General features: G+C 41.9%; 1 protein-coding gene across 1 annotated transcript; it reads right to left on the bottom strand.

Annotated features, from left to right (window-relative positions):
- Positions 1 to 2,756: 2,756 nt before the first annotated feature.
- LOC124594771 (growth hormone-regulated TBC protein 1-A) lies at positions 2,757 to 58,518 on the bottom strand. Its single transcript, XM_047133169.1, has 7 exons — positions 58,356 to 58,518; positions 57,990 to 58,191; positions 57,162 to 57,395; positions 51,193 to 51,353; positions 50,941 to 51,049; positions 32,863 to 33,048; positions 2,757 to 4,940 (listed from the first exon to the last, which is right to left on the bottom strand). Exons 1-7 carry the CDS (start codon positions 58,373 to 58,375, stop codon positions 4,833 to 4,835), a joined length of 1,020 nt encoding a protein of 339 aa, XP_046989125.1. The 5' UTR covers positions 58,376 to 58,518; the 3' UTR covers positions 2,757 to 4,832.
- Between the last annotated feature and the right edge of the window lie 13,571 nt (positions 58,519 to 72,089).

The following is a 72,089-nucleotide window of genomic DNA, read 5'->3' on the forward strand; positions in this document are numbered from 1 at the left end:
CTAATGACTGGTTTCAACCATACCTGGCAGATAGGTTACAAAGAGTACAGATAACACATACTTCAAATAGATCTAAACATTTACTAAAACACTTATCAGAATCAAAATACATTAATTTAGAGGTTCCGCAAGGTAGCATATTACGACCAATACTATTCCTGACTTTCTCAGTAGTGTTACTCTTGGTGAAAAAATTATCTTCACTGGCGACAGCAATATTATAGTCACTGAGAAAACAAGAGAACTCCTTGCAGAGAAAGCCAATGAAGCTCTCATGGAAGTTTACAATTGGTCAATAAGCAATAAAGTGACATTGAACATAAAGCAAATTAATGCTATGAATTTCAGTTTGAAAAGCGAAAATGACAATGTTAAATTGCATGTAGATGGCACCTTTATAGACAGTGTAACAAACACAAAATTTCTGGGAATGAATATTCTCAGTTGAAGTGGTGTGAACACACAAAGGTACTTGCAATCAGAATGTCATCAGCATGGTATGCCCTTAGAATCCTATCATCAGTGTGTAACACACAGTCTTTTGGTTACATACTATTCATATATACACTCAATTCTTAGCTATAGCATTCTTTTTGGGGAACAAATGCACAAAATATGAAGACAATTTTCAAACTCCAGTAAACAGCCATAAGAATCATAACCAAAAATGGTAGTCGAGCTCATTGGAAAGATCTGTTCAAAACACTGGGGATTTTAACTGCTCTGTATGAATACATTTACTAGTCAGTTGTACACATCCAAAATAACATTGATAATTACTGCACGAACAGTTCTGTCCATGACCATGGAACAAGAGCTAGACTCAACTTACATTTACCAAGAAAAAATAAACATAAAACTCAAAACAGCATTTTCTACCAAGGAATAAAACTGCACAATAAATTACCAAAAGAGATTAAAGAAATTGCAAAAATATACTTATTTAAAAAGGCAGCTAAAAAGTACCTGTTACGCAGTACATTTTATACATTAAGGATTATCTAGATGAAACAGAGTATGGGTTTGATAAAAAAAATGTTATATAAATAAATCATAATAAAAACGATGATTATAAAACATCCAATATTCCACATGACACCTTCACACTATATTTATTTCCTTCTTTCTCCCGTTTATGGAAAAACTTCCACCCAAGCTATGCATAGCACAATACTAACACCTCTTCCTCTTTCTGAGCTCAACATCTCCATCTCACTCATTATAGAGGGATGCTGCCTCAGTTTCTCAAGGTAGCAAATGGCAGGTCGTGATACAGAAAATGGCCCAGAGAGAGAGAGAGAGAGAGAGAGAGAGAGAGAGAGAGAGAGAGAGAGAGAGAGGTTATGAAAAAAATGTGTGTATAATGTGTGCAATGACTGTTAGTGAGATATGAGTGAACAGTATGGCATTACATTATTTAATAATTTTTTTGTAGAAAAAGTATTTTATACTAGGAGTAAAACTAATGATTGTCTCTAACTAGAGTTCTGTAAATGTATATGTATATGTATATGAATTAGCTTATTTTAAATTGGTCTAAACTTGTAAATACTTTGACATGTCCTATATATCCTTGTAAAAAGAGGTCTATGGATCTACAACCATGTAGTGTATCCTCTATTGGAAGGACTACTACTACAACCATGTAATGTATCCTCTATTGGAAGGAAACCTATTGCTGAACCTGGTAGTGTTAAAGAACTCTTTGAGGAAGTTATTTGCCTCATCATTCTGATTCTGACAGTTCCATTATTGTCAGCATCCTCTGGGAGGTCATTCAGTGCCTTGAGGTGACTTAATCTTACCTCAGATCTACAATGACTCAGTTGAAACTCACCCACCTCCTCCTCCACGTTCATCAAGACAGGGCTGGAAAAATTAGTCTTATGGATGTCATGAAAGTATTTGTTTCCAAACTGTTGAAAGGAAAACTACATTTGAAAACAGTACATAAAATTTTTCAGTCTAAATAAAAACAAAATAAATGCCTTCTTTTTTCAAACAAATTATGTTTTTCTTTTTTTCATTAAGATGTGATGCACAGTGTTTGTAAAATAGTAATAATAACACAACGTTTCTCTCTGGCTGATTGATATTGCAGTCTACAGTAAATATGAACTCCTTTTCGTAACTGGTCTCAAAGCAAAGTGGGACCAATGTCTTCCTAGATAAATGATGTCACTTTAAAAATTGAAGTAATGAAATTGTTTTTAAGAGCACAACCTATAGAATTGGGTCCATATTACTATTAATGAGCTGTTTCTCTCTATAGAACATCATAGTGTTGATTGCCTAAACACACCTTCCCACAGTATCGGTATGCATGCATTCTTAATTGGTTTATTGAAAGATGAAATCAGTGAATGGATTTGCTTGCCTTCTTCGCTGCTCCCCCCCCCCCCCCCCACCCCCACCCCCCTGCAAAGAAACCCCTCTAAACAAATAGTTGATAAAAAACTGGCCCTCCCTACCAAGAAAGCCTCAAACTGTCTTTGCCTTGCCAACTGATCATTTCACTCACAAGAAAGTTTTACATCCATTATATGAAAACAATCTGTTTATCATTGCCTACCAGTTCAACTTTTGTGTTAAGCAGTGTTAATTCATAAATTAGCAAGGTATATTACTTATATTGCTGTATATTGTGACCTATACATACAAACTTATCGAGCACGTCAAAAGCAAACACAATAATCAAAATAATAAATAAAAATTTCATGTAATGGAGGTAAAGAGAGGATTAACATGTAAACAAATTAGTTTGAAGGACTTTATTCTGAATTTTGTAAGGTTAACAGTTCATGCTTAGTGAATAATAATCACAATTCACATCACAACCTGTTATAAATGTAGAGTATCACAGACAAATGCCCATTTCTAATTGAAATTGTAACAAGTGAGATCCAAGAATTGTGGTAATTATTATACATTAAAATTTCTGAAATATTGCGAGATGAAAGAAACTAGTTCATAGAAAAAACCTGTTTAATTCAAGCACTGCTATACAGCAGTCTGAATATTGTACAGAAAATATTGTTACATTATAATATATGCATGTTAACAGGCAATGATAAAAGCGAAATCATGTTGCAAAAATGGAATCTGTTGAGTTATATATTAATGGAAAGGGAACATGATCCAGGGTTCTTCTGAGCGCACACAATGAGACCAGTCAAATTACCCATGACACAGGCACACAATCTCAACAATCACTAATTTCAATGTCCACTATAAATTCACAGGGTTTGTCTTAAGAAGTGGTTCCATGACTAGTATCATATCACTTAATTGTTGAAGTTAAATGTGGCCGATGATATGAATTAGTTTATCACAATGATTTTCCATAGTTGAAAATTATAGTTAAACATGATTATACATTTCAAAGCAAAACAAATTTTTATCATTACAATTCTAACTATCTATGTCCCATCTCATTTTTGTAGACAGCCTTAACCAAAATGTTTATAAATATAACCACAAAATTCTTCACTTGTAGCCTTACCTCCATCAGAATCTAAATAAGCCTCATTCATAGTAACAGTTTATAATTAAAATGGACGGTATTTCTTACATAAAGTTTAATATTGATCAATTCACTTGGCTGTACCAACTTAACATTAGAAAACAGTTTGTAGTGTTCGGATAGCTGCTAGATGAGCCCTTGAAATTATGTAATTACTACAAAGCACCTGTGCTATGTTTTCTTATGTACAAAAAAGCTGCCTCAGGACCCATTCTGTAAAGGCTATAAAAATATGGAGCCAGAAGAGACCTTTTGCTAATAAGCTCTACAACAAAGAAAGTGAATTAGAAACACACACAAATTTGGCCCTAATAACCACAAAGCCAGATAAAAATTATGAAAGCGATAACAGCACATCATCTATAGCAGTACATGAAACAAATTATTTGCTGCTCTCCCCCCACCCCTCCCCCCTTACAGATGACCCACCAAGGCATGGATCCACAATGATTGTATGACTATAGCCAATCACAAGTGGTAGTCTAGTAGGCCAGATTATCAGGATAAATTACCTTGAAAAATTTCTGTTTTGCCAAAATTAGTTTTGTATGACAATGAAGCTGCCTTATAATGACTCATACTTTGATGGGCACGATTCAAAAATTAACTAGAGCAACCACATTTAATTACAATAGAAGAAATATTTTACCCCAGGAAACTACATAGTACAACAAGTCACTATCATTCCTTACAATCTTCACAAGATTGAGGTGTATTTCAATTATAACTATACATTTGTACAAAGGAGTGTTCTGGGTAACAAAACATTTCAGAAATGCTATAATTAAATAAATTAGAAGGAAATTATGAAATGAGTAAATCCACGAAGTATGGGAAAAATCACAATGTGCATGCCTCTTAACCCACAAAAATAAATACTATACAATGCATTATTACTGAACAGTTTGATTTCCTTGTCATGTTTTGCATGTTATGTAAGTTTACAGAGACTATTATGTCAACAATAACGTCTAAGCTACACCTGTTCACATACAAAAAGAAGACTACACACACACACACACATATACATATAATCATATGTGACTCATGGTTAACTCATATTATACCTGTAAGAAAACTAATAAATTTCATCTGAAGCCAGTGCTCATGAATGAAAAAAGAACGTGCTGTAATTATTGTATCTCATCAATAGTAACAAAGACTTAAAATGCAAATGCTACACATTTTGTAACATCACTGAGAATCAACATGAATTCTTAATTCATTCTGCCTGATTCAACAGGTAGCATCTAATTCAGGAACTTGACAGCTGATTTTCTGAGGTAATATCATGCAATCAGCATTACTTTCATCTTAGCACTTCAGTTTGCTTCCTTGTTTCTTTTTGTTGTGAATGTTGTTCACGTAGTCTACTGATTGTTGTGGCCGGAAGTGAACCTGGTGTCTTGAAGATGCTCTGAATAACAATGCAAGAGATGGAAAAACCATGTATATCAATGCTCAATGAATCAAATTAGAGAGAGAAATCCATATGATAAACATTTGTAACAATAATCAAATAATTAAAATTAAACTCAACATTTCTTGTGTATGGGGTTTTTATGATACACACCGAAGGAAAAGTATAGGGTGTATCAAAAAGAATCATCCGATTTGACACGTCTATATTTCTGAAATCAATAAACATATACAATGAATTTTGTTTTTTGACGAACGGGAAATTCAAAAAGTTTTTTTTCATACCTACTCATCGGTAGTCAATGTGGCCCCTTTAGATGCATGGCGTATGTCAACACACTGCAACGAGCATGTCCTGAGTTACAGCTTCCATAACTGCTGTTATACGATGTCTCAGCTCATTCATTGTTGTTGGTAATGGTAGCACATAAACAGAATCTGTTATAAACCCAAAACAAGTAATCACATACAGTCAGGTCCTGTGACCTTGGAGGCCAGTAACGTAAGACTGAATCATTTGGTCCAGTGCGACCAATCAATTGTTCAGTAATCTTTTGATCTACAAATTCCTTCACTTCCTGATGTGGGTGCACACTGCTGCTACTGAGCGGGAACCATATAAAACTCGAGAGTTTTCCCTTTCCAACAGTATGTTGTTCACGCACATATCTTGAATAACATAATAGTTTTGATTTTTTTTAAAATCAGATGATTCTTTTTAATACCCCCCGTGTACTGGTGCTAGATTGGACATTTTCTTCTGGTCAAGAAGTTCTGTAAAGAATACTTTTAATGGTAACAGTTACTAATGTACAGTAACACTTGACAACAGGACCGAATTACACAAAACTACTTGTAGCTAAAGGAACATTTAAATGTAAAGTGGATACTTCAGTGTGATTTTCAAGATTCACACAGCAATTCAAATTTACATATTTTATATCAGAAACAGAAGAACAACTTCAAATAGCCAAGATCACTACTGCCCGGCATTTACTGCGATGACTGGTTTCAGCGAACTATGTTCCACAGTAATTCTTTTTAATAAAGTAGTGAAATAATGTCACTTCACAAAATTTACAAAGCAGAGTTACAGCAAATTAAAGCTTATAATAATAATTGTTCACCAAATACATGGTCACAATTTTATGCAAAGCTAATGAAAATAATTTTAATACCCTTACTGCCTACTGCCCATCATCAAAGTTGGAACACCCACTAGTAGGTGATAGGGAGCAGTTCGACTACCACTGCACTAAATGGCTTCCATTGACAGGTCAAATTTATTTAGTTACATTGGTGTTTTTTTAAAGAAAATAGTTTCTCTCATATGTAAATACTGAGCACTGTTTCCAGTACATTACTACTCATGTGACTTTACAATGAACGCTGCTACTTGCCCGGTAGCTAACAGAGTATTTCAATTCTTAAATATAGACATTCAGGTAAATTGTAGGAAAAGTGGTTAGGAGGAATGCTTTTAATTTTCTTTTGAACCATTTGGGATTCCCAATTTCTTGTTTTATATTAGCTGGGAGCAAGTTGAAACTTTGTACCAGAGCACCTTATTTCACAGTGAACCCTAAACAAAAAGGCAAAGTCTGCATGAAAATTATTTTTTGTCATGTACTGCAACTGTGTATTACCGTTCAGTTACTGTTATTAACAAGAACCATTAAGGATTAAATGTATTGTGCAATGTAAAAATTCCAAAATGTTTCAAATGTGTCTGCAAGATGTATGTACATTTACTTTACATAATATTCTTATAGCTTATTTTTGCTAAATAAACATCTCATTTACACTTCGTGCACTACCTCAGGTGAAAATCTTATAAAGTAACAAGAACTGAAAACATGTAAAACAAGCCAATATACTTGTTTTAGATTAAATAATTGAGCTTCCTGATTACTTTATGAATGCGTTGACTCAATTTTAACTTGTCAGTCAGCTGCATCGCACTGTGTTTCACTTAGTGTACAACCATTAATATCTGCTTCTGGTATGAACATGTCATCACTGCTTGTCTGAAAGTGCAAAATGTGGGTCTTTGTATGATTAGGATTCACACTGTGAGCTGTGAACTACTATTGTATCTGTTAAGCTATTATCTAAACTGAGTCAGGTGATGCTGAGTTTGTGCCTATGATTAATGTGTTTGCTCCATCTGCAAACTCTTATAATTTTTCAACCACCCTTTGAAATCAATGGCTGCTGATCTTTTATATAGGTTAAGAACAAGAGTGGAACCTGTATATTGATCCTCTTAGTACCCTTCTTACGTCCCCTTATTCCAAGCCCTTTTCTTGTCTGTCAATGAGGTTACCAACATTGTGTTATAGAGGCAAGACTCCATCCATGCAGAGCTATGCCATTACTACCATAACATCTCAATCTGCTAAGTCAAATTTTGTGATCCATGCAATCAAAGGCATGACAAAGTCACAGAATGTACCAACAGGATGATTTTTTGGTTTATCTCTGTCTAAATTTCGTTTATGAGGCCTTTTATTGGTTTCTCTGTGGAGAATACCTTACAAAAGCTGAACAGAGGCAGCTAACAAGTTCTACACAGTTAAATGAATGAGTATCCTATTACATTTCACATTTTCAAACCATTTAGAGAAGTCTGGATGGAATGAAAGAAGTAGTTAGAGCTGGTTTGATTGTCTCCAATTTACAGATGGGTGTTGCTATAGCATAATTATGTCATTCAGGAACTACAACCAGTCACGGATTGATTAGAAAGATAGCTTAAAAGTTGTCCCATCAAATCATGGCAAGGTTTCAGAAATTTTGCTTCGAACACAATTACAGCCAGCAGAATTACTACTTTTTGATGTCGTGATGAATTCTGTGTGCTGCTTATGGTTTGTAGTTTTGAAACTGTGTGTTGGTGGCGCATCCAATGTTTGCCCACATAGAGCTAACTTGTGTGTATTTGGTTTTTGTTTGTGGATGCAATGTTTGTTTTTATTGTGAGGGAAAAAATCACTGAATTTGAAAGTGGAGAGGTAGCTGACTGCTGAGGGTGAGAGGCAGCATGTGCCCAGGATAGAAAAGTGACACCAGTAACCTCCATAAAGCTTCAGGCCCAGGGAGTTGTGCCCTGTGCTGTAGAGGAGTAGACTGGGAGGGGAAGAGAGATCAGAAGATGAGGGAGACTGGAGATGAGGATGTGAGCACATGGTAAGTAAGGTTAGGGTCATGGTGTAGGTGGGAGTGGACCAGGAGCAAGTGGAGAGGGGACAGGTGGTGGTTGTTGGGATGTTTAAGGGGGACTAAACAGCGAAGGTCATCAGTCCCCCATTCCAAAATCAGGCGAGCCGAAAATCTACGGAGCAGGTAAAAACCAAAGGGGGAGGAGACGTCCCCCCAGGTGCTAAAAGAACACAAATGCAGCAACAAACACTACAGACAAGAACAGGACAGAGGAACACCAGACAGAAAGAAACAGAAGAAAGGAAGATGGCCGGAGACTGGTTGACTGACCACGAGAACAAAAAAGGGAAAGAGTCAACCATCTCACGGGACACCAGAACAGCAACAGACACAAGGACAAAAGACACAGAAAGGGAAAGGTGCAGGACCTCCCTAAATCGAACCATAAAACGGACTAGCACGGATAAAATTTAAAACGTCATCAGCCATGGAGGCATCGTCAGATAAAACCAAAGCCAAAGTGCCCGGGAGATTAAAAGATTGCCGGAGTGTGCGCAATCGAGGACACTCCAGCAAAATGTGGCCGACCGTCAGCCGGGACCCACACCGACACAGGGGGGGGGGGAGATCCATCTGACGCAACAGATGGCCGTGCGTCAGGTACGTATGGCCGATGCGCAGCCGACACAGGACCACCGAGTCCCTGCGAGAAGCCCGCAGGGAGGAACGCCACACAGCGGTTGTCTCCTTGACAGCCCGCAGTTTATTCGGGGCTGTCATGCCACGCCACTCAGCAGCCCACATCCCAAGCACCTTACGGCGCAACACCAGCTGCTGGTCGCGAGCCGTAAGGCCGATCTCCAAAGCTGGGGCATCTATCGCCCCTTTGGCCAGCCTGTCAACACGTTCGTTCCCCGGGATGCCAACGTGACCTGGCGTCCAAACAAAAACCACCGAACGACCAGAGTGGGTAATGGTGGAAACAGACTCCCGAATAGAGGACACCAGAGGAGAAGAGGGATAGCAGCAGTCGATGGCCTGGAGGCTGCTCAGGGAGTCACTGCAGATGACGATGGACGCACCTGAGCAGGAACGCATATGCTCAAGAGCGCGCAAGATGGCCACCAGCTCTGCAGTAAAAACACTACAGCCAGCTGGCAAGGAGCGCTGTTCAACATGGGCAGCGTGAGCAAAAGCGTAGGCAGTGCGACCATCAACCAGGGAACCATCAGTGTAGACAGGCTCACAGCCCGGAAATGAGGCGAGGAGCGCAAGAAAACGGCGACGGAGGACCACAGGCGGAACCGAGTCCTTGGGTCCCTGTGCCAAGTCCAGACGGCCGGCCGGCCGGCCGGGGCAAACACCAGGGAGGCGTAGGTGCACGGACCCGGAAGGGAGGCAGAAGAGGGAATGACCCCAGTTCGGACAGCAGGGACTGGACGCGGAGAGCTATGGAAAGCCCAGACCGAGGTCGCCGTTCGGGCAGATGGAGGACCGTGACAGGGAAAAGCAGGCGACGATTGGGATGGCCTGGCGAGCAATGAACGTGGACAGCATAGTCGGCGAGCAGTCGACGGCGGCGAATCCGCAGCGGGGGAACCCCGGCCTCGACCAGTAGACTATCCACGGGGCTCGTACGAAATGCGCCAGTTGCAAGCCGAACCCCACAGTGATGGATGGGGTCTAACAACTTCAACACTGAGGGTGATGCAGACCCATACGCCAGGCTCCCATAATCAAGCCTGGACTGCACAAGGGCTCTGTACAATCGCAACAGCGTGCAGCGATCCGCACCCCAAGATGTGTGGCTGAGGCAGCGGAGGGCATTGAGGTGCCGCCAGCACTTTTGCTTCAGCTGAGTAATATGAGGAACCCATGTGAGCCGGGCATCAAACATGAGACCTAAGAAGCAGCAAGTGTCCACCACTTCAAGTAGGTGGCCGTCGAGGTAAAGTTCAGGATGAGGGTGGACCGTCCGATGCCTGCAGAAGTGCATAACTCGAGTCTTGGATGCAGAGAACTGAAAACCGTGAGTCAGAGCTCATGATACCGCCTTGTGAATGGCGACTTGCAGCCTGTGGTCGGTGACTCCCGTAGTCGTGGAGCTAAATGAGATGCAGAAGTCGTCGGCATACAAAGAAGGAGACACCGACGACCCCACTGCTGCAGCCAGACCATTAATGGCCACCAGAAATAAGGAGACGCTCAACACTGAGCCCTGCGGGACCCCATTTTCCTGTATATAAGATGAACTAGAGGTGGCACCGACTTGCACCCGGAAAGAGCGGCGCAATAAAAAGCTTTGAAGAAAAGCCGGGAGCCGACCACGAAGACCCCACTCATGCAACGTGGGGAGGATGTGATGCCTCCATGTTGTGTCATACGCCTTCCGCAGATCGAAAAATACAGCAACGAGATGCTGACGTCAGGCAAAGGCTGTACGGACAGCAGATTCCAGCCGCACCAAATTGTCCACTGCAGACCGGCCCCGACGGAAGCCACCCTGGGATGGAGCGAGGAGACCGCGCGACTCAAGGACCCAACACAAACGCCGCCCCACCATACGTTCGAGCAATTTGCACAAAACGTTGGTGAGGGTAATGGGACAATAGCTGTCCACTGCCAGTGGGTCCGCACCGGGCTTCAAGATGGGGACAATAACACCCTCTCGCCATTGCGACGGGAACACGCCTTCGCTCCAAATGCGATTAAAGATCGCAAGAATGTGTCTCTGGCTGTCCCTGGAGAGATGCTTCAGCATCTGCGCGTGGATGCAGTCTGGGCCTGGTGCTGTATCAGGGCAATCGGCGAGGGCAGCGAGGAATTCCCTCTCGCTGAAAGGAGCATTGTATGTTTCAGAACGACGCGTGTGGAATGAGAACAGCGTCCGCTCGGCTCGCTCCTTGAGAGAGCGAAAGGCGGGGGGGATAAGATGCAGTCGCAGAGCTCTGAGCAAAGTGCGCGGCAAGCCGTTCAGAAATGGCGGCAGCGTCCGTGCTGACAGCGCCGTCCAAGGAGAGCCCAGGGACACCCATAGGGGTCTGGTATCCATAAATCCGCCGGATCCGGGACCACACGAGTGAGGGGGAGACATGGGAGCCCAAGGATGAGACATACCTCTCCCAGCACTCCTGCTTACACCGTGCAATAAGATGACGGGCCAAGGCACGGAGCCTCTTAAAGGCGATGAGGGTCTCCAGAGACGGGTGCCGCCTATGACGCTGAAGAGCCCGCCTACGGTCGCGAATAGCCTCAGCAATCTCCAGCGACCACCAGGGGACAGCCTTCCTCCGAGGGAGGCCAGAAGAACGGGGGATGGAAGCCTCGGCCGCTGAAATGATGGACGTGGTTAAAACACGGACCACCTCGTCAATGTCACCCTGTGGGGGAGACTCAATGGTTGCCGCAGAAGTAAAACCCGGCCAGTCAGCCCTGTGGAGAGCCCAGCGGGGCAGGCGCCCAGAAGAATGACACTGGGGCAGTGACAAATAGATGGGAAAATGGTCACTACCACACAGGTCAGGATGCACTCTCCAGTGGAGGGATGGGACAAGTCCAGGGCTGCAAATAGAGAGATCGATGACCGAGAACGAGCCATGGGCAACACTGAAATGCGTGGGAGCACCGGTGTTCAAGAGGCTAAGGTCGAGCTGAGCCAACAAATGCTCCACGGCCCGACCGCGGTCATCTGAGACAGTCCCACCCCATAGAGGGTTTTGGGCATTGAAATCGCCCAGAAGCAGCAAAGGTGGCGGGAGTTGAGCCAGCAGCGCAGCCAAGACATGTCGGGGGAGCTCCCCATCCGGAGGAATGTAAACAGAGCAAATAGTAATAGCCGGCGAGAGCTCAACCCTGGCAGCAACTGCCTCTAAAGGCGTCTGAAGGGGTACTGGCGAGCTACAGACAGAGTGGTGAACAAAGAGGCAAACCCCACCTGACGCTCGTTGACAGGCAGCACGGTTCTTATAGTATCCCCGATAACCGCGAAGGGTGGGGGTCCGCAGTGCAGGAAACCAAGTTTCCTGCAGAGCAATGCAGAGAACAGGGGAATCACTCAGAAGCATCCGGAGCTCAGGCAGGTGGCGGAAATAACCACCGCAGTTCCATTGGAGAATGGAAGCAGGAAGGGACTGGGAGGGCGTGAATGTGACTAAGAGGCAGACAGCGCCTCAGAGCCAACCGTTGCCACCGGGGGAGAGTCAGCTGAGTCCATAGGAGAGGCCCCCAAGGGTTCCGTGAGGGCGAGATCCGCGGCAGAGGCGAGGATCTCCACCTCATCCCCGGAGCCAGGACTATGTACAGCAGGCGGTGCTGAAACCGCCGGAACGTCCTCCTTCTTGGACACATGCCGTTCCTTCTTCTTACGTCGGCCCTTAGGGTGAGAGGGCTGGGAGAGCTTCTCTGAAGGAGCGTCGGAGGCTGACGATGACGCAGAAGCCCTACGACCAGCAGGTGGCGGAACCTTCAGCCACTGGCTGACATCTGGCTGGGAAGGAGAAGAAACGGAGGAAGGGAGAGCCCCGAGGGACCCCTTCCGCGAGAGAGGAACCGGCGGAGGCAACGCCGGCGGAGAAGGAGGGGGAGGAATCGAGCCTCCCGGTTGTGGAGTAGATGTCACTCCCGAAGTAAGCGTGGGGGGAGCGACAGAAGAGGGTTTGCCCCCAACTGCTAAGGGGGCAACAGAGGAAGGCTTGCCCCCAGACACGAGGGGGGCAGACAGAGATACACGGCCCCGAGGGCCCACTGAAGGTGGCACAGATGAGGCGACAACCGTCACTCGCGTGGGCGACGATAACGTGGCTGCAGCATAAGATGGTCGAATGGAAGCAGGATACAACCGTTCATATTTCAGTTTTGCCTCTCGATAAGTAAGCCGGTCCAGGGTCTTAAATTCCATGATCTTCCGTTCCTTATGAAGAACGGGGCAATCCGGCGAGCATGGAGAGTGGTGCTCCCCACAGTTGACACATACAGGCGGAGGCGCACATGGAGAATCGGGATGAGAGGGGCGTCCGCAATCTCGACATGTAGCGCTGGATGGGCAACGGGAGGACATATGCCCAAACTTCCAGCACTGGAAGCACCGCATCGGGGGAGGAACGTATGGCTTCACGTCGCAACGGTAAACCATCACCTTGACCTTCTCGGGCAAGACATCACCCTCGAAGGCCAAGATAAAGGCACCGGTGGCCACCCTGTTTGTCTTGGGTCCTCGATGGACACGACGGACAAAATGCACACCACGTCGTTCCAAGTCGGCTCTCAGCTCGTCATCGGATTGCAACAAGAGGTCACGATGGTAAATAATCCCCTGGACCATATTTAAGCTACTGTGGGGAGTGACGGTAACAGGGACGTCACCCAGCTTATCACACAAGAGCAACGCTCGTGACTGGGCTGGGGAGGACGTCTTGAGGAGGATGGACCCATTCCTCATTTTTGACAACCCCGCCACTTCCCCAAACTTAACCTCCAGGTGTTCCACAAAAAACATAGACTTCGTCGGAAGAAAGGAGTCACCATCAGTCCTGCTGCAGACAAGGTATTGCGGTACGTAAGGCTCCCGCTTGGCACTAGATCGGCGTCCCTCCCATGGCGCAGCCAACGAGGGGAACGTCTGAAGGTCATATTGCGCAGCATCGAAGTTGACTCTACCTCGCTTATAGACGCTGGTGGCCGTGCGACCACCAGCTTGGTGTGATTTATTGCGCTTCATTGCGCCACATCCGCCCAGATGCCACCTACTCCGAACGAGGGCTCTCCCCAAGGGCGCCACCCAGCCAAAGCAACGGATACCTGGCCGATATCCCGTTGCCTGGAGTCCCCGTACCCCAGACAAGATGGGCACATACTCCTTGGCATGCATGGGGAGGAAACAGCTCTGGCATCTGTAGTGCGATCCCTGCGTGGTCAGGGGGCTACCACCAAGAGGGTACATGACGACCCCACCACAACGGACTGGCTACCGTGCTGGATTTTAGGTGTTGAGAGGGTCCACAGTTGTCGTGGGCGCTAAGAAGAAGAGTGCGCAGAAGGCGAGAAGGAGACAACCCAGAAGATGTGGGGCGTAGTCCCCCCCCCACACGACAATAGGTAACATGCAAGATGGTGGAGCACGATGGACCAATAGAAAAACACCACGTAAGGTGTCCTTCCCCAAATGGCACGCACTAACAACGGAAATTTGGAAAAAAATAGGTCAAACCCAAGAGGGGACCATCACAGAAGGCCGAAACGTTTGAGACTCCTTTTAGTCGCATCTTACGACAGGCAGGAATACCGCGGGCCTATTCTTAGCCCCGAACCCGCAGGGGGGGGAGAGGGGACAGGACGCTTACAGGATCAAAGGGAGTGTTGCAAGGACAACTCCTACCTACAAATTCAGAGGAGCTAGTGTTAGGCAGGGAAGGGTCCCGATAACAAGGTTTGTGAAGCAGCTATTGAACTCTAGCAAGTCATGTTCAGCAGTGAGTTCTGCCACTGAGTATTCTACTGTGTCCTTGGCTACAGTCAAACTGTCATCTGGATGTTTCTCAGTGCATAATTCCATTCAAAGCACTGTCATCGAGTAACTGCTTACAATTCTGTGATACAGCACTTTTCTTCTATGGCCTGTACCTATATACACTGATGGAAAAAAATTTCACCACCAAAAAATAAGTAACGTAGAATAATGAGGTTTTGAGAATACATTTGGCTATGTAACCTATTTAAGTGATTAACACTGCAAGATCACAGGTTAATCTAAGTGTGAGATAAGATATTGCAAATGTGAAATGCTGGTAGATTAATAACTGGTGTAACTGCCAGAATGTTGAACAGCTGACGAATGTTAGCTTGTGGGGTGGAGTTCCATGCCTGCTGCATTTGGTCGGTCAATATAGGGACGTTTAATGCTAGTTGTGGATGATACTGGAGTTGTCCAATGATGTCCCACATGTGTTCAATTGGAGACAGATTTGATGATTCAGCAGGTGAAGGCAACAGGTCAACACTCTGCAGTGCATATTGGGTTACAACAGCAGTATGTGGGTGAGTGTTATCCTTTTGGAAAACACTCCCTGGAATGCTGGTCCTGAATGGTAGCACAATGGGTCAAATCACCAAATTGGAATACAGATTTGCAGACAGGGTGCATGGGTTGAGAGTGCTCCTGCTGTCATGTGAAATCACACCACATCCTGTAACCCCAGGTGTAGGTGTAGTGTGTCTAGCACGCAGGCAGGGTGGATGCAGGCCCTCATCTGGTCTCCTCCTAACCAACAAACAGCCATCATGAGCACCGAAGCAGAACCAGCTTTCATCTGAAAACACAACAGACCTCCACTCTGCACTCCAATGAGCTCTTGCTTGACACCAGTGAAGCTGTGAATGGCAGTAGTGTGGGATCAGTGGAATGCTGCAGGGCATTTGGCTTGGAGCTGCCTTTGAAGCAACCAATTTGTAACAGTTCGTTGTGTCACTGTGGTGCCAAATGCAGCTCAAACTGCTGCTGCAGATGCAGTACAATGTGCCAAAGCCAAGTATTTCTGCAATATCGCAGAAGGAAAATCCAGCTTCTCGTAGCCCTATTAGATGACCTTTGTAGAACTCGGTGAGGAATTGACAATGGCATCTTTTTCACCCTAAAGGCATTCTTGACTAAAATCAACTCACCATGTCCTCTCAAAGGTGCAAACCTGATTTCCGTCCTCATAGTGGCACTACTACTGCCACTGCTACACAGTTGGTGCAAAATTGGAATAGAAATCATCTTTCAGATGTAGAAATGTGGCTACAATATTTCGTATATGTCACACAACTCACTCTAGGTGTTGTGATTTTTTTTCCATCATTGTATTTTATTCTAAACATATGGCAATCATATTGACTATTGGTTTTACAAGTGAATCACTGCAGGTTGTTGGGTCCAGAAACAAACAGTCAATGGCTGCTTACATCAGTCCTGGAATCATTGTAAGAAATATTACAATGGCAAATAATCCAAAACTAGATGTCAATGACATTATGTTTAACTTGTGCCACATAGCAGATAATACTAGCTTAAGGATAAGTGTACAATTTGTGATTTCGGATAAAAACAGATAAATTGAAATATAAACGAATGAAGATAATGAGAAATCTGTACGGACCAGAAAAATGTGGAATTATAAATGACAATGGCACCACAAATTTTAAGAAGTCTTCAAGATTTGTATCTGTCAGTCAGATGATTATGTCTATGATCACACCAGGAACAAGTAGGGAAGATTGAGGAAACAGACATACTATTTATTGTTTTCAAATAGTTAACAATTTGGGTCTTCAGAATCCAATGCAGAGTGGGATGAACTAAGGCATAATAATTACATTTCGGAGGACAAGATTACAAAATGCTGTTTGACCGCCTAGAAATACGTTTTCCTATGTTTTCGCTAAATAACTGATGGTGAGTGCTCCTGATGGTAAGTTCTAAGTACCAAGATATATTTCCTGCACCATTGTTGTACCTGAGCTCAATGTCCACCTCTAATGATATCATTTTTGAAAGGATGTTAATGCTGGCCACATACAGTGTGAACAGAGAGAGTTATCATTTTACAAGAATGAACACAATTCCAGCAGGGAGGAAACACTGGACAACTGTACAAGGAGGGTTGAACATATGTCAAAATCCAGTCCAAGAATTGTTAGCTTCCCTAAAGGACTGAAAGATCTCCAACCAACAATTGCCCTTGGTACAGACTCCACTACAGCCACTGGGTCACATATCTCTGACTTAAATGAATATTGTTCGCTGCAGAAGCTTCATCTGTAAGTTCAGTGGTCTACCAAATGCATTCCATTTACACACAGGCATCACATGTCTGGGCAAATGTGGTGTCTTGTCTACCTCAAGTAGCTCCAGGAACAGCAGGATATTGTACTGTTTATGGACCTTGTCATTAGTGGGGAGGCTTGTGTGCCTCAGCGATACAGATAGCCGTGCTGTAGGTGCAATCAGAACAGAGGGCTATCTGTTGAGAGGCTAGATAAGCATGAGGTTTTTGAAGAGGGGCAGCAGCCCAATAATTGCATGGGCAACAGTCTGGATGATTGATCTGTGGAAGTGGAAGTGGGTTTAGCCATACATCGGGCAGCTTTTGAAACAGCATAAGCAAGATGTGGATGAGTAGAACATGCTACGTATATTAATGATTTCACAGCCAAACAATAAGGAACATTCCTGACAAGAGTATTACTATATTCATTGTCTAATTTTTCATTAACACAGGGAGTTTTTAATGGTTTCGAATCAGCCATGTTCAAACAGTGTACAATCTTTTCTGTGTATGCTAGCTGTGAAACAAACAAGCTCTATTTGCATGTCTAAAAATAAGTCTAAAGATCCCACTGTTATTTTGATGTCTTACTTTAACAAATCTAAAAATGAGTTGTTCCAGTGATAAGCCCATCACCGACATAAATAGCAACCAGTAATTTTTCTGTTACCTTGACGAACGTAAAGACAAAGATCTGCCGTAGAACTAATAAAGCCATTCTTTTTCAGAGTGAAACTTATTATTCCAGCAACAAGGTGATTGATTAAGTCCATGCAATGATTTCTTGAAGCGACAAACACGACCTGGCCCATCATTGAAAACTTCTGGTTGAGTTGAGCACATTTCTGTATACAAGTCACCAAACAAAAATGCAGTTCCAACGTCAAATTGACCAATTCTCAAATTTTCTACTGTTGCAACCACTATTACAGCACGAATTGTGTCATAATGAGCAACTGGACTAAAAGTTTCTTCACAGTTAAGTCCAGTACACTGAAACATACGATGCACAACCAAATGAGAATGGTATTGATCAATCGATCCACCAGATCTATATTTAATATGAATTACCTATCCATTATCGATAGTGCATTTTCCTTTAGGCAGTTCTACTAAGTCCCACGTATCATTTTCTTCAAATTCCTTCATTTCTTCTTCATCATGTTAAACAATTTATTCGAATTACTACTTTCTGTAGCTTCACTGCAGTTTGTTAGTGCAAGCTCTTCATGGATTGCTTTTGACAGCCAAACTAATGCATTTGATTCTTGAGACTGTTGAGGCTGATATCCTAATTTGTAGTCACTAAATTTCACTGGGGGACATATTCACAAGCTGGACATTGATTTGGTAACCAATTCAAATGTTCCTGATCACTAGTTTCAATTTGAGAGTATCAGGCAAGAAAGGAATAAGCAAAAAGAGTGGTGGTGGAGGAAAGAAGAAAGTGGATGGAACAGTGGACCATAATGATGGAGGAGGATAGTGAAGATTCAAAAAAGGTGTTATATGGGATGATTAAAAGTAAGAGGAAGAACAGAATGACAGATTATGCTTGAATGGTGAACAAAAGTGAACAAGATGTAGAGAATAAGGAGGAACTCAAGAACATGTGGAAGGAGTATTTTGAAGAACTCCTGAACACGAATGGGGACCTGGATGAGGAGGAACAAGGGGAGGAGAAAAAAGAGGAGGAACAGCAAACAGAAAAAGACCTTACATGGGGAGAAGTGGAAGAAGCATTGGGCAAGACGGAGGGAGGGAAGTCACCAGTCTGGATGAGCTGAGTGAGGAGATGGTGAGAGCAGCAATGGCTATATCGAGTGATGAAAATTGTGTGGAGACAGAAGATGATCCCAGAAGATTGGAAGAAGGGCATAATTGTCCCAATCTTTAAGAAGGGAAATAGAAAAGAGTGCAAGAACTATCGAGGGATACCACTGATGAGTCATTGTGCCAAGATTTTTGAGAAAATTTTGGAAGCACGAATTTGGGCAAAATTTGAAGGAAGAATGAGAGAAGGTCCACGGTGGATCTAATTTTTGCTCTACAGCAACTTAATGAACAGCACTATGACTATGGAATAGATCTACTAATGACCTTCCTGGACATTGAAAATGCATATGATAGTGTACATAGAAGTAAAGTGTGGAAAGCCCTGGAGAACAGAGGAGTAGCAAAACAGTATATTTGGAGGATAAGGGAAATGTACCATGGAAGTGTGAGCTATGTGAAAGTGGGAGGAGAGAGATCAGCTTGGATTGAACAGAAGAATGGCTTGAGGCAGGGAAGTGCACTTTCACCATTACTCTTCATTGTAGTGATGGATGATATAATGAGTACAGTAGCATAAGTAATTGGTGAAAGGAAGATAAAAGCTATGGTGTTTGCAGATGATATGATATGATTTGGGGGAATGAGAAGGAGGTACAAGAGCAGCTGGACATATGGGAATGAACAGTACAAGAATATGGGATGAATTTAGTATAAGTAAGAGTGAGATGATTATCACAACAAGAAAGAAGGAGAGAGGAACAACTGGAATAACGATTGAGGAGAGTGGAGTGTTTCAAGTACCTAGGAAGCCTGATACAGGAGGATGGAAAAAACGGCAGAGAAATAAACGAGCGGGGGAGAAATGCAGATGCATTTCAGAAGGGTGTCAGAAGCCTGATATGGACCAAGGATGTACTCCAAATCAGTAAAAAGGTTATATACCAGTCATACTATGTCCCAATCCTGACATATGCATCAGTAACCTGGGTTATGAAAGTAAGAGAGAGAAGCAAAGTACAAGCTAGTGAGATGAAATTCTTGATAAACAGTACTGGATTAACAAAGATAGACAGGTTAAGAAATGAGAGGATCAGAGAATTAATGAAGGTGTAACAATAACAGGAGGAGATGGAGAAATTAAGGCTGAGATGGTATGGGCATGTTAAGAGAATGGAGAAGAGGATACCCAGGATGTTACACGAGATGAAACTGGAAGGAAAGAGACCAAGAGGAACACAGAGACAAATGGCTGAAAGGAGTAGAGGAATGCGCCCAGAAGAAAGGAGAAGACTGGACCAAGGTGAAGACGGAGAGACAGTGGCAAGACAGAAGACAATGGAGAGGCCTGTGTTCCATACAGACTTGGCCAGAGGCTGGAAACTGTCCAAGATGATGATGTCTAGTTTCAATTTGATGAACAGTGGACTGATATCTCTCTTCTATTTCTTCAGGTATGGTTGGTTGGTTGGTTGGTTGGTTGGTTGGTTTAAAAGAGGGGGTAGGGATTAAACTGCTAGGTCATCGGTCCCTTGTTCTGAATAAAACAATGCCACAAGGGTGAGAATAAAACAAGCGAGACTGATAACACAAAACGGAGAGAAAGGAAAAACCACAAGAACGACATAAGGGCAACAAACACTGAAATGGACAAAAGGGGAGAAGAAATCCACAGACACGCAAGAAACAGGTAGTAGAAGAGATTAAAACAACACAACAGATTACCATGGCTGGCTGACCCTGAGAATAAAAAGGAGAAGCCAGCCACTATGCAACACATTAAAACCTTCACCCTAAGAGCACTAGGGTGGAGGACACAAAGTGACAAAGGACTTGAGCTAAAACTTAGATCAAATGATAAAACCCATCCTCACGAATAAAACATAAAACTAAATGAGCCAATGAAGCGTTGTCAGATAAAATTAGTGGCAATGAGTTCGGTAACCGAAGATTTCATTGCAAGGCAGTCAAAGCAGGATACTGCACCAGAATATGGGCCACTGTTAACTGGGCGCCGCATCGACACTGAGGCGGGTCTTCATGGCGCACGAGGTAGTTGTGGGTCGCCCAAGCGTGGTCAATGTGGAGCTGGCAGAGAACCACAGAGTCCTCGCAAGAAGCCTGCATGGAGGACTGCCACACATTCGTAGTCTCCTTAATAGCACGCAGTTTGTTGTTCGTACTGAGACTATGCAATTCCGTCTCCCGAAGCCAAAAAACCTGGCGGCTTAAAAACAAATGCAAGTCAGTTATTGGAATGCCTATCTCCATAAGCGGTTTCAGTGTAGGCCGTTTGGCCAGCCTGTCAGCAAGTTCATTGCCTGGAATTCCGTTGCATCCTGGGGTCCACACAAACACCACTGAATGACTGGACCGTTCCAGAGCATAGACGACTCCTGGATGGTCGCTACCAAAGGATGACAAGGGTAGCACTGGTCGATAGCTTTTAGGATTCAGTACACCGAAGAAACGACAACCCAGGGCATGAACGGATGTGTTCAAGAGTATGAGATATAGCCACCAGCTCTGCAGTGAAAACATTGCAGCCATTGGGCAAGGAATGTTGTTCATTATGTCCTCCATGGACATGCGCGAAGCCGATGTGACCATCAGCTATCGAGCCATCGGTGTAAACCATTTCATGGCCTTGGTACATGTCAAGAGTTGAGAGGAAGTGACAGTGGAGAGATACAGAGTGAACTGAGTTCTTTCGGCGGTGTGAAAGGTCCAAGCGAAGCCGCGGACCAGGTGTACACCATGGAGGTGTATGTGAATGGACCTCGAGTATAGGTGGTAAAGGCAAGGACTCCACTTCAGACAGAAGAGATTGGATGCGAAATGTAATTGTAAGCCCTGACTTGGGCCACTGATGCAGGAGATGAACGTGGGTGGGAAAAGGAGACGGTAATTCAGATGAACAGGAGAACTATGAACGTGTGCAGTGTAACTGGCAAGCAGTTGGGCACGCCTGGCCTGGAATGGAGGGACTCCAGCCTCCACAAGGACGCTGGTCACTGGACTCATCCTAAAAGTTCCCATCACTAGTCAAACGCCACAGTGGTGCACTGGGTCGAGTAAACGCATGCAATGCTGAGGGTGACATCGAACCATAAACTAGACCCCCCATAGTTAAGGCGGGATTGAACAAGGGCTCTGTAGAGCTGCAGCAGCGCAGAGCAATCTGCACTCCAATTGGTGTTGCTCAGGCAGTGGAGGGCATTTATGTCCTGCCAGCACTTCTGCAGATGAAGGTGAGGAAGCCAAGTCAATCGGGCATCGAAAACCAGTCCTAAAAATTGATATGTCTCCACTATAGTGAGGGGATCACCATTAAGGTAACGTTCTGGTTCCAGATGAATGGTACTACGCTGACGGAAGTGCATAGCATACGACTTCGCGGCTGAAAACTGGAAGCTGTGGGCTACAGCCCATGACTGTGCCTTGTAAATGGCTCCCTGTAGATGCTGCTCATCAACTCCAGTACTGGTGGGGCAGTACAAAATGCTAAAGTCATCTGCATACAGAGAGGGTGAGACAGACAGCCCTACAGCTGCTGCTAGACTGTTAACGGCCACTAAAAATAGAGATACATTCAATACAGAGTCCTACGGGACCCCATTCTCCTGGATATGAGAGGAACTATGGGAGGCACCAACTTGGACACCGAAAGTAAGACGCGACAGGCAATTCTGGATAAAAATCTGGAGTCGGCCTCGGAGACCCCATTCGTATAATGTGGCAAGGAGATGATGTCGCCAGTTGGTGTCAAATGCTTTTTGTAAATCAAAAAAGATGGCAACAAGGTGTTGGCATCTGGAAAAGGATGTTCGGATGGCAGACTCAAAAGACACAAGATTATCAGTAGTACAGCGACCCAGGTGGAAGCCATCCTGACACGGAGCCAGTAGGCCACGTGACTCCAGGACCGGACCCAACCCAACCACTGACACACCGTATGTTCTAGCAGCTAACAAAAAACATTGTTGAGGCTGATGGGCCAATAGCTACCCACATCAGGAGGGTTTTTGCCAGGTTTGAGCACTGGTATGATGGTGCTCTCCCACCAGTGTGATGGAAAGACGCCATCGCACCAGATCTAGTTGAAGATGATGTCTCTTTTAGCCAGATGAGAGATCTGACTGTGGATCTAATCTGGCCCAGGAGCTGTGTCGGGGCAATGTGCAAGGGCACTGAGGGGCTCCCACTCTGTGAATGGGACGTTATAGGGTTCACTGTGGCATGCAGTGAATGAGAGGACTTTCTGTTGCATCCGCCGTTTGAGAGTGCGAAAGGCTGGGGGGTAATTCTCTGATGCAGAGGCGCGAGCGAAGTGCACAAAAATCTCGTTCACATCGGTAGATATGATGTTAACACCAGGAACACCTGTTGGGGTCTGGTACCCAAAAACTCACTTGATCTTTCCCCAGACTTGGGAAGGTGACATATGACACCCAATGGTCGAGACATATCTCTCCCAACACTCCTGTTTCAGTCTTTTGATAAGCTGGCGAACGTGGGCACGGAGCCGTTTACAGGCTATGAGGTGCTCCAGGGAAGGGTGCTGCTTATGCCGCTGTAGAGCTCGCCGATGCCCCTTAATTGCCTCAGCAACTTCCAGCAACCACCAAGGGACTGTCTTTCGCTGGGGGCACCCTAAAGAACGAGGGATCGCGTTTCCCACTGCAGAAATGATCGTTGTATTTACCTGCTCAACAAACACATCAATGTTACCATGTGGGGGAGAGTCAACGGTGACAGCAGAGGTGGAAGCATCCCAGTCTGCCTTGTTTAAAGCCCATCTGGACAGGCGCCTGCAAACCAAGAGATCAATGGCCGAATATGTGGCATGAGCCACACTGAAATGTGTGGCGCAACTGTATTTAAGAGGCAGAGGTCGAGTTGTGAGTGTTTAGAAATGGCAGGAGATTGGGTCGACAATGAGGGCTGGATTTGTTTACAGCTTCTGTAGCAGTGCAAGCTGGAGCTGCTTGTTGCCTGGGTGTGTTTATATTCAGTAGATAGTAGATATTTCTCAGTGAGTGAAGTATTTTTTTGTGTTCTTTAAAGTGTCGAGTCAGATGATGATGTGACACCCTAGAAGAAAGCAAGATAAAGTGAACAAAGACAAGCATCCAAAAGAAAAGGAGAAATTAGCCACACAAAGGGGTGAAGAATTTGTCACAAGCACGGGTTATTTGGTGGAGGCTACAAGAACTGGCCCAGATTGCAGCTGTCATACGAAGCGCGTGGCTCGTTTCAATGCAGCAGAGAAACGGAGAGCGATTAAAAATTTCTGCAGTGGATTACTCTACAACTGATTTTATGGCTGTTGCCTATTTAAATTGTTTATTGTTTCATTGTGATAAAATTTGATTGTGACATATTATTAGTTAGCAGTATCACCCAATATTCATTTAGTTTATTTACTTTTAATGCAATATTAAACAATAGGAGCTTTCGCTTTTGTTCTATGGTAACAGAAATACCCATTTACGTTTAGGCTTATTGTCAATAAAGAAGTACATTATTGCTGGGTGTGGCATTGTTGTAGTCAGTCTGTTCTGGAACCTCCATTATAGTGGATGTACATACTTCGAGAGTGTAGAATGTGTTATGTGCTTTGTTCTGTGTGTAATTTGTAATTAATTTTGAGAGTAACTGGAATGCAATAACATGGATAAACAGTGTTCTGCTGGACAGACAGCAAGTGAAATGTGTCAAAACAGTTTACAGTTCAGTTTCAAAAAACTTGAAAAATTTCAATGACTTTGATGAAGTTACACAAACTTTGTTTAAATTTCGAGTAAGTTGTTCTGTAACATCAGTGTGCGAGTATCATGAGAAGAAATATATTCTGAAGTACAACCACATTTTTGGAAGAAACTGCTGTGATCCACTTAAAGTTCATAAAAAGCCTATTACTAAAGGTTTGAGGGAAATAAAACTTGAACATTTCTCCTTGTTATGTGAGAGTGAGACAGCTTCCAAGTGAAACGTAATGTGATTCCTGGAAATTCCCTGCGCCCAAATTGTTACTCAAAAATATTTGTGATGAATCCAGAACCAGAATCACGTAACCTTGGTAATGACATTTATATTCTAAATGAGGAAGTTGTTAGCACATTCGATTTTGCTTGTTCTAAGTTAAGACTATCTCTGTAGTAACCACAACCAACAGCGGGAACGCCTTGGGCTGCGGATCGGAGCCGCCAGGCGGGGAAGCCGCTGGCGGTGGAGCACACACCACCGGGTAAACACAGGATGAGTCGGACGACAGACCAACGACAACTGACAACAACCGACCACGATCGACTATTAGCGACACAATGAGGAAGAGAGAAACAACGGAGGCTTGTGGAAACCACAACACCAAAACACCAAACATAAATCCACTCGGAACCAGAGCCAGGCAAATGTCAACAACGAGCAACGACCAGAACGCAGTACCGCCGAGACAGAAACGAAATCCAGAGAGAGTACCAGACTGGCTGGACTAGGGCAGAGCGGGTCCCTATATACGGAACCGGAGGGAGTGGCTATTGGCTGCTGTCTGCACGTGGCTTAGCGGTGGCGCCCTCGCTGTGCGAGAGCCGCTGCGCGGAATAGCCGCCACGGAGGCGGAGCCCTCTATGGGCTGACCACGTCCATTTGTTCTGCCGCATGTTCGACTTCCGCGGCGGAAGGTACTAGAATCTCCTGCTTCAAAAATAATAAAATTAAGTAGCAGAAAAAGAAAAGCAGCTATTGAAAACAAGATACAACAAATTTCAGACAAAATTAGAAAGACTTGGTATCATGCTTTAATAATACAGATACCAACATTATTTCTAAAGAAAAAGAAAACCTACCACCAGCATCATCTGACACTGAATATTTGAGCTTAATAGAGATATTAAAAATTAAATGTTCAGTGACATCTAAAGAGGAAAAAGTTAAAATTTTAAGTTTGCTCCTTGACTCATGGTCAAGAGAAACAGAATAGTTCATGAATTCAACATTTCTCATCGTTTGGTTAAACTAACCCGAAAATTAGTGAAAGAGCAAGGCATTCTTCCAGTTTTAGGAAAGAAGAAAGGAGTAGGTATAAGTGAAGAAACAACTGAAAAGATCCAGCAGTTTTTTGAAGATGACGAAAACAGTAGAATGTGCCTAGGTTGCGAAGACAGCAAAAGAGTTGTTATAAATGGAGTTAAAGTAACAAAGCAGAAATGACTAGTGCTGTCAAATTTAAATGAACTTTATGTAGCTTTCAAAAATTCTCATCCTGAATGCAAAATTGGAAGGTCAAAATTTTGTGACCTCCACCCTAAGTGGTGTATTTTGGCTGGATTCTCAGGGACACACTCCGTATGTGTTTGTTTATATCATCAAAATGTCAAGCTGATGATTGTGGGTGCAAAACTCAGTGATCTTAACTACAAAGAGTTACTAGATTTAATGGTCTGTGACATTAACAATTATGACCGCATGATGAGTTTGTGTAATATATGCCCTGGTAAGGAAACCGTTATTGAATTGTTTCACGAATATGATGAGGAAATGCCAGACAGTGTTACCTTCAAACAGTGGGTCACAAATGACAGGGCAGAAATGATAACAGTGGTTAAATCACAGGAAGAGTACTTGGAATCTTTAATTGATAACTTACAAAAACTCAAAAGTCACCAGTATGTTTCTAAAACCCAAAATAAGTTTTTGAAGGACAAAAAAGCAAAACTTCATGAAACTAAATGCATAGTGCTAGATGATTTTGCAGAAAATTTTACATTTGTGATTCAGGATGCAATACAAGGGTACAACTGGGTCAATGACCAGGCAACAGTGCATCCATTTATTCTCTATTTTAAAAATGAGAAAGATGAAGTTTGCAGTTCTTCAATTTGCACTCTAAGCAACTACTTGGAGCACAACACTTTGGCTGTACATGTGTTTCAAAAGTATGGCATAAATTACATAAAAGAAAATTTTCCCAAGATTGAGAAACGGATATACTTTTCAGATGGAAGTGGTAGTCAGTATAAGAACAAAAAGAATTTTTCAAATCTGTGCAACCACAAAGCAGACTTTGAGTTGGAGGCTGAATGGCACTTTTTTGCATCTTGCCATGGCAAAAATGCATGTGATGGACTAGGAGGTACAACAAAACATGAAGTACATAAAGCCAGCCTACAAAGACCAACCACCGACCAAATTCTCACAGTACAGGACATGTATGTCTTCTGCAAGGATAATATTAAAGGCATCACTTATTTTCTGATCAAGAAAGAAGAAATGGTTCTGCATATGGAAACAACACTTCAAACCAGATTTGAAAACTGTGTAGCAATAAAAAGGAACAAGGCATTTCAACAAATTCCTTGGCATTGCAGAAAACTTAGTTCAAGGCTATGTAACATCAGAAACCAAAATTTATGAGAATCATTGTGTCAGTAAAATTACATCTCTGTCTTTAACACTGAATGACATGGTGGCATGTGTGTATGATGGACAGTGGTGACTTGCAGAGGTTGAAAGAATAAGTTTGGAAAACAATGATATTTCTATGCATTTTTACCACCCTGATGGCCCAAGAACATCATTCAAGAAATCTACTAGTGACAAAGTTTTGATACCTATGAAAAATGTTTTAAGGAAACTTTCAGTGCTTGAACTTACCACAGCAACTGGGAGGTCTTATGCTATATCACAGAAGGTGTCTGAAGAAATTGGTGTTCTTAACATTCACCACCAGGTTTAGGAACAGTGGCATCTCTAAGGATGTTAATTGAAAATATTTATTTTAAGTATGTCAAAATAATATAAATGTTAATCTCAGTGATTTTTCCACCTTTTGTATATAATTCAGTACCTTATTTCAATAATAACTGATTATATCCCACCAATATCACACATGAATAGGAAACAGCCATGGGCTCAGTAGTAGAGTAATGTGAATTCTCTCTTCATTTTCAAATAGTCATATCTTTTTTCACAGTCCGATATCAATGTTGAAATTTTTACAGTACATTGCTAACATATAGGTGTACAAACTGTGCAAAAAACATATTTTTATATGAAGTCCCACCTGAGATAATTAACCCCAAACTTAACAAAAAATTAAAATTTTCAAATTTCAAAAATTCATAAAAAATTAAGGAAACATTTGTAAATGTTCTTGCTCTATATGAGGCTAGTAGTGTATGATACCTAAGTATAGGTAAAAAATAGACTTCCATAAATCACTCCTTGTTCGTTATTTTTGGGCCTAAAAAGTGGGCTTTTGAAAATTTGGATACCAAACTTTGGAGGTCATTTTGACTGGCTATTTTTGGATTTAGGGTACTTTGTGTAATTGACATTGTTGTAGAGGACACTTCCCTAAAAACAATCATGTCAACTGCAATGCTGTAACCTAACCCAGTGCAGAGATATTCATATTTTTGCTAACGTCTCTAAACTGAAACAGTCGCGCTTACAAATGAAAATGGCTGCCATTCAGTAAAGGTGAAAGATAAAATTTTTAAAAAAACTGTTTTGAACTTTTCAATTATAGGGTAATCACATATTAAAAAAAATTAAAATACTTAAAAATGGTCAATCAACCAACCTAATTTTTATTGGATCACTTCATTTGGATTGATCCACTATCCTTAATACAAAATCTGCAGAACTTAGATGCTTAAGAAGATCTGTAACATGTGACTTCCAGTTAGGGACGGGAAAAACTGACCAGTTAAAGCAGATACTGATATTTTAGTACCAAATAACAGGTATATTTTCATATTTGTTGGGTCTCAGTTATAACAGTTTTTTTTCATCTTTTACTAATGACTGAGTAAAAAAGGCATATAAATATGCCATACCAGCAGCACTTTAACAATGAGTAAAATCCATTCATCAAATTTCCACTGCTTAGAAATATTGGATTATTAAAGAAATTGGGAAAAGTGATCAGCACTATTTTAATAACAACGCCTACAGTTAGAAACTAGAAACAAACATGATGTAAGGAGTGGTACAGCACTGCACAGACAATAACATACCCTTTGCCATGTGGCATGGTCTATTAGATAGTACACACATATGTGCAGAGTGCAAGACTTCTCCCCACCTGGTCTATATGGTAGTTTCTTGCAATCGTCCTCCGACATCAGTTTTACTGCAAATGATACCATTCCTAGTTTGGAAGTATTTTTAGAAGTATGGTAACAATGAAATACGTCACTTCATCTGTTTTAAAAGATTAAAAATGGGAAGAGGCACATCAAACTTCAGACATCATATAAGGAGAAAACGCCCACAATGTACCTTGGAAGAGAAGGTAAATTTGACTGATACACCTGTAATTTTAATGACCTACTATAAATTGAGGATAATAACTGAACCTTTAGTTTTGTAGTTGTTTCAGAGTGAAAAATTGATACCATCCAAAAGCAATGATGCAGGGAAGCCATTAAAATGTGACCTTTTGCTCTCGCTGTCACCTCATCTGTCTCCTTCACCTTCACAATTTTGGCCGGAGACGACGAGACCAATTACTGCTGCTTTGTCAACTGCTATATCGATCATGGTTTTGAGCTCTTCACCTTCATTAGAAGTTTTTGATTTTTGTTTGAAGTCTACATTTCTTTCTGAAAGTAATAGCAATGCAAAATCAATAATTGGTTATTTCAAAAACCAGTTATTTTGAGCTGTTTTAACAGTCAAGTTAACTGGAGACGAAAAGAACTGGTGTAACGAAAAACTGGTTGTTTGAGCGATAACTGGCATTCCTACTTCCTGTTCAAGTTTTTATCTATATAAACACTTAAGAATTTAGAATATTATATTGTGATTATTGGTTTACCCCTCGTGCAAAAGTGGAGGATTCTCCACCCGGGAATGACTATAATCTTGCATCCTCAGCAAAGATAACTATTTCTGTTTCTAATATATGATGGCAGTTATACACAAGGGCTGATCAACAAAGACAGATTTTTTTTTCCTTCACAGATGTTTATTACCCAATTTCAGCGCTTACATGAACATTTTCAAAGTACTCCCCTCCTACGTGAATGAACATCTTATATTGTCTCTACTAGTCCTTGAACATATGGTGCTGGCCATTCTTTGTCACATCCTTGAGAATTGCCTCACTTTTCTTGACCATTGCTTCAGAGTTCTCAAATCGAATGCCCCACAGCTTTGCCTTTAGTGATGGGAATAAAATTTCAGACTCCAAAGGTTGTGCATCATCATGATGGAGTTGCCACCCTGTTCAAGATAGTTCTGGTAGTTTCCTTGCAATGTGCTGCCCCAGTTCAGCCAATGCTGATCTCTGGTATGATACTTCAGTCCTGGTGGTACTGAGTCACAAGGGGAATGGTCCTCGTGGGCCGGATGGTGGGAATTTGGAAGGTGGTGCATGACTGGAGAGATAAGGCATGGGAGATCTGTTTTTGTACAAGGTTAGGAGGGTAATCATACGTGCGAAGGCCTTAGTGAGACCCTCCGTGTATTTCAAGAGGGACTGCTTGTCACTACGGATGCAACTGTCACGGGTGGCTGGGCTGTATGGAATAGGTGGCAGCTCTCGAAGTTGAGGTATTGCTGGTGGTTAGTGGGTTTGATATAGACGGACGTACTGATGTAGCAATTTTTCAAGTGGAGATCAACATCAAGGAAGGTGGCTTGTTGGGTTCAGTAGGACAAGGTGAAACAAATGGGGAAGAAAGTGTTGAGGTTCTGGACAAATTTGGATAGGGTGTCCTCATCCTATATCCAGATCATGAATATGCCATCAATAAATCTGAAACAGGTGAGGGGTCTGGGATTATGGGTGTTCAGGGATTCCTCTAGATGGCCCATGAATAGGTTGGCATAGGACAGTGCCATGCGAGTGCCCTTAGCTGCACCCAGGATTTGTTTGTATGTAATGGCTTCAAAGGAGAAGTAATTGTGAGTGAGGATATAGTGGGTCACGGCAATTACAAAGGAGGTTGTAGGTTTGGAATCTGTCCGGTGTTGGTAGAGGTAGTTTTCAATAGCAGTATTAGGGATGTTAGTGTAAAAGGGGATGGCATCAATAGTGATGAGCAGGGCACCAAGTGGTAAAGGAACAGGAATTATGGAGAGTCGGTGGAGGAAATGGTTGGTATCTTCAATAGCTGTCACTCACTCCATATCAAGAAATCCCTTCCATACAGCCTAGCCACCCACGGCCATTAAATCTGTAATAACATGCAGCCCCTCTTTAAACACACAAGGGATCTCACTGAGGCCTTCGCAGACTATAATTACCCTCCCAACCTTGGACAATAACAGATCTCCTGTGCCTTATCTCTCCAGTCACCCACCACCTTCCAAATTCCCAACGTCTGGCCACAGAGGAGCACTCCCCTCGTGACTCAATACCACCTAGGACTGGAGCAACTGAATCACATTCTCCAGCAGGATTTTGACTACCTCTTATCGTATCCTCAAATGAGGACTGTTCTACCCACTACCCTTGCCACCCCTCCCACAGTGGTATTCCACTGCCCACTGAACCTACACAATATCCTCGTCCATCCCTATACAATTCCTGCTCCCAACCCCTTGCCTCATGGCTCATATTCCCAAAATAGACCTCGATGAAAGACTTGTCCCATACATGCTCCCACCACCACCTAATGCAGTCCAGTCACAAGCATCGCCTATCCCATAAAAGGTGGGGCGACCTGTGAAACAAGTCATGCGATATACAAGCTAAGCTGCAACCACTGCATCGCATTCTACATGGGTGTAACAACTAACAAGCTATCTGTCGACATGAATGGCCACTGACAAACTGTAGCCAAGAAACAGCTGGACCACCCCATTGCTGCACACACCGCCCAACATAATGTTCTACATTTCCACAAGTTCTTCACAATGTGTGCCATTTGGATCCTTCCGACCAACAACAGTTTTCCTGAACTGCACGTGTGAAGCTCTCCCTGCAATATAGCCTACGTCCCCCAACCCTCCTGGCCTCAACCTTCGTTAGCCTCTGTCCTTATGCTCTAGCCCCTTTCCTGTTTCCATTCCAGCACTACACAGTCCCTTCAATGCACCCACAGTGTTTTTACCTCTCTTCTTTCTCACTAATCCTCCCCTGTGCCCTCTGTCTCACCTCCTGACTGCACCTAGCTGCTCTACTCTCTCTCCACCTCATCCCTGTATGTTCCCATGAGCAGCACTTTACCATCCCCCCCCCCCCCCCCCCCAACCCTACCCTGCTATCACTCCCTCTCCCTGCCCCAGCCTCCTCCTTACTCCCACCACCTGGTTGTGTCTCCCACCATGTGCACCTGCTCACAGGGCAGTCTCAGCAGGCACAGACTACAGTCGCGCGCGCGCGGGTGTGTGTGTGTGTGTGTGTGTGTGTGTGTGTGTGTGTGTGTGTGTGTGTGTGTGTGTGTGTGTGAGCGCGCGCGCGCGCGCGGGTTTTCAGAGGAAAGGGGGTGCACACATGCACATGTGTTCAATTGCATTGTTTTATAATTTCAATGCACCCTCTGCCCACAGCCAGGTACTAACTTCAATATAATGAACTAGGTTCTGGTAGGCCACTATTATGTTTCCACTGCTAAAGACACTAATAACTAAATATAACTAACTGTGTTGAGGAACAGTGGCTGGAAGGAGATACCTTACCCCCTGCAAGACATGGCAATTAGGAAACCCACTAACAACAAAATAACTACACACCAACCTCTTCTGAAAGTAGGCAACAAAGATGTCCAAATTGCTTGTGCAAAGGTCAAATTATAATATCATCCTCATTGCACGTGAATTAATTTCACACGCACAACTTCCCAAAAGACTGTACTCCCTCCCAATCCCCCACGCCAACACCCAATCGCCTCCGCACCCCAGCATTACTCCAAAGTATTACATGACACGAAGGCAGCTTGTACAGGTGAAGGGTTAATTAATCTGTAATGGCAGTATGAGCACTATCACACATTACAGCTCTCTTACTGAAAAAGCAAACTAACAAAGGGACATGCTACATGTTGAACCTCACATCACAATCAACTACTAATTTCAGCTACTTACAACGATACGGTCACTGGTGTCACTGTTAACTACACATACACATATTTTGGATAAATATTGCTTTACATGTGGCTTTGTTAAACATAAACGCACAATTTTGCTACCAGAAAATGCAGCTTGGGTCATATTAAAGTGAAAACTAACCTCCATAAAGTCATGGCATTGAATGACTAATGAATCCTTAGTAATATTCTTGAAACACTCCGCCAATGTAGCAAAGTCAGTGCTTTCAAGGAGACTGCTTCGATTTCTCTTAATAAGTGTTAGACACACTCTGAATATTATCTTGGACCCTTCATAAAAAAGACAATCCCATATCCTCAGCACAGTCTGAAAAGGAAAAATACAAATTTTAAATAAAATTAACTTATATGTACCGGAAAACTAATTTTCAGTGACTTTTTGCTATCTGCTAATACAAGCATGAAAAGCCAAATTAAAAAAGTGTTGTGACTACTGATTTTCGTCCTTAATATCAGTAGGAATGAGTTAGAATATTAAGATAAAAAGGTACTTTGTTTCCATCTAGCTATATTTGTTAATGATTGATATGTTCCAGAAAGAAAGTGTGCATTGCAATAAATTGTTATTAATCAATAAAACTGCTGAGCAAATTAGAATGAGCAGTAATCCATACTGGAAAATCAGATAAGAGAGACAACTGTGATACCATGTTAATCTATCTCAACTGTAATACGAACCAAGTGTGTAATAATAATAACTATAACCAGGAGGGTGAGGTTTGGATGGAAGAAGCATTAGAGGCAACAACAAAAATAGGATGATTTGCTGTTGGGATATCTTTTATTGCAGACCAGCACAGTGTGCTTGGCACACACGCAAAGTGTAGTGATGCCCCTGCTGCAAGGATATGAACAGTGTTAGAGTGGTGAAAGCAAATGAGGTATTTCCAATGTAACTAATCATCAAAATCTTCTGCTGACTGAGTAAAAGAATGCTGTATTTTAAGGCAGGTCAGCAAAAGGTGCCATCCCTTTTAATAAGATTATCAGCCAGCCTAATTTCAATATCAGCCAGCCTAATTTCAACAGATTCATTCAGAACACAATCCTAGCACAGGGAAGTGGCAACAACCACCTCTCTCAGATTATATTTCATTGCATGACCCTCATCTGAGTACTGCTCAGCCACAATGGATTATGTGGGTTATTGTAACATTGTGTGGCAGTGATATACCACACACACTTCCTGAACAAACAGAATGAATAGTTTGACCAATGTATGCTTTATAATCTCTATGTATGCTTTATAACCACCCCCCTCCCCACCCAACACCCCAATCCAGTCCCCAATCCAGTCCCTTGAACCATGGATCTTGCCATCGGTTGGGAGGCTTGCGTTCCTCAGAGATACAGATACAACAATGGAAGGGTACCTGTTGAGAGGCCAGACATGTGTCACTCCTGAAGAGGGTCACCAGCCTTTTCAGTAATTGCAGGGGCAACAGCATGGATGATTGACTGTTCTGGCCTTGTAACATAAACCGAAACAGCCTTGCTGTGCTGGTACTGCAAACAACTGAAAGCAAGGTGAAACTACAGCTGTAATTTTTCCCGAGGGCATGCAGCTTGACTGTATGGTTAAATGATGATAGCATCCTCTTGGGTAAAATATTCCAGAAATAAAACATTCCCCCATTCGGATCTTCGGGTGGGGACTATTCAGGATGACGTTGTTATCAGGAGAAAGAAAACTGGCATTCTATGGATTGGAGCATAGAACGCCAGATCCCTTAATTGAGCAGGTAGGTAAAAAAAATGTAAAAAGGGTAATGGTTAGGTTAAAGTGAGATATAGCGGGAATTAGTGATGTTCGGTGGCAGGAAGAACAAGACTTCTGGTCAAGTGAATACAAGGTTATAAATACAAAATCAAATGGGGGTAATGCAGGAGTAGGTTTAATAATGAATAAAAAAATAGGAGCGCAGGTAAACTACTACAAACAGCATCGTGAGCACAGTATTGTAGCCAAGATAGATACGAAGCCCATGCCTAACACAGTAGTAGAAGTTTGTATGCCAACTAGCTCTGCAGATGACAAAGAGCTTGAAGAAATGTATGATGTGATGAAAGAAATTATTCAGATAATGAAGGGAGATGAACATTTAATAGTCATGGGGGACTGGAATTCGATAGTAGGAAAAGGAAGAGAAGGAAAAGTAGTAGGTGAATATGGTATGGGTGTAAGGAATGAAAGAGTAAGCCGCCTGGTAGAATTTTGCAGAGAGCATAACTTAATCATAGCTAACACTTGGTTTAAGAATCATGAATGAAGGTGGTATATATGGAAGAGGTCTGGAGACACTGGAAGGTTTCTGATGGATTATACAATGGTAAGACAGAGATTTTGGAACCAGGTTATAATTGTAAGACATTTCCAGGGACAGATGTGGACTGACCAGAATCTATTGGTTATGAACTTTAGATTAAAACTGAAGAAACTGCAAAAAGGTGGGACTTTAAGGAGATGGGACCTGGATAAACTGAAAGAACACGACATTGTAGAGAACTTCAGAGAGAGCATTAGGGAACAATTGACAGGAACAGGGGAAAGAAATACAACAGGAGAAGAATGCGGTAACTTTGAAAGATGAAATAGTGGAGGCAGCAGAGGATCAAGTAGGTAAAAAGACGAGGGCTAGTAGAAATCCTTGTGTAACAGAAGAGATACTGAATTTAATTGACGAAAGGAGAAAATGTAGAAATACAGTAAGTGAAGCAGACAAAAAGGAATACAAATGCCTCAAAAATGAGATCAACAGGATGTGCAAAATGGCTAAGCAGGGATGGCTAGAGGCCAAATGAAAGGATGAAGAGGCACGTGTCACTATGGGTAAGATAGAGACTGCCTACAGGAAAACTAAAGAGACTTTTGCAGGAAAGAGAACTACGTCTATGAGGATCAAGAGCTCAGATGGAAACCCAGTTCGAAGCAAGAAGGGAAAGCAGAAAGGTGGAAGGGGTATATAGAGGGTCTATACAAGGGAGATGTACTTGAGGGCAATATTGTGGAAATGGAAGAGGACATAGGTGAAGATGAAATGGGAGATATGATACTGTCTGAAGAATTTGACCAAGCACCAAAAGACCTAAGTCGAAACAAAGGCCTGGGATTAGACAACATTTCATTAGAACTACTGATAGCCTGGTGAGCAAGATGTATGAGACAGGCAAAATACCCTCAGACTTCAAGAAGAATATAAGAATTCCAATCACATAGAGAGCAGTTGTTGACAGGTGCGAAAATTACCAAACTATCAGTTTAATAAGTCACAGCTGCAAAATACTGACATGAATTCTTTAAAGACAAATGAGAAAACTGGTAGAAGCCTACCTTGGGGACGATCAGTTTTGATTCCGCAGAAATGTTGGAACACACGAGGCAGTACTGACCCTACGACTTATTTTCAAAGATAGGTTATGGAAAGGCAAACCTACATTTCAAGCATTTATAGACTTAGAGAAAACGTTTGACAATGTTGACTGGAATACACTCTTTCAAATTCTGAAGGTGGCAGGGGTAAAATACAGGGAGCAAAAGGCTATTTTCAATTTGCACAGAAACCAGATGACAGTTATAAAGAGTTGAGGGGCATTCAATTTGTATATTGAGCAAGCAGTGAAGGAAACAAAAGAAAAATCTGGAGTAGGAATTAAAATCCATGGAGAAGAAATAAATACTTTGAGGTTTGCCGATGATGATGTAATTCTGTCAGAGACAGCAAAGGACCTGGAAGAGCAGCTGAATGGAATGGACAGTGTCTTGAAAGGAGGTTATAAGATGAACAACAACAAAAGCAAAACGAGGATAATGGAATGTAGTCTAATTAAATTGGATGATGCTGAGGGAATTAGATTAGGTAATGAGACAGTTAAAGTAGTAAAGGAGTTTTGCTATTTGGGGAGCAAAATAACTGATGACGGTGGAAGTAGAGAGGATGTAAAATGTAGACTGGCAATGGCAAGAAAAGTGTTTCTGAAGAAGAGAAATTTGTTAACATCGAGTATAGATTAAAGTGTCGGGAAGTCTTTCCTAGGAGTGTTTGTAGAGTGTAGCCATGTATGGATATGAAACATAGACGACAAATAGTTTAGACAAGAAGAGAATGAAGCTTTCAAAATGTGGTGCTAGAGAAGAATGCTGCAGATTAGATGGGAGGAGGTGCTGAATAGAATTGCGGGGGAAGAGGAATTTGTGGCACAACTTGTCTAGAAGAAGAGATCGGTAGGTAGGATGCGTTCTGAGGCATCAAGCGATCATCAATTTAGTACTGCAGGACAGTGTGGAGGGTAAAAATCGTAGAGGGAGACCAAGATATGAATAAACTAAGTAGATTGAGAAGGATGTTGGGTGCAGTAGCTACCTGGAGATGATGAAGCTTGCACAGGATAGAGTAGCATGGAGAGCTGCATCAAACCAGTCTCTGGACTGAAGACAACAACAACAACAACAACAACAACAACAACAACAAGCTTTATAACAGTGGGATGGAATCTTATAAACAGTGGGCTTCCTTTATCTTGGAATCTCCCTGGACATAATGATGAAAGATGCAGCACTATCAACAACTGTCGTTATTCTATATCCAGGGAAAGCACTACCAGCAATGGGAATGCAGCACTTCTGGCTGACTGATCATATGAAACCAGTTAGCTGATTGATTTTAGCCTAAGTGGCCAAAAACTCATGTCCATTCTTGGCAAGTCAACTGATACTATGTTCTGACGTAACTGATGCTTCCCTAGACAATGAGGCTATATTTACGGACTCTGACCAATAACAAAACAGACTATTTTTATTGTTGTACAAGTGAATTATACTTAAATGTGAGAATACTAGTGCTTAGTTGTTCAGGGCCTACAGACTGATAAACGTATTCAGTGGACATTCGCTTCCATCGCCATTTATCAATACCAACACAAGTCTGTCACTATATGGCAACTGACCTTTATTTAGTTTAACCTGTGCGAACAGTGAATTAGTTGTGTGAATTCCTTCTTATGGCTTAGGAAAATTATTTATTTCACTGTGAAACTGATCACCTTTTGTGCCCATTAACATTTGTTAATTACTCAATATGTGGCTGGCTTATCAAGATTTTAATTACAAATGCTCCTGGGAGGTCAAATGGTCTATGGGTGAGGGAAATTTTGCATATGCTAATACTGGAAATGATTATGTTGCAGAAGCTAAGTAATTGAATGACCACACTGTTTGCTATGGGACTGGTGGAACTACAGTAAATCTCCTCCTACAGTCTGCACCATAACAGCGAGATGACGATCAGCTGCAGTCAAGAATATTTTGCTGCCTCAACTGATGAAAATTAAATGCGTTTAACAATTATATGTTCAACTCTTGTATGAAATGTGTAGAATCTAAGACTGAACTTGCCTTAAGGTTGGTTAGGGAATTATGGCATAGGCAATGTATAATATTATGAAAAATATATATGAATTGTGTTAAAGCAGAAAACTTATAATACTTCTTGTAGCCAGAAGTTGTTGTTTAATTTTATTATTACGTGATGGTTGAAGTGTTAAGGATTCACATCAGGTGAAGGCGTAATCTCTAACTCTAAACCCCACAGTCAGATACATGGAGACTTGTCACGGCTTATGAGATATTAAACACAGCATTTATCAGGAGATGTAATTTAGGTCCCTCCTGTGTGGTATCTTCTCTGGGTCAATATGCATCCAGGTTTGGGAAGGCAAGAAGATGGACTTACAAATTATCATCATGTATAATCAAAATTCTTCCTAACAGGAGAGATGTCACGCTGGCGACCATTTTTGATCAGCATCGTACTGGCAGATTATTAGCTGAGGAGGAGTCTGATAGGTAGGTGGTGGTGAAGCCGTGACTTCATTTGGCTGTGGACAGCAGATTGATTGATGCTGCTCCTCTCAACTCTGTACATGACACAGTTTTATATATCCTTAGTAGTGCCTGCAGAAGCTTTAGGTGAGTCTGAGGCAGTTGACATAATGCTAGTGAGCAATGAAGACATCAAAGACTGAAAACAGAAAATGGCTGGTCACAGGCAGTGCTGCTGTGGTATTGACTGAGCAGGATAGAGCAAATTTTCTCACTCACTGGTTCTTGATCATCTGCTTGATTAAGTACAGTCCTGTTTCCACTAGATGGGTATGAGTGGTTGCCTTCCAACTTCGCAGGTCTAATAGCCAGCATTTGTATCAGTTGATGGCAGTGAGTGGTTATGGCGCAGGCGAGCACTGCACACATCGGCAGAAAGGCAGCCGTCACAGGTCCATAATGATCGGCAACAGCAGATGGGACATTGCACCCATCTATGTGTTAACCAGCTGAGCAATCGGGGAGCCGCTGGTTGCTGCTTAGGGCTTGACTGCAGCCTACTGGTCGTGGGTTTTTCAGCTGCACTCGTGAATGTTGGCAACTCAGCCTCCATCCAGTGACACTGCTGACCTCATAGATTATTATCAAGATGCATGTAACAGCTCTAAGTGACCTCAAGTTAATTATGGGATGTTTATACCAATGATCTGATTCTGCTGTGGCAGTATTAGAATCGTTCAAAGACGGTTTATGCTCAGTAGTGTGGAAATACTTAGATCTTGCAATACTAGTCGGAGGTAACTAACCTTCTGAGTACAGACTGGAACATCTATGGATTCATTGCAGGTAGTAATGGACAAGCAGTTTCGTGAAGTTGTTATGAACACATCTGCCAAAAACTGTCTTGAGGAGGTAGTTCGACAGACCATACGCATTGGAAGTGTTTTAGACCTTGCAGCTACAAACACGCTTTAAGTTATCAACATTGTCAGTGTAGAAACAAAGATTAGTGATCATGATATCATAGCGACAATAGTTACTGAAGTTAATGAATCCCTCAATAAGGCTATGAGAGTAGTTTTGATAGAAGTGTAGATCAGCACTTGTTAGCATCCCACTTAGAAAATGAATGTATGTCATTTAGTTCCAGTGTGATGGACACAGAGAAATTACGAGCAAAGTTTAAATGGATTGTGAATTGCGTCCCCGAGAAGTACATGCCAAGTAAATTAAGGATGAAAAATACCCACTGTGCTTTAGTATGAAAATTTGAAAATTGCTGAAGAAACAGAGATTGTTGTACTTTTGTTTCAAAAATGAACTTGCAAATGAAGATAGGGAAAAGCTAGTAAAGATTCTATAGCGACCAGAGTCAAGACACATCCGAGAATGACTTCACAATGAGCTTTGGCTGACCAACTGGCTGACAGTGAGTCACCAGAGAATAACCGGCGGCCAACATGAGAGAACGATAGACAATGGAGACAGCATGGCAGAATAAAAAATCCAAAGGGCAAACAAATATCAAATACTACGAAGTAGCGAATTCAGAATGAAGACAACAACATACAGCAAAATATACATGGTAAAGTAGAGAAATCACAACTAACGCATGGAGCGGCCATGCTACTGGCTTTAAAGGATGGCCGCAAGCCCTAATAGGCTGGCTTACATTAACACACACTACTGTAACAGCGTCGCCTAGTGGTCATCATCAATGCCCATACCACCTGGTGGGTCTTCAAACATGCCAAGCTAGGATACCAGGTACCTCCACATGAAATGGGTATTTAAGGATGGAAGCACCACAGACAATTCTGGGGAAGGCGAACAAGTGGCAGGTGTCGAGGCCCAGCATAGAGGTTTGCTGGTAGAAAACACTGGGGCACCCAGTGATGTGGGCATGGATTGAGTGGGCGACGACAGCCGAGATGGCAGAGGTCACCCTGAGACCTCCACTTCCATGCCGCATCTTTGAGAACTGTTGCTGGGGACCTAGGAATGTAAGCTGTACCTCAGCTGGTGTGGAAACCACTTTGACCAGCACCAGCAAGGGTTTTGCCCCATATGAGCAAGCCCACACAGCTGTACCCCGCAGAAAGTATCCAACAGGTTGGGTCTGGGGTTCTGTCAGCTGTGGGGCCAGGAGGTGAGTGAGAATATGAGAATATGGGACTGCCACCCACACAGGAGCTTTGTTGGCTATGGTCATGGGAAGGGTGGACTGGTAGGTGCCGAGAAACAGTGTGAGTGCAGCCATGGTGGTGAAAGTACCCACAGCTTTCAACATTTGTTGCTTAAACGTGTGCAACTTATACTGCGATTTACCACTGGAGGTTTTGTTTGTTTCATTTTAGGATGCAAAAACATTGAGGATCATACATGTCTATGTTGTAACTGTAGAAAACGAAGACAAAGAAAGGAGTTAAAAGCGAGTACATGTTAAGATCAATCGACAGCAGGAAAGACAGCTAAAAACAAGTACTTGGAGACTGATCATAAAATATGCCACAGAGAAATATAGGTCCTGAGCTAAAGATTAGATGTCCTTCGCCATATTACTGTGACAGATAAAAAGGGCAAGATCGACAGCCTGTGTTTCATTCATTAAAATGGCTGATAACTCAGGCTGTACACATAACCTGGAAGCAAGCGGTTAAAAAAAGGGCATTCCGCCAGGAAATGGCAAACTGTCAAAGGTTGAGGGAAATGAGCACAAAATGGAGGGGGAGCAAAACTTAACAAGTGGCGATGGCTAAAAAGACAGTGCCCAATACACACCATTGGAGATGCAGAACTGTTCAAAAGCCACCACTGTGAATTGGGGTGAATTATCCAACATGATGGTGCAACGAGGCCCTAAGGTGGTGAGAATCTGGATGAGAGCAGTAAGAGTGGTGTCAGTGGTGGCAGACGCCATGCTGACCACATAGGGGTAGCTACAAGAAGCGACCACGACAATGAGCCACATACATCCCACAACAGGGCCAGCAAAGCCCAGATGAATGAAATTCCAGAATCAACAAGGAGGGGTCAGGGGGGCAAAAGATTGAGTTGGTGTTGCCTGGTGCCAGACACAAGCAGAACAGTTGCACATCATGGTCTTCATATTTCTGTTCAGTCCCAGTCAGTAGGCATGCTGTCTTATGGGGGACCGGAGGGGGCGGGGGGGGGGGGGGGGGGGGGTTTCTTGCACGACATACCCCAAGGCTCACAATGGGGGATGTGCAGAACATGGCAGCACAGGTTAGGTGAGTGATGACATGGTGAGTATCCCCTGTCGGCGTCAAGCAGGAGAACATCGGAGATGACGAACAAACTGTGGCACAGAGGTGGCCTAGGCTTGGAGCTCAGAATCGGCACGCAGACATTGAAATAGAAGTGGTCCACACTTGTAGAACATAGTGCTTGACATGTTGCACAAGATGGGGCATGGTGCAAGACTGCAGCGATGTGAATCACCATAATGAGAAATCCATCAACGAGTGCTGTCATTACTTGTCGTGAAAACTGGAGATTTCCTGTCAGTCATATGCCAGGTCGGGCCCTCAGGACAGACGAGAAAGGGAATTCACTATTGTGTGTTGTGCTGTTGGCTTGTATTTAATAGTATAAATGTAAGAGCTGAGGAGGGTCCAGAAAGAGTCACTATTGGCTTGTGGTTCATAATGAGGATAAACTTGGTACAAAGAGATAAACATATAACTTCTTAATGGCAAAGATGATCACCAAAGCCTCTTTCTCAATCTGTTAGTAGTTCTTTTGAGCTGCTGTCAGTGTCTCTGACGCACAGGCAATTGGCTGCCCCATACCGATATCTTTCCTACGCGCCAGCACTGCGCCACTTGTTCCTGAAAAATTTGACATTTGTGTAAGCAGCACTTGAGCTGTGCACCAAGCACCATGGTAAAGAGGGTATGAAAGTTGTGCAGGTGGTGTTGACACAGTCAAGTCATCTAGATTGTTAGTATGTGCAGGAATGGATACGGGTTAACTGTTCCAGTTCTTTCTAGAAAATCGCTGGAGTGAAAGAGATTCAAAAGGGTAAGAGCAAAAGCATAAGCAAAAGAGTGTGTTGATGAGTATGATGCATTGTGATTCCTCGTCCAGGGGGATCTGCAAATATGTGCTAGCAAGGTCTACCTTAAAGAAATATTCATGTTCAGCACTCTTCGTGAGGGGGTACTCCGGACGCAAGATGGGATAGGTTTCCACTTGTGCCTGGGCATTGATCATCAATTTAAAATCTTATCATAGCCATAGAGAGCCACTGGGTTTCTGGACCACCACCAGGGGTGTGGCCCAAGTACTAGTTTTGACAGGTTCAATTACTGAAGCTGCATGGAGGTGATCGAGTACTTGCTTAACAACTGCCCTTGAAGAGACAGGAAGAGGTCCTGCTCAGCAGAAATGGGGCATTGAATCTGGACCAAGGAAACCTGGGCCTGGAAATCCATGGCACACCCTAGGCTGGTTTAAACAGAGGCACAAAGGTCTTCAAGCTCCTGGAATCAAACTGTTGAAGTTGACCTGAACCATGCCAGTGATGGAAAACCCAAATAGCGAGAAGACATTGAGATCAAAAATGTTGCCAGCTGACTGACTAGTGACAACAAACAGAGTTACCAGCTGGACGACCTGTATGTCTATAACATTGACCACGAATTGACCCTAAAGAGGATTCAAACTGCTACCACAGATGACCAATGTACAGGAAGGTGGGCTCAAGCCTGGGGAAACCAAGACAAGCATATGTATGGAAGTTGATCAAAGAAATACTAGTTCCTGTGTCCACCTGGAAGAGGAAATTCTAGGTTACATTCATGAGGGTGGTAAACAACTTAGATGTGGAAGAATCATCCCGAGAAAGAACTTTCTTAAGTTCATGCACCATCCCATGACGCACTGGTGGTGGTGGTGGTAGTAGTAAGGGGGGGGGGGGCATCTGACTGTGTCACTGGTTCATAACAAACAGTGTGGAGATGCCCTTCTTTCCCACAATGGGCACAGTGCAGGTGTGCCATGAAGCAGTCAGGACATCATGGGAGACTCTGCTGCTGACAGCAAAGGGATGTGACAGGCCGTCCAGAAACAATGGAAATGTCCAAAACTGATGAATCACAATGCCACAAGCAGGAAAAAGACTTATGAGAATTCTGCCTCCAAGGCAGCGGCTGGATTGCCACTACCTGAGGTCGAGCCATGAGACGTTGTTTGCAGCCTGTGTGATCTCAAAAGAGGGCGTGAGTTTCAAAATATTGTCTAAGGTAGGGTTGTCCAGTTCGAGAACTGCAGTATGAAGTTCTGAATTGGGAGACAACTGGACCACAACATCTCAGATCAGTGAATCTCTCCGAACTTCAGTGCAACTGGATTTGAGAGAGGAACCAACATCTTTAGCAAGAAAAATATCTTCGGAAAGCCCAAAAAAGGAAGAGCAATCTTTGGAAAGTGTCATCTGAAACCTGAAAAGCACTGAACTCGTGCTTCAGACACTGAAAATATGTGCCCCAATCATCTTTCTTATCATTAAATGACAGGAACTCGGGTGGGTGGCACTCCACCTGGGAAATGACCACAGCCTGGATGGGTTGAGAAACATGAAACTGTAAGCGATCCAACACACGTTGCAATTTTTGCTGCAACTGCTGTTGCTGCTGGACCAGCATTAACAACTGTTGCTCCCAGAGCAGCTGTTGCTGCTTCACGAGTAGCATTCAGGCAATCACAGATAGTCACTACACTTTTACCTCATTGCCAATCATAGTGATGAGAATTGGACAAGTCAGGGAATAACTTCACAACCAGTGCTGGCTGACTAGCTGGTTGAGAGTATCAACAATGAGATGCCCAAGAACAATAGGTGGATAACACAAGAGAATGGCAGAAAACTGAGACAGTTTGGCAGAATAACAAGTCCAAAGGGCAAACCAAGATCAAATAGAGTAGTGAATTCGGAAGCAAGGCAATGATGTGTAGTGAGATATATCTGATAATGCCAAGAAATGACAACTAACAAAGGAACGGCTGCATTGCTGGCTTTGAAGGGAGTCTGCGAGCCCTGAAAGGTCGGCCAGACAGACATGGCTTATGGTGGTGCTTACATCGGCACCCACAGCGCCCACAATTGCAGCAGTGCCGCCTGGCAGCCATTACCTACATCCATTCTGCCTGGCAGATATTCGAACACACTGGGGCAGAATATCAGAGATTTGCGCATCTGTAAAAAGATCGATACATGTCGCACCTTAGCAACAGATCTTTCTGAGAACCTGAGAAAATTCTGGTCCTACTTAAAATTTCCAAGCAGGTTAAAGGCTTTTATTTAGTCATGCTTCGATCAGTCTGGAATGGAAATAGAGGACAGCAAATGGAAATCCGAAATTGTAAACCTTGCATTTGAATCATTCACACAGGACTGCACAAACTGCTTGGCCATTGTATGGGCTCCTGTATGGAGGACTTAGTAACAGGTATCTCTGTCATAGAGAAGCAATTAAAAGAGTTTAAACAAATGTCACCAGGTCTGGATGGAATCACAAATTGGTTTTACAGAGTACTCTGTGGCACTGGCCCCTTAGCTTACATTTATCACAAATCTCTCAATTAGTGGAAAGTCCCAACCGACTGGAAAAGAGCGCACGTGAGTCACGTATGTGAGAAGAGTAAAAGAATGAATCCGCAAAATTACAGGCCAATATCCTTAACATTGGTTTGCTGCAGATTTCTTAAATACGTTCACAGTTAGAAGATTATAAATTTCCTTGAGTCCTAAGAGCTTCTGTCCACAAATAAGCACAGATTTAGAAAGCATTGCTTGTGCAAAACTCTGCTTGCCCTTTTCCCACATTATATCCTGTAAACCATGGATGAATGGCAACAAGCAGATTCCATATTACGAGATTTCTGGGAAGCATCTGACACAGTGCCTCACTGCAGAATAATGATATCCGGGTCTAATGCTGCAGAGCAATATGAAATTGACAAGTATGTAGGGGCTCTGGGAAGAAAGGTGAATGGTCGACTTAGGTTTATTGGTAGAATTTTATGAAAGTATGATTCAGTTGTAAAGGAAACCATGTGTAGAACACTAGTGTTATCCATTCTTGTGCACTGCCTGAATGTTTGGGATCCTCATCAGGTCAGATAACAGGAGGACCTTGAAGCAATTCAGTGGCGGGCTGCTAGATTTGTTATGGGTAGGTTTGATCAACATGTGAATATTATGGAGATGCTTCGTGAACTCAAGTGGGAATCCCTGGAGGGAAGACAATGTTATTTTCAAAGGATCACAAATGAGAAAATTTAGAGAACATGCATTTGAAGATGTCTTCAGAATGAATCTACTGCCACCAATGTACATTTCATCTGGGGACCACAAAGATAAGAGAAATTAAGGCTTGTATGGATGCATACAAACAATCATTTTTTTACCTCACTTCATTTGCGAGTAGAACGGGAAAGGAAAAGACTAGCAGCAGCAGCACATGTACGAGGTGCGACAATAAAGTAATGAGACTGATTTTCTTTGCAAGATGTGGCAACCCTGCAGGCTTGGTTAGGCACAATATCTTTGACCTTGGTCTATAATCTGCTTCTAGTCCAAGCGGCACATCGATGCAACTGCTCAGTCATGAGTTTTTCTGTAGTAAGTTAACACGGTTTTGTGTCTCGTCATGGAAATTAAACTGCATAATATTGCGCAACGGTATGCCATTTCTTTTTGCGTTAAATTGAGTGAAAATGCAACGACAACTTACGGTAAGCTTCAGAAGGCTTTTGGAGAGGAGGTTATGTCAAGAGCTCGAGTTTTTCGTTGGCATAAAAACCATACTGGACAACCATTAACCTCACAGGCAGATGTCAACTTGGCCAGGGTGCGTGAACTCTTACGATCTGATCGAAGATTATCTGTGAAAATGATTGCAATAGAACTGAACATCAATCGGGAAACTGTTTGTCTAATAATAACTGAAGTTCTTGGTATGAGAAAGATTTGTGCAAAAATGGTCCCCAAAACTCTCACACCACAACAGCGAGAAACACGGAAAAATGTGGCAGCCGATCTGTTAGAACACATGGAAATCAATCCAGAATTGTTGAGCCATGTTATCCCTGGTGATGAAAGTTTTTTTTTTTTCAGTATGATCCAGAGACAAAACGCCACAGTTCGTAATAGTGCTCAAAGGGATCACCCAGACAAAAAAAAAGATCGCATGTCAAAGTCAAAAGTGAAATGCATGCTTGTGTGCTTCTTTGATTCCAAGGGAATTGTTCATAAAGAGTGGGTGCCTCCTAGACAAACAGTTAACTAATATTACTACAAAGACATTTTAGAAAGACTTCATAAAAGAATTCTTCGTGTCCGTGCCAACATTGCTTATAATTGGATTCTGCATAATGATAATGCACCATCCCATACTGCTCAGTCAGTACAGCAATTTTTAACCTCAAAACAAATTTCAATACTACCACAGCCATTTTATTCAGCAGATATTGCTCTCTGCGACTTTTTTCTATTTCCAAGAGTCAAAACGGTGGTCAAGGGACACCATTTTAAAACAACACAAGATGTCCAAAAAGCTGTGACGAGGGTCTTGGAGGATATTACAGATGATGAGTTCCAGAAATGTTACCATCAATGGCAGAAGCACTGGAAAAAGTGCGTGCAATCAGAAGGGAACTACTTTGAAGGAGACAACACTAAACTTGACTAAAATGGTAAGCAACATTTTTTTTCACATCAATCTCATTACTTTATTGTCGCACCTTGTATGTAGGCATAAACAAGTTTTAAGAACATTGCTTCAACAATTAATCATGGAGGACAATTAGGATTATAAGAGTGGTTTAGTGGTGCTGTTTGATGAGACAACATTATGACCGGATCAGAAACTGCAGGAACTGTCAGCAAAACGTAAATAACTGATAAAGTAATTGATAAGGTGTCTGTGTACCCTAAGGAGGAAGAGTATAGTCTACGTAGTCTCATACACAACGCGTACAAAGAGATGAGAGCTAACAGTACTGCTTTGCATAAGCAACATGCTAATTAAACAGAATTGAAATCTGATTTCATGGTCAAACTCATAATCTAAGAAATGAATTCAAAGAGTATCTTAATTCCGTTCAACGTGTGGTGGAATTGACGAGGCCAGAAGCAGCAAATAAGTGCCATGAGAATTTTATTACGTATAAGGAAGGACATTAAGAAGACATTGTAATCACTGATAAGGAAATAGATGATTTAATTGTTGACAGTCCAAATTTTATAGTCTAAAGGAGACTGGGTGAGAAGCAGGAAATAGTGTGAAGTTGTCTATACAGAGAAGGTACCTGAAGGTCGATTGTCAGTACCTAAACCTATAGTTAATGTAAGAAATAAGAGTGAAACGTATGATTTCGACAATAGCAACACTGTATGCACAGATGTGATGAATGCAGGTCACAGCAATCTACTGGCTGCTGAATATGTCATACTGTATGTTAATGGTTATTCACTGTGCACATCAACTATATTATGTATCTTTGATATGTACTTATATTCTTTAATAAGACAACTTGTCTTTGAGTCACTGGGCTGCTACAGTAGAAGAGAGGGGGTAAGGATTATTACTGGCATAGATACTTCAGAAAAAAAAAAGTAAAACAAGATTTCTGGAGCACTGCAATAGGTTTCAATTCTTGCAGGAAACACACACTTTCAAAGTCACAAGAGAAGAAAATATATTAAAAACAATGGGATGCATAGTACAACAAATTTAAGTACATCACAGTTAGAGAAAGTTAAGAAATCAAATAATGGACTGCAACAATCAGTTGCAACTGATGCTGTTTCACAGAAATTATATTAAAAACTATGGAACTTTTAAGAGATTTTTATGCCATGATCGGTCAATTTTGACTTGATTATCACTTTGCAGTGCACTAGAAAGCACTAAAACACAGCCACAACATTATATTACAAAGACGAGTTTTGTGAACTTGGACAATGTTGGTCAAGATCTCTACAACACTCATGTGATTTTCTTTTTTTTTTTTTACTGACATTTAATTTGTTTATGTTTTTATGTTTACATGGATATTATTCAGGATTTAATTACACTCGAGATACGCACATACATTAAAGTTGGACTGATTGTTTGCATTATCAATGCTGAACTCTTTCTGTTTGGTCATATAATTAAATTTTAATAGCTGCATGGGGTAGTGTCAAGGATGAGCAAGTATGTGTTATGGCCATCAGGGGTGATTACCCGGCATAGAAGTTTGTCACCGGGGAGGGGGGGTTTGGGGGAATGGAATATTGCTTAACAAAAGGACAGTTGGGGTCCTACACCGACAAATTGGTAAAATTTGGTGCTGCTTAAAGTAGTTTTTGGTAACTGTTTTGGAGTTCAGGGTAAAAAATGTGTACTGATAAATAATAAGATACCCATTTTAAGTTAAATGATATTTGTTGGTTTAAATAGTAAGCTGTTTGTCACTCTTGTTAAAATGTGTTTGACATGTAACACATCATAAGTCAAGTGGGGAGGTTGTGAGTGTGATACGTAAGCAACACTACTTGACAGCAAAGAACTGCCTTTATAAATGTATGATACTTTTGAATCTATCAAATTAAATACAAAAAATGAGTGTGGCAGTAAATACGGTCTACAGAATGGAAGTATGACAGACAATTTGATATGTTCTATAAATTGTCTACAAGGCTGCCTGGAAAAGAATTTCATTTCATTGTGTCACCTAATATGGCCAAATGTCTAATTGTATTATGTTACTTAAAATGTGACAAAAATGATGATCAGCTCGGACTGTACACATTAACATAAAATATTAATGACAACCATCACAGCTGTATTGAAACATGTTTATTGTGTCACAGCTGCGTTTGCTCACTGCAACTGACAGAAGCATCATGAGCAGTAATTGCAGGCAACATGATATGTATATATTATACTCAATCTTTTATCAATCAAGTGTGGCACTGAACCTGATCAAGATAATTTCATTAACATAAAGTACCTAAGCATGCAAGCTTTTATTTCTCTCTAACCAAATCTGACCACTTTAAATTATGTTGCTTGAAACATATCAAACAGGTTCTGTCTTTTATGTGCTAACACAATAGATTACACACTGAGGTGACAGAAGTCATGGGATAGCAACACACACATACACAGATGGCAGTAGTATCACGTAAACAACATATAAAAGGGCAGTGCATTGGCGGAGCTATCATTTGTACTCAGGGGATTTATATGAAAAGGTTACCAATTTGAATATGGCCACATGATGGGAAGTAAAAGACTTTGAACACAGAATGCTGATTGGAGCTACACAGAATGCTAGTTGGAGCTAGACGCATGGGGCATTTCATTTTGGAAATTGTTACGGAATTCATATTCCAAGATAAACAGTGTGCCAAGAATACCAAATGTCAGGCATTACCTCTCACCATGGGCAACACAATGGCTGACAGCCTTCACTTAAAGACCGAGAGCAGCAGTTTTTGCACAGAGATGTCAGTGCTAACATACAAGCAACACTGTGTGAAATAAACACAAAAATCAATTTGGGATGTACGACGAATGTATCCATTAGCACAACATGGTGAAACTTGGAGTTAATGGGCTATGGCAGCAGACAACTGATGAGAGTGCCTGTGCGAACAGTACGACCATCGCTTGTGGTGCCTCTCCTGGGCTCGTGACCATATTGGTTGGACCCAAGGTGACTGAAAAACTGTGGCCTGGTAAGAAGAGTACAGATTTCAGTTGATAAGAGCTGATAGTAGGATGCGAGTTTAGATGGACCCCACAAAGCCATGGACCCAAGTTGTCAACCAGGCATTGTAAAAGCTGTTGGTGGGTCCATAAAGGTGTGGACTGTGTTTACAGGGAATGGACTGGGTCCTTGGGCCAACTGAACTAATCACTGACTGGAAATGGTTATGTTTGGCTACTTGGATACCATTTACAGCCACTCATGGACTTCATGTCCCCATATAAACAATGTCATGTCACTGGGCCAAAATTGTTTGCAACTGGTTTGAAGAACATTGTGAACAATTCGAGTGAATGACCTGGTAACCCAGATCGCCCGACATGAATCCCACTGAACATTTATGAGACATAATCGAGAGGTCGGTCAGTGTACAGCTTCCTGCATCGGCAACACTTCCACAACAATGGACAGCTATAGAGGAACGGGACTTCCGTCGAGTCCATGCTACGTCAAGTTGTTGCACTAGACTGGCCAAAAGGAGGCCCAAAAACTATATTAGGAAGTATCCCATGACTTTTGTCTTCTCATTGTAAAGTTGCTATTCAGCTGCAAGAAACAATTCTACAGAGAATTTTGTAACAGTAAATCACTTACTTCTATTGGTAGAACTTCTGCAAAGAGACAGATAAACCATTTTGTTGTTATCACTGCCCATGGTAAGCCGACATCCTGGACATGTTTGTGTACATCTGGTATTTTTAGCCTAGGAACAAATACCAGACACCATAAAATTAAACATCAAATTTAGAGGGCAAATTTAATTTCAGTACACATGATATTGCAACTAATAATAAGTATTTTTTAAGAATTTCAGAATTCAGACCATAATTTAATTTCGGATGATACCTCACAAGTTCTTCCAGTACTGCTATGTCAGTTATCACACCCTCCATAGTCCTCGTGTAATATTTCGGCAGTGTCTTCTCAACAAGTACTTTCAATAACCAGAAAGTTGTTTCCTCATCCTTGGTGACAAGCAAAAGTAAACCTGCTATATAATTCAGACCCTGGAAGGAAAAGCAACTGTTGTGTAAAACAAGCAACACAATTATACTGAAAAATCAGACCCTGTCTATCTTTAGATTTTTATTGTGCAGCATGAAACAAGAAGAAACATTTCAATAAATTGATATGTGGTGACTCAAAGCTAGATATCATCATGAACAGTCTTCGTTTTACTATCTCAGTCTTTCCTGAGGCTTTTCACATTTTTGCAGTCCTGTCACATAATGGTTTTAGATCACAGTTATCTTTATGTATAACATTACAACATCAAAAGACGAAACAAAACCTATTTTGACACAGATATATAAAAAAAATATGGTTTATCAATTATAGCATTAACCTGAAGAGCTTTGCACTAATCTTTTTTTTTATTTTATATCAGCTATGGAAAATCTAGAAATTTGAACAAGATAGCAACATCCTATGGCCATCTCTCAGCAATGAACATGTTTCAAGTCACATCAGTGCTCTGAAGGCTGTTTTCAAAGAATTTACCATACAATCAAATAAATGTAAGTATGCAGTCCATGGTGCCAATCAGGCAAACAAACAAAGCTTCCATGGAGATGAGCTACCTTACTGAAGTATTAACATTGCAGAACCACTGTATAAAACGGTCCAAACAATTGTAGGAATATATTGCTTAAGTTCACTAGCAAATAGTTTTTGAAAGTATGCTGTAGCAACACACATCTCCTGTACTTATGCCAGTCCAATGTGATATTTATCAGTTCACATGAAAACACAATAGAGTAATAAAACTTCATGAGCAGTGACACAAATTTTTACCTCAATGTGATCAAACTAAATTTTCGTGGGAAAGTGTAGTATGTAGGGACAGAGAAAGAAGTAATAAATCAGCTTTCATATTAAAAGTATATGGTCAACACACAGTAATATAATTCTCAAAGATTTTCAATCTCTCATCACAAAGATATTTTTCCAAACATTTTCAAAACAGTAAAAGTCTCAGAACTACTGAATAAAACATTCTCTTGACTATTAGACAGGGACAAGTAGGGGTCAATAAAACAAGCAAATAATCCTAATGAACACAGGTACAGAAACCAATGTTTTCCAATGCATTATGACTGAATAGATGAACATCTTATAAAAGAGTCCCTTGAGGATCCAACTGCAGATATGTGCTTGAGGAGGAACAGGTGTTCCACGTGGCCATCATTTGTGTGATGGGAGGCCCCAGCATGTCTCCTTATCAAAGCCCTAATACATACAAAAATCTTAGGTATGTTCTGAACACAACGAAAACCATCCACAATGTGTTCCTAGAGTATGACACTATCAATCTTATAATTCTGGAAACATCACCTAAGCTGTGTCCAAGCCTTGTCTCTGCTGTATGCTTTCTTCAAGGGGGTGCTAGTTCCACAAGGTATGCAGGAGAACTTTGAAGGTAGGAGATAAGGTACTTGACCTCAGGAGACACCACCTTAATGAAACATTGTCTATGTTGACATGGCAGTCTGTGTGTTCCAATGAAGTGGAGGGCTAGACCGTATGAGTGACTGTGTAATTGCCGGCAGGATCACCCAAGCCGGGCAGGTCCCCACAGACGATACAAACTGCCTCTCACAGTGCCCTGTTTTGTACCCTATCTTTTCCTTTTCCTTTATAATTGGTGACAACAGGCACAGTATAGTAATATGGGCAGCAAATGACCCTTGGTATCAAGGAAAGCAGTGATGCACGTAGGCCTTACTGTGGAGGGTGGATGATGTTCTGTGACTGACGTGAAGACAAGCTGTGTGACAGGTAGAGCACAGAAATAAAACTTGGCCATGAGATGACATCCCCAGCAGGACACACTGATGCTGTGGGCTCATAATGTGCACTACCAAAAAATTAAAATCACTGAAACTGAAAGGAAAAATAACCAAATGGATTTTAAAGATATGTCCTTTGGAACGAAAAGGAAAATCCATACTAGATATTGGGACTAAGTGAAATACGATGGCCAGAATCTACGGAAGTTTGAACATAAAATGGTGGAGAGCTGCTATATGTAGGGCAGACAGGTGAAGATGCAGTGCACAGGAATGGTGTAGGGCTCTTACTCTCTCAAAGCTTCGACAGGAGTTTATCGTAGTGGAAACCTGTCTCCAAAGACAATAACCATAGACTTCAAAACCAGGGAAAATCAAGGAATTTCAAACTCATAAGGGATATTTACCCGAAACCTTTGACAACGTGTCTGGCGGAATGGCTTCACATGCAGATGAGATGTACTGCTTCAGCTGTTCAATTGTTTCTGGATTCTGGCGGTACACCTGGTCTTTCAAGTGTCCCCACAGAAAGAAGTTACAGGTGTTCATGTCTGGCGAATAGGGAGGCCAATTCACGCCACCTCCTGTATGTTTTAGATAGCCCAAAGCAATCACACGATCATTGAAATATTCATTCAGGAAATTAAAGACGTCGGCCATGCGATGTGGCTGGGCACCATCTTGCATAAACCACGAGGTGTTCGCAGTGTCGTCTAAGGCAGTTTGTACCGCCACACATTCACGAAGAATGTCCAGATAGCGTGATGCAGTAATCGTTTCGGATCTGAAAAATGGGCCAATGATTCCTTTGGAAGAAATGGCGGCCCAGACCAGTACTTTTTGAGGATGCAGGGACGATGGGACTGCAACATGGGGCTTTTCGGTTCCCCATATGCACCAGTTCTGTTTATTGACGAAGCCGTCCAGGTAAAAATAAGCTTTGTCAGTAAACCAAATACTGCCCACATGCATATCGCCGTCATTAATCCTGTGCACTATATCGTTAGCGAATGTCTCTCGTGCAGCAATGGTAGCGGCGCTGAGGGGTTGCCGCGTTTGAATTTTGTATGGATGGAGGTGTAAACTCTGGCGCATGAGACGATACGTGGACGTTGGCGTCATTTGGACCGCAGCTGCAACACGGCGAACGGAAACCCGAGGCCGCTGTTGGATCACCTGCTGCACTAGCTGCGCGTTGCCCTCTGTGGTTGCCGTACGCGGTCGCCCTACCTTTCCAGCACGTTCGTCCGTCACGTTCCCAGTCCGTTGAAATTTTTCAAACAGATTCTTTATTGTATCGTTTTTCGGTCCTTTGGTTACATTAAACCTCCATTGAAAACTTTGTCTTGTTGCAACAAACTGTGTTCTAGGCGGTGGAATTCCAACACCAGAAAAATCCTCTGTTCTAAGGAATAAACCATGTTGTCCACAGCACACTTGCACGTTGTGAACAGCACACGCTTACAGCAGAAAGACGACGTACAGAATGGCGCACCCACAGGCTGCGTTGTCTTCTATATCTTTCACATCACTTGCAGCGCAATCTGTTGTTGAAAATTGTAACTACTGTAATTTCGAAAGTTTGTCCGCCTGAAAATGTACTGTTGTCCCAAGCATATTGCAACAAACGGTGTATTTCTATCGCTGCTTGTTTAGTTTTTATTGCCGTTTCAAATATACCGGTCATTTTTGAAACACCCTGTAGAACCAACTTGTTATTGGTGCTCGCCTATAGTCTTGGTTTACACAATTCTTCCCCGACTTCTTTCAAGATGCCTACTTGTTTCTGAGGTTATTTCTGAAATCGGAGAAGGTATTTTAAACTTGTCTTGTGACTCCAAGGAAGTCTTGCAATGCCAAGGAAATGCATATTTATGTCACCAAATGTTTTTTTGTTTTATTGAAATAAAACAACATCAGTGGTCTTAAAGAAACAAATATACCACTTGGCTTGCTTTCTCCATCTAAAAACAGTTTATTACAAAAGATACTGATGTTAGTACTTAAGATTTTTGCTCATATCAGGAAACGTCATCTGCTTGTACGATTTTTCAGATATGCAGCAGTGAAATTTTCTTGTGTTTGTAAGATATGTGGTAGTGATAACATTCAGATTATAGATGATAAGGGATTGGGCTTGGCAGCCAATCTGCATATAGTGTGCAAAAAATGCGATGCTGATAGCTCATTCAAAACTTCTAAATGTAAAAACTGGTACTATGAAGCTAATATGAGGTTTACCTACGAATTGAGGTGCACTGGAGTTGGAAGAGAAGGGGGAAATTTGTTGTGTGGAATGATGAACACGCCAGAGCCATGTCTGAGATTTACACAAACTGTGTACTGGAAAACATAATTTCTGATGTGTGTGAGGACAGTGTGATAGCAGCTACAGTAGAAGCTATTGCAGACAATGACCTGTCAGATGAGAACGATTCTGGTCATGTTAGAACATGATCTTGTTGTGTTATGTGATGGTACATTCGTGAAAAGAGGGCATACGTCTTTATAAGGTGTGCCAAATAATACGTATTGACACAGGGAAGGTACTAGATGTTCAGGTTACGAGCAAATTCTGCTATAACTGTGCACTTAGTGGAGAATGTGAAGAAGATGTAAAGAGCATAACTGCAGCAAAACATCTTCTGGTTCTAGTGGTGGAATGGAAGGAGCTGGTATGCAAATTATTTTTAAGATATCTGTCAAGGAACATGGTGGGAGATATGTGAAATATCTTGGGGATGGTGACTCCAGTGCATTCAAGTCTGTGAATGAGAGCAAACCTTATGGACAACTTTCAATTGAGAAACTTGAATGCATAGGTCACATCCAAAAGAGAATGGGCTCAAGATTGAGGAAACTTGTCAGTGACGTGAAGGGCAAAAAGTTGTAAGATGGAAAGGGCATTAGTGGACACAGGCTCTCAAAGAAGATGACAATCTTCGAGTGTATTACGGCAAGGCTATCAGACAGAACCTATCCAGTGTAAATTACATGAAAAGTGCAGTATGGGCTACATATTTCCACATATTGTCAACAGCTGAACACCCTATTCATAATCTGTGCCACATTAGCTGGTGTGAATATCTACAAGCTCAGAGGGATAACCCCTACATTCACAAGGAGAGGCTTCCAAATTGTATCCTTGATCTTGTCAAGCCCACTTACAGGGTTCTGACCGATCCTGCACTTCTCAAATAGTGCGCTCATGGCAAAATATGGAAACAATGCCCTAAAAACACATTTGCAACTTATGCAGTTATTGTATTTAATGGTGGGAATGTCAGGAGGATGAAAGTATTAGAAAGGAAATTTTACTCAAGACACTCTGAGAAAAATAGATATACAGCATGTCTCTGCAGCTGAAAAGTCAGTTGAAGACCTGGTAAAGGAATGAAAACAGACAACAAGAAACCAGAAGAGAAGCCTTGAAGGTAAAGACGACCCAGAACACAAATGTGGTGCCTTCTGAAGAAGTGACACACAGAAAAAAGTTAGTTTGAATTTAAATTGCATTTCCTGAAAAGTTTGTTTTTTAAAGTTTATATACCTTTTCCTCAGATTCCATGAACGCTAGAATTATGAAATTACACATATTTCTGTAAACCTAATAAACATTGTCTCACGAGCAAATTTTGAAATTTTGATTGCAAGCTGAGATATGGGGCAAAGTGCTTGGAATTTTGCATGAATTTAAAATTGTACTAGAGGAATTAAAATTAATAAATTATGAAAATTCTCCAATTTGACATATTCCAAAAACTTCACGAGAGAAGTTTACAACGTATAAAGATACGAGACAGAGAAATTTTGGTTGAAATCTCTTCATGTAAAGAGTGGTACAAAATTTCATTGCCATATCTCCAAAACTGTAGATTTGGTGCATTTCTGAAGTAGTGTGTGTTTTTCATCAATGTCCCTCCTTAAGTTCAATAGACACTGCTGCCTAGAGAAACTATCTGGGACTACGAGAAACTATTTTACAATGTGTGATACTTATAGAAATCACAATAGTGAGGAATTTACCTGACAGTATCCAACTTCTTTGTTGTCATGTGCATAGGCAACTAATATATTACAGAGCTGCCTCTGATGGTCTGCAGCAGCATTGAAGAATATGTTATCTGGGTATGTCCTGGGCAGATCGGTCTTCACAATGTCAACTATATCTTGATCTATATCACCGGAAAGCAACTGAAGATAATAGTTGGGACCTGAATTGTCTTTCATTTTCTCTGCACCACTTACAGTTAGCCATACCTGAAACAAATACATCCAAAATATCCAGTCTGCCTATTTTCCCATAACAAGAACAGCCAGCTTTGGGAGACACAAATTGTTATGTTAACATATTAACCATGAATTCAGTCACTGTGATCTATGTGATATTCTGGGGTAGCTTCTGACTATGCCTGAAATTAATTTCACAAAAGGCAGTAGAATGTTTTGAATGGTTCACAAATGTACATCTTGCAGGTATTTGTTAAAGTAACTGGGAACATTAACCACAGTCAAAAGACTATTCCTGGAAACAACGCACATCCTCACAGCAAAAACTATAGGCCTGAACATCAAAGTCTAAAATGTTTACTGAAGGCAGTTCATCACGAATACTGCAAGATTTACGATTGTAGCTTTTAGTGCGAGACTCTGCAATACTCTGGAAGTTTGTGCACTGGTCTCATTTGAGTTGCCTTTTAAAACTGAAACACTGTCGTCTACAGCGCACTGATTCCATTTGATGTCTCCTTGAAACAAGAAAGCTCCGTATATTATATTTCCGATCCTATAATATAAACTAGGTAGCGTATTGATTACCGTACGATGATATCCAGAGACAGCTCTGTGTCTTACCTTGCCTCTATATTCACTTGGAATTCCTTTTCGCACATAGCGTTTAACTGTCAAATTCCTTTTCAACGACCTCCCTTCGCCTACCAGGTCTGCCCATTTCTTTGCCCTCCTTGCCAGAACAACAAGATAATGGGACATAAATTCTTCATAAGTTTCATAATCGAAGTCATCAGGACGCTCAAATCCGTACTCGTCAATTTTACTGAAACAGAAATATATACTTAGGACCACAAGTAACAAATTGGCAACATAACTTTCCGGGCAATTTTTGCCGGTTACTTTACGCGGCAGGACGTTTTGTAAACCAGTTTCGAGACTCTTAATATGAACCAAACATGAAATAATTTATGTCATGCCTAAGTTTACCTAAAATGAGAGTTTGCCATTACAGGAAGTAGCAGTTCAGAAGCATTGTCAGCGAATTCTCTTCTGGTTTCTTCCGTTACTTATCATAATTAACGAGGTTAAACTTGATATTTTGAAATGAGTACACTAGTTACGAAATACTTGCTACCTGCTGTTCAGTGTATTTACATCTGTGTATCGATTGCTTGGAATCGATAACTGACATATCGATAGTAGACAATCTCACAAATGAAGAGCAAACGTGCTAAGCGCACAAAGTCTATACATCATTATGAGGAAATGTTTGATGTTGATTTCAGTTTTATTATGAATAAAGTGCTCTTTTCTGTCAGCTAGTCAATACAGCATTGTACAGCTAATTTACTCGAGGTGAAGTATGGGTATGGCTAATTTATCTTGATTAAGTTACAGCTGCAACAAAGGTAGCAGAATCGAGGGCATTCGTAGATTTTTACACTAAAATTGTTCTGTAAATTCCACTGATATATTTCATAAGATTATTGGTACAAATCTGAAGGACCTACAACTCAGGTGTTTCATTTTGGGCAGACCCTTCCAAAAGTTTCGCTAGATGCAGTAGGTCACGCTACACCCCTATCTGCACCATGGCCGAGACGGCCAGTAACCGTCTACAGAGCGGTGACAACACAGGCGCATTGCCATAAAGACGTTTACAAAGTCCCGTTAGTTATTGGTTGAGGTAGGCAGGCCTGCGAAGCTGCTGCGCCCAGCCCTCTCCAACCGTCAGGGATCATCTTACGCCGACTCAGCTAAAGTTCCATGTTACTTGGTTGTTCAGCCTCGAGAAACGTCATCTGCTTGTAAGATTTTTCAGATATTTCGTCGATTGCACTACTGTTTCATGTACCACTAACTAATCATTGACACATTAGAATTTTCGTGTGAGACAAACACAAAAGTTTGTTCAGAAAATGAAGGACTTGAACACATCGTGGGTGTCCACATCATTGAGAAAGAAATGTAAATTGAAAACAGCTTGAATTTCCCCTAGTGGGAAAATTCACTAACTTGGCTGGGAATTGAACCCTGCATCCCAGGAGCTAGAGGTAGGAACACTAACTGCTAGATCAGGAGGTACAGACTCTACAGCAAAGAGAAAGGATCCAATGGAACCTGAAACTCGATAAGAAGATTAGTGGTGAACATCTTGAGCATGTCACATTGTGTATTTAGAGCCAACAGTAAGAAGTGTGTGAAGTCGGACGATCATGAAAATCAGTAGTAGATAAGGCAGATGGAAGACTTACATGGGAATGGTCCAATGCGACATGTCGAAACCTATCCTGAAAATTTTCATTTGGGAAGAATACCCAAAAAGAAATGTACTGCCAAACTTTTGTTGCTAAGGCGCACCGCAAGTATTTTTTAAAAATATGTTAAGATGGCTCTATTTGCCGCACGAAGAACAGTTTACAACAGCAGTTTGTACAGCGTTTTTCTGCTTAGCGTGGAAGCAGCGAATAAGCAGAAGTAGCCATGACAAGAGAACGTAGCGTCACGTAAAGCGAAGTCCAAAGCGCAAAAACGCGGATTTTAAGCACTTAAACCATACCAAAAATGTCTCAAATCATTAATTTTTCGGGAACTTGCAGTTCGTTCTCCTGAAGACAGAGATGTTGTTATGTCCAAAGAATCCAACAAAAGCAATGAGTTATTTTCTGCAGCTGGTAATAAGACCTATTGGATGTAGTATTGAAAACTATTCTCTCCCATTTTTCCAGATTTTGCTATGTCGGTTAGAAGATTTTTGCAACCAAACATTTCTGTTTTAAACTTTGGCTCTAATTTACCGTGAGGTTCCTTAAGATAGACATAAATCTCGCTTGTGCTTCAGCCTTGTGCTAAAAACTTCACTTGAAATGATAAAATGCGGCTTGCACGCAGTTCTTGCAAGAAACCTGACTGATTTGGTTTACACAGATTTTTATGGGATAGCAAGAAGTCTTTCTAATTGAACAAAATGTGGGTTCTTGGTGAAACATTGTAGATTAAACAAACACTTTTTTTAGCTTCTTTCACAAATTTTATTATGGTTGCGACACAACCTAGGTTTCGAGTTATAAGCCCATTATCAAGTAAATGCCCATTTTCAAGAAAATAGGCTTATAGCCCAGAACCTAAGTTGTGCAGTAACTATACACAAATTTGTGAAACAATTAACAATGATAACACGAAGCTTTGCCTTCACATCAACCTCAAATTTCTCTAAAGTATTAGGTATTAATGAAATGTCTAGTACACGTTTACTTGAAGTAAATTATCTTTTCTATATAATTTCCTGAATTTGTTAATAGGTAGGCAAGGAGAGTTCTGGCACAAAGTATCTCACAGATAACATCATTGATGAGTCCTGGGAATTCCCCAACCATCTCCCTCCTCCATCTGACAAAGGTCAATTGCCCTATGTATACAGTGGTGGAAAATTCATATTTTGACATGACATTCAAAAAGTAGTCCAAATGCGCTAGTGTTCACTCCTATGACAGCTAGGGCTGTTGTATTAAGTGTAAAATTAAAAATGGCGACCAGAGCACACCAGCCCAGACTTGTGAGATGAGCACAAGCTTAACTATAACGTCACAACCCAGCTGAGACCTGCTGACTTATATGCCCACGGTGTATAGTCTCTCCATAATAAACCATACTGCAGAGTACAAGTTGTACAGGTTCGTACAGGTAAGAAACAAGGATCACTACGATTTCAGGTACCTAGTTTCAACTATTTTTCAATGTGAACCCCTCCCCTACCCCCCCCCCCCCCCACCACCACACACACACACACACATATCAAAAGACACACACACATAGGTCATTTTAAATAACAGACTCTTTTAGGATGTTTACCTGGGAAGAGAATAGGAAAACAGATATTCTTCTACAAAAATTTTTTATTAGTTTTTCCATATAGATTTACACACAGAAAACAACTCTTTCATTTATTTTTGTTTGGTGTGGTTTTAATAACATCCAGCTTAATTTTTAACTAATAATTTAAGACTACATCTGGATCTTATATTGCTTTATCCAGCCAGTAATTTGACAAGTACAAAGAAGGAATGATCTTGAATTTTAAAGTACATCTAAGTTTTTTTGGAAACTATCTCCTTTATAACTTTAACAATTAGTTCTACTCCTTATTGCAATTCTGTTAGCTGACAGCTTTGGGAAGTTTAATTTTCTCTCTTACTTCCTGCATAATGCTGTTGTTAAAACATTTCAATTACCTTTGTTACGTTGACTAATCATCAATTCCACATTCTTGTGCAATTTCTACAAAGAACTTTATAATTCTTGCAAATGAATTATCATTAAATGTTATTACTCCATCAGTTTTAAACTCTACAAATGGTTGTTCTGTTGCTAGGTATATAACATCCAGTTGACAACATTTAGAAACAGTGAGCTCATGCTTTTTAAGAGGACACACATGGAAATGGAGTTTTTTAAACAGATGATTTGTGTGTTCTTTAATGTAGTAAATATTCTCGATTCTGAAATTTTCGGCCAGTACTGCAACATATGGCCACTTATCACTGCTACTTATGGTAAATGCTGATCTCTTATATCTTCCATTTGTATCAAGACTTTCCCATACTTAATGTAATATGTAAGTCTTGCCTGTACATCAGCAATGGATTCTTCTTTTTTCCTTTGTGGCAACTGTTTCTGCCATATACTCCAGATCTCGTTTCTTAGAATCAACCTCTGCAATTTCCAGTTCTCTTTCTCGTACACAAAACACATTAACTGCACTTAAAGAGTAAGTTCTTTAATGGGGAATGGTTTAAGTCAGTTCAATACATTGATTCTCTTTTCTTAAGACTTGTGGTATAACATTATTTGTGGGGAGCAATACAGTTCAGAAATATCTGTGTCCAATGGTATTTTGGAGGACAATGTCCTGGATTGTGAGAAATATGTTGCTCCTGCTATAACACAGGACTTCTTTATGATACTTGTATTGTCTTTGTCGGAGGCTGTTTTAAGAATCTCCATGGGGTTTACAGGTAGCTAATTAAAACTTTACATACACTGAACATAATTTATAAGCGTTTCTCAGTCTTAAAAGCCTGATGTTTATTTCTACACCAGACATTTTTCGGATATTGCTATTACCCTGGTATACAAACAGCAGACCTTTATTAAACACCACACAACAGCTGTTCTGTAAGATATTCGTTAGTCAACACCACATGGATGTTACTGGTACAGAGTACACCAGAGCACATTATGTGTTAGAGCTGAAACACCTAAACAATATTGTACATGGTTCAGCACATGATCCTTTTGTAGGTGTACATTGTAACTTCCTGGCTGGTAATACCACGTACTTTAGCCAATGATGATGTAAAAGTTTCTCATAGTCACATGTCTAGACACTATGTAAGATCTATAAGGTGGTTAGCAAGAACTTTGTTCACGCTTGGGTTTATGATTTGACGTTCAGATTTATTATATATCTCTATAGTTGGAGGTCACCCATGTTAAACAGTTTGCTCCAACTGTTTTATCGTTGTTCGCAATCACATTTCAACTTCCTGACAGTCTCCTTCCATCTAGAATCGTTGTTTTATATTAGGTTGTCACATATCTCCAAGTTATTAAAAATTCCGGCAAAATCTTGTGTTATGTCCACATCTGAAAGGTAATATTCCAGACATCTCCTCCATTAGAAAATCCATTTTAACATCAGATAATTCCACTTTGTATGATATAGGCACAGAATGTTTATATTTCCTCAAAATCGTTTTCTGTGTTTCCTTGCCAATTTTTTTTTTTAGTAAACATCTTGCTGTCTCGCTAAATCTGTAGGTGCCCCGGTGGTCCCGGTCGCCTACGGTGGACTGGATGGCTGAATGGTGACCTCTCCAGTTGTCAGGATGCTAGGACGTGTCAGAAACGCCAAAGAAACATTATTAATTCATGACACCTTTATTCCTGCCGAGTACAATGTGGCTTGGTGATATCAACGACCTTCCCGAGTCCTCGCTGACTTGTAGCGATGACACCAGCTTCGGGCCGCACAGTCTTGCTAGCGCAGCGCCACTTGCTGTGACGTAACGAAGGAATGTCCTTACTTCGGCCGCGCGTGGCTGGCTGCATCCGGATGGCCGGCCGGCTCGACAGCGGACAGCAGGAGACTCCGGGTTGGAGTCCCGGCGCTGTCGGCACGAGAGGCGTGCTCGCAGTGCGGAGTGTACTCTATCCCACCCCGTCTTCTTCCCTGCTCCTCCTGGTGGCTCGTCTGCGGTGGACGGGCGGAACGGGCCACAATCCCCCAGCGTCGTCAGCTCACCCGGTTGTGATGGCGAATGCACAGGGCCTAGGCCCCGCACGATCTCAACGACGGCTCACTGATGTGGTCAGCATTGGCGGCGAGCGAGTCTGCCGCGATGTCTGCTAACCCTGGGTTGATGATTGGCCGCGGCAGCAGAGAGGACCAGAACTGGTACTGTCCCCTCACGTCTGCTGCTGGATGGGCCACCCTTACTACAACATCTCCTTAATAAAGATTAACATGTCGATCACCGAGCTGCATGCTACGCAGCATCCCAGTACTCGCCCCTTAGTGTTCTTGCGACAGAGTTACGTGTTGTTGCTGCAGACGTACGCCAAGTTATGAAATGCAGTACCTCTGTCTTGCACTCTACAGAAGTCCGTCTAACACAAACACTTAATACTGATTCCAATCGTATCATTGGTTATCTATTTATATTTCGTTCCACTATTCCCAATCCATCACATAGGTATATGATGTATGTTGTTATTTCAGAACGGGACATCATTTTCCGTATACAAAAGTAAGTTGCACAAATAAACACTAGAACTAAGATTATGCTAGTCATTGACACACCAAATATAACTGTGTTTTTCTTACGTTTCTCCCGATATTGCTACATGTGTTGCAATAGTTGATTAACTGAGATCTGCTCTTTTTCTAACATAATCAGGCTATCTAAAGATTGTAGCAATGTGGGATCCAAGGACTCGTTAATAAACGTTAGGTTCTGGCGAGGCAATATGTGTGGCGGTTCCTCTGGATAATACAAGATAGGCTGTGTCACTTTAATCATTGTTGTACCTGTGAAAGTAGCTGGTAAGTGAAAATGCTTCCCAACTATTTCACATCCAGTGCCATTAATTAATAACCCACTGCCCTGCAATTCAAGCTTTGGTGTATCTGTCAATCTACCATTTCTGTGACAAGTGGCAACTATGGTCTCTAGTTCGAACGCAGAGTAAATCCAATGTTCCCCAACTTTCTAAAATTTCGGTCCCGGAAGTAACACCTTCTTTTCGCATTCTAAGGTTCCCATATTCCCCAAGAATTCCCATGTTGCATAAAAGGTAGCTTTGCCTTGACACCAAGATTTGCAGTGACGAACTTGGAGAATTTAACATGTAGTTAATAGTTATATGAGCCACACGTCTTTTTCTTGAACATTGTAGTTCAATCTTTCTCTGACTGCTAAAGACAATCCACTTGATCACAGATTTTAACTACCATAATACTATCGCAAAACAGCTCTGTAATGAGTGTAAGTGCAGTTATTTTCTTCTTGCTAAGGATCATGCCATTTTCGGTGCAATTTATGTTACCAATGTCAGTAACAAGATTGTCCAATTTCTTCCATAATAATCACAAACCAAAGTGTTTGTCAGCTGATCTAGTCTTCCTCCCTAAAAGCTGAGGGATGTCTAGTACTGTGGGAGAATAAATGTCGACACTTTCACCTACCACAGGAGAGTGATTGGTTGCAGCTATCAGACCTTTTTTATACTCTAAAGCTCCAAGAATGTGTCGCTTCTGATCACGTGATCTTCTGGTCATACATTCTAAATTTGGTTGTTCTTGCACTGCATTTGTAAACTCATTAGCCCAGTTATCCTATTTTGTGTGCAAAACATTCGTGGGAAAAAGGGAAACTGTCCCTTGGGAGTACCATGATATCCCATATCGCATAATCCCTCTATTGTGCCTGGGAATAGCGTTTCACAATACCGCTCAGCTAATTCATTGTACTATCTCGTCCAAAATCGAGTCCAGGTATAGCAGTTCACTCTACCTTGAGGGCCCTGCACTGTCCTACCATTTCCGAAATCGCATCCGATTGCAGCGCTATGCTATACGGTCTGACTCTTAGGTTATCGAATCTGGGTACAGTACCATTCTATACCATCCAGCTAATATGCTGGTGCTATCCCATACGTAAGGGTGGTACTTGTGAAGAGTGGTCTCCCTCCTTCCTACAGACATCTTGTATATAAAATAGCGCGAGTGGGCTAGGAGTTTACAATTAGAATGCAAGTGCAAACAAATTTAGAATGTATGACCGGAAGATCACGTGCCAGAAGTGACGAGATCTTTGATCTTGAGTACAAAACGATCAGTCTTCTGTGGTAGTAGAAAGTGTCAATATGGTTTCCTCCAAAGTGCTAAACATCCCTCAGCTACTAGTGAGGAAGACCCAATCAACCGACAAACGCTCTGGTTTTGTGGTTATTACAGGAGAACCTGGACAGCCTTATTACTGACACTGGTAATTTAAATTACACAGAAAATGACACACTCCCTAGTAAGAAGAATTTAAATGCGCTTACATCCAATACAGAATCGTTTTGAGATGATGTTATGGTAGTTAAAACCTGTGATCAAGTGGATGTCTGGAGAAGTTGGACAAAGGGCGATCTGTAATGTTAAAGAAGGAGATGAGTGGCTCATTTAACTATTATCTTTATTGTAAGTTCTCCATGTTCGTCACTGCAAGACATGGTGTCAAGGCGAAGCTATCTTTTATGCGACGTGGGAATGGCAGTGTGACAGCAAGAATACTGGAACAAATGCAAGGAAGCACTGGAAACAACATCAAGGAAATATAAACATTCTGTGGCTGTATCATATAAAGCGAAATTAGCTGATGTTACATTGGATTTTCTGATGGAAGAGTTGCATGAAATATTACCTTTTGGATCTGGACATTATGCAAAATTTTGTCTCAGTTTTTAATAAAATTTAGATGTGTGATTACCCAATACCAGACCACGACTTCTGCATGGAAGGAGGCTGCTAGGGAAACAGCAATGCGACTTGGACAGTTGAAACAGAATGTTTAACATGTATGACCTCCAGTTGCAGAATAAAGGTATATAATAAATTTAAATGTCAAATCACAAGCTGAGACTTAAACAAAGTTATTAGTAACCACCTTATAGATTATAGGAAGTGTCCAGAAACGCGACAAGGAAGCACTGGAAACCATTTCAATGAAATACGCATGGGTGGTTTGATAGGTCTGGTAAATTTCCATGAAAAAATTGAACATTTTTGTTGCGCCTTCATGGTTGGTAAATCTGATTATTACTACGACCTTATAAACAATTTCAGCAACATACAGCGCACAGTTCATTGTCGACAGCTGTCTGAGGTGGTCAGTGTGCCGATTGCGATTGGAAATGGAGAAAACCGAGTTTCGCCCTGTTATTAAACATTTCCATTTGAGGTGTTGAACTGCCACACAAATCAAGACAGGACTGGATGAAGTTCATGCGGACTCTGCATCATCACTGAAGACATTTACCTTTAGATCAATTAAGTTAAAGGTGGTTGGACAATCACAGGAAAAGAAACGCGCTGCGACCGTCTAGTTGCGGTCAGCAAAAAAGGACACCACTACAAAATCGATGCTATCTTAATGCAAGAACTCTGAATAAAAATTCGTGACCTTGCTGAGACTTAGGCATCTTGCGAGTGCATGACGTGCTGCGCAGAGAATTGGCTATAGAAAAGCTGTATGCACGGTGAGTGCCGCAGTTGCTTACAGTCGAGCAAAAGCCGCATCCAGCACAATATTTCAACAAAACGTCTAGCGACGTTTAGTTGCAATCCACAAGAATTTTTGCTTCCATTTGTGACTGTTGATGAAACCTGGATCTATCATTACACACCAGAGTCAAAATGGCAGTAAAATCAATGGACGACGGCTGGTGAAAATGCACTAAAGAAGGCAAAGGACATTTTGTCAGCTGGCAAGGTGGTGGCACTGGTTTTTTTGGATTCCCGAGGGATAATCGTCATAGTTTACTTGGAAAAAGGCAGAACCGTAATTGGATCCTATTGTGCTTCGTTGTTGGAGCGTTTGAAACTTAGATTGGCTGAAAAAAGAGCAAGGTTGGCATGCAAAAAAGCGCTCTTTCACCAGAACAATGCACTACCCCAGGCATTAGTGATAACAATGGAGAATGGACTTTGAATTAGTTCCTCATCCACCCTATTCACCAGACTTAGCCCCAAGTGACTTCTTCCTGTTGCCTGTCTTGAAACTTCGGCTTGCTGAAAAAAAATTCATCGAATGAACTGGTTATAGTTGTAGTCAAGAATATTTTGCTGAGTTTGACACAACCTATTTTTCTGATGAAATGAGAAAACTAGAGGATCGTTGGACCAAGTGCATATCCCTCTTAGGAGACTATCTCAAGAACTAAAGTGAGCTGCTTATAAAACAAAATCATCCTTATAAACATCTTGCGGCTATACCACATGAAGTGGAATTAGCTGACGTTTAAATGGATGTTCTAATGGAAGAGCTGCCTGCAATACACCAGCTGCTTTGTCTAGACGGCTATTACCTTTTGGATTTGGACATAACGCAAGATTTAGCCGGAATTTTTAACAAAGTGGAGATATGGGACTACCCAACATTAAAACCATGACTTCTGAGTTGAAAGAGACTGCCAGAGAAACAGCATTGTGATTGTTGACATCGATGAGGCAGCATACTCTGTTTCAGGTCGATGACTTCCAACTGAAGAGTAAAGAAGTTTAATAAATTTTTATGTCAAATGAACAAAGTTATTGGTAACCACTTTATAGATTTTATACAGTGTCCAGACATGTGACTATGAGAAACTTTTGTATCCTCCTTGGTTAAAGAACATGGTTAACAGGCTGGAGACTATAATATACAGCCACAGAATGGATCATGTGTTTGACCTTGTGCAAGACTGTTTAAGTGTTTCAACTCTAACAAACAATGAGCTCTGCTGTACTCTGTGCCAGTCATATCCAAGTGGTATCAGCTAACGAATATCATGATCAAAGTTGGGAGCAGGACTCAAAGGAAGGCGGGAAAAGATGTCCACATTCGCATGGATTTTGTAATTGTAGTGAGACAAGAACAGCACACAGCGTTATAGTCAGTGTGCTGTCTTGTCAGGCAGGGAAGTGTGGGGGTTAAGCAAACAAACCTAGAGTTTATGGTCGGTATTGAATTGAAACTTGAGCCGTACAAAAAAAAAAAGAGATTTCTGGAGAGCATAGGCTATAGCAAGAGCCTCTTTTTCCACCTGAGAGTAACGATGGTGGGCCAGAGTGAGAGATTTAGAGGCAAAAGCAACAGGTCGTTCGGAGCCATCAGCATATCAATGAAATAGGAACACACTGAGGCCATACTCTGAAGCCTCAGTCGCCAGGACTACGGTATATGCTGGTCCAGAGAGAAAAAGCTAAACAATGAGCTGAGAGTAGTCTGGATTTCAACATTTGAAAAGCACGTTTGCAATTCATGCTCCAGTAAAAAGGCACATTCTTGTGTAATAAGACAAGCAGAAATTTACGGTAGTTGGCTATCTTCCCTAGGAAGGCCTGAAGCTCCTTCATGGACGAGGGGTGAGACATAGACATAACAACGTAGGTGTGGTCTGGTAGAGGGCAAACCTCATCCTGCTAGACCTCAAACCTCAAATAAACAACAGAGGGCTGAAAAAACTGAGATTTTGTGAGGTGACACTGTAAGCCTGCGGACTGTAAGGTAGAAAACAAAGTGGGCAAATTTTTCAAGGTATCAGCACTGGAGGGGACTGTGACAGTGATATCACTCAAATAATTAACGCAGTGTGGCACGGACATAATCAACTGCTCGACAAATCATTGGAAAATATCAGGGGTACTAGCCACACTAAAAGGAAGGTGCAAATCTTGATAGAGACCAAAACGAGTTTTCAAAATGAGAACTCGCTGAGACTGTTCGTCCACAGGAACCTGCAGATAAGCCTAAGATAAGTCAGTTTTAGAAACGTACTGACCACCTGATATTTCACCAACAGTTCCTCCTGGCGTGGGAGAGGGTGTGTATCTGTGATCGACTGCACATTGACAGTAGTACTGAAGTCGTCACGGAGTCGAAGTTTTCCCTATGGCTTCCGGCGTACAGTCAGAGGAGATGACCGTTCACTAGCCATAAAAGATGAAACGGTTCTGTAGCCACCTTTCATTAGTCCGGTAGCCCATTTTCATTACCATTTCTCTTTCTTTTCCTTGTTTCTCTTTTCTCTTTACTCTCATAGTGCCGTGATTGAATGAATGTGGTTGTGTGTCACGTTGCTAGACGGTGGCGTAGTCTGCTGCAGAAAGTCTGCAATAGTCGTACAGATTCAGCAGCAGTTGTACAGAATAGCCAACTCGCGTAGTGGTCAAGTAGGCAAAAAGGTTTTCGCTACTTGTGAGAAATCCACCTGCGTTAGGTTGGTGGCGGAAATGGCATCTTTGGGTTTTCCGGGCCACGCGGAGCGTGGAAGAGGCTGGAGAAGCGGGAGGCAGTCTGCCGCCGGTACGGGAAGCGTCCACAGCTGTGCTCCAGTCGAAGAAGGGTGAGTTAGACTGACCGCGTGGCGCGCTGTTACTTGGCGAGAGGAGACCTGTTAGCTTTTGGACTCGCTTTTCAAATCTGGAAGATTGCTTTGCCTTGTCGCAGCAAGGAATGCAAAACTTTGGCAGATTTTTCTTTTAGCAAATTTCTGTTGCAGACTTGGATCCGCCGGAAGAGCGCCACACAAAGTTGTCGATAAGAAGTGAGCACTCGCTTCTGTATGAATGTCTGTTTGCCTTCTGCTGTGCCTGCATAAGCTTTCACCTTTCTAAATATTTAGGGCTTTGCCTTCTCGTAAATTTTCCTTGCTTTATGTGTCTTTCGTCCGTGGGGAGCCAACCACGTGGTAGAACATTATAGTTGTTGGGCTACCGGCATCACTTACTGTCCGATTGCATGTTTGTTTTAGATAATGTTAACATGATTGTGTGATGTGATATTGTTGGAATTTGGGCACTATACCTAGAAATTGCGCCTCCACAAACCACGTGTTATCAGGAATCGTGTACATGCCTCACATCCTTATCTTAGGAATAAATGATTTTATCTACAATTTTCTCTTGTGTTCCGAGATTACGTTTTTGCACCTAAGCCACTCACCTCGTAGCTTTCCCGTTAGCGCATCCAATGCGTTTCCTTATTCACAGGTCCAGTGATTAGTCTCCACTTGTATTTTATAACAAATGCTTTAGATTAAGTCTTATTTTCAGGTGTGTTGCTGGGAGCTGATCTTCTGCACAGTGTTCTTGCATGTGCTATTTTATTTTAAATGTTTGATTGTCGTGAACAGTGCACGGGGAACACTATTAATTACATCGTATCCCCTATGACCGACATCACAACGTATGCATTTTTGTGACTTTTTTGGTCTGTGATCAAATTAATTTTATTTTCCGACTCGACCAAATCTTTGATTAATTGTATGGTTAGAGTCGGTGGCGACCCTACTCTTCTCACGTTAATTTCATAAGCAATAAGTATTTCCATTCCCAATAATAAGGAATAACCCGTAGTAACAGGTTAGTTACACAGATTACACCACCCCTAGAAATTGAAGTCTGTCAAATTCCGCTTTCACTTGATCTTTCAGGGTGTCAGGAATAGGATATGAACAATAAAAATGAGGCCGAGCCATGGATTTCAGAGAAACATGAAGAGAAAAATTCGTAGCACACCCACGCACTCTGCAGCACCTGTGCCAACCTAGTCAGAGCACTTGGTGAAAAACACTTAGCTTGATAAACAACTTGGAAAAGTCACAAGCATTGGAGTCACAGTTTGCAGCCATGTCTGTATCCTGAGCAACCTTCAGTGAAAAACACACTGAAGCAACGTGGCATTTCTTCTGGCAAGTATTACAAGTAGCCCAGCATTTAGGGCACGCTGAACGTTGGACAAAACAGGAAGGATAAGACAGAAACAGAGAACACTGATGCTGGTACTGTGCTGGTCGTGGGTGCTTGGGCCAGCCTTGGTCTGCTCGGCGCTGAGCCACCATGTTTACCGCTGTCTCCACTCGTAACAAGACAAAATAATCATACAGGAGGTGCAACATAAGCGACACACAGAACAACTGATGTGAGCAGTACAAACTAAAAGAAGATAGTAAGAGTGAATCAGCGCTGCTCTGCATGTATAAAGGTGTGAGTCGTCGGTAGATGGTGCAGAGGAGACCATGTCGAGTGCATGCTTCCTACAGGTGGCCTCTAGTGTCTGGCCCACGCTGATACGGTTGGTGGTTGATTTAAATACACACACGCGGCGATTCTACGCTCAGTGCACTCAGAATCACACACACTAGCAGCAGGATACGGCACAGACAATCATTCCTCCCATGCTCCACATAGGAACAGAACAGAAAGAAACCCTAATAACTGGTACAGTGGGACGTACTCTCTGCCATGCACGTCATGGTGGTTTGTAGAGTATAGATGTAGATGTAGAGAACAGCTGTTGTATGATGTTCAATATAGCTCTGCAGTTTGTCTACTAGGGTAATAACAATATCCAAAAAATGACCGGTGTAAAAATAAGCCTTTCAAATTCTCAAGACCCGGAGAAGCTTACA

This window comes from Schistocerca americana, chromosome 2 (genome assembly GCF_021461395.2).
Source record: "Schistocerca americana isolate TAMUIC-IGC-003095 chromosome 2, iqSchAmer2.1, whole genome shotgun sequence".
NCBI lineage: Eukaryota > Metazoa > Arthropoda > Insecta > Orthoptera > Acrididae > Schistocerca > Schistocerca americana.

Excerpts from the sequence above, each read along its gene's own strand:
- LOC124594771 (XM_047133169.1), bottom strand. The coding sequence starts at position 58,375 with ATGGCAAACTCTCATTTTAG. Across the intron at positions 51,050-51,192 it reads GTACTGGAAGAACTTGTGAG|GCTAAAAATACCAGATGTAC; the intron begins GTATCATCCGAA and ends ATTTGTTCCTAG. Across the intron at positions 4,941-32,862 it reads AATGCCATGACTTTATGGAG|AGCATCTTCAAGACACCAGG; the intron begins GTTAGTTTTCAC and ends ATTGTTATTCAG.